This window comes from Mixophyes fleayi, chromosome 4 (assembly GCF_038048845.1).
Source record: "Mixophyes fleayi isolate aMixFle1 chromosome 4, aMixFle1.hap1, whole genome shotgun sequence".
Taxonomy (NCBI): Eukaryota; Metazoa; Chordata; class Amphibia; order Anura; family Limnodynastidae; genus Mixophyes; species Mixophyes fleayi.
The window spans coordinates 325841203-325913291 of NC_134405.1; the positions used below are offsets into that span (position 1 = coordinate 325841203).

At 40.2% G+C, this 72089-nt stretch overlaps 1 protein-coding gene and 2 long non-coding RNA genes across 3 annotated transcripts; 1 reads left to right on the forward strand and 2 right to left on the reverse strand.

The window, feature by feature from the left end:
* The first annotated feature begins 40070 nt into the window (after positions 1 to 40070).
* Positions 40071 to 41282, forward strand: LOC142150206 (uncharacterized). The gene is made up of 3 exons (XR_012691068.1): positions 40071 to 40680; positions 40765 to 41130; positions 41223 to 41282. It is a non-coding gene; the product is annotated as an uncharacterized LOC142150206 (long non-coding RNA).
* Positions 41283 to 42055: 773 nt separating this feature from the next.
* LOC142150207 (uncharacterized) lies at positions 42056 to 43303 on the reverse strand. The gene is made up of 4 exons (XR_012691069.1): positions 42984 to 43303; positions 42708 to 42776; positions 42513 to 42615; positions 42056 to 42224 (listed from the first exon to the last, which is right to left on the reverse strand). It is a non-coding gene; the product is annotated as an uncharacterized LOC142150207 (long non-coding RNA).
* A 201-nt stretch (positions 43304 to 43504) lies between these two features.
* Positions 43505 to 48444, reverse strand: LOC142150208 (uncharacterized). The gene is made up of 9 exons (XM_075205413.1): positions 47559 to 48444; positions 47383 to 47451; positions 45790 to 45846; positions 45633 to 45704; positions 45468 to 45545; positions 45209 to 45298; positions 44534 to 44596; positions 43743 to 44410; positions 43505 to 43599 (listed from the first exon to the last, which is right to left on the reverse strand). Exons 1-9 carry the CDS (start codon positions 48163 to 48165, stop codon positions 43594 to 43596), a joined length of 1710 nt encoding a protein of 569 aa, XP_075061514.1. The 5' UTR covers positions 48166 to 48444; the 3' UTR covers positions 43505 to 43593.
* Between the last annotated feature and the right edge of the window lie 23645 nt (positions 48445 to 72089).

Genomic DNA, 72089 nt, shown 5'->3' on the forward strand with positions numbered 1-72089 from the left:
CACTGGGTGATGTGAAGCACAGGGTGATGTGAAGCACTGGGTGATGTGAAGCACTGGGTGATGTGAAGCACTATGTGATGTGAAGCACAGGGTGATGTGAAGCACAGAGTGATGTGAAGAACAGAATGATGTGAAGCACTGGGGGATGTGAAGCACAGAGTGATGTGAAGCACTGGGTGATGTGAAGCACAGAGTGATGTGAAGAACAGAATGATGTGAAGCACTGGGGGATGTGAAGCACAGAGTGATGTGAAGCACTATGTGATGTGAAGCACAGGGTGATGTGAAAAACAGGGTGATGTGAAGCACAGAGTGATGTGAAGCACTGGATGATGTTTAATTTCCCTCCACAGAGTACACACAAGGCTTAAAGCCAAGCTTGTCCACACAGACTCCTCTAAGGCTGCACTGGGGTTAAAATTAAAATTCTACTATCTGTCTAACACATGCTAGTAATTGCTAGTGAATATTCTCAATACATTATTAGCCCCAGCCTTGTTTGCCGTCTGTTTTGTTCCTTTCAGAGCGATGCTGATGTTGTCGTCATGGCAACCATGAGGCTTCAGCCCGGAATCATTATTATGTGTCTGGTAACATGTGGTTTTTACGTAGGCTGCTTCTCTCAGCTCGTCTCAATCATGGGATTTCCACCTCGCTTCTGCACAAGATGCAGCACATGCTGTTGCATTGTACATTTCCCCCTGTACTAGACAAGTGGATCAAAATACATTGTACAACCATAGCCGGGAAGTGTCTGTACGCTGACCTTTGCATGGATTACAAAAGGAGGGCTTTAATAACAGGATTAAATTTAGCTGAAGAGAAAAATTTAGATATTTCAAGCTGTAGTAATAAAATCTGTTTTATAGCATGTTCAAGGCAAATGCATAAAGTCATACATAGGTATGACTAGGGGGGCAGGGTGGTATGCGCCCTTTCTCCCCCCGGGCTGGTCCATTTTCTCCTTTAAACTGTTCCTAATAAGCTGTTGAGTGGAGTCTTGCCCCTCAACGCTAAAATTTGCCAGCCTTCCCCTGTGGCCGGTGGTCGAAGCGGCAATTTAGAAATGGCCGTATGAAAAATGTAATGAGAATGTAAATGAATGGAATTTGACAGTATTACAATGAAGGCAGTAAAGACAAGTGGCGGTGTGTGCATACCACCATATACACCCCCACGTCTACCACTCATCATGGCTGAGAGCAGGTAATTGGCCCAATATTGCAACATCAACTAAATAGTTTGGATCCCTCTCAGGCAGGTTGGTGAATTAGGTCAGGAAATGACCATTATCAGCCCTTGTGTAGAGTCATTAAGGGCGTTGACAGGCCCCGTAGATGTGGGAAGATATCTGGCCGCACGGTCCAAACTACATGGTAAGGCCAGCGTAAGCTACTTACTGGTCTGTTTCCAATGCCCCTAACCCCCTCCTCCCCTCCTCCCCCAAATCACAGAGATTTTGTTCATCGTAAACAAACACCTGATCGTGCATAACACTAATTATATTTTCCTTCATATCAGTCTGAATTAAATAATATGCAGTAATGCCAAGGAGGTATTTGGTATTGGTGTGCAACACACACACCCCACTCAATACTTTTACCTTTGCGTTCTAGCTGGTCCATTGTGCAATATGATGTAGCACATGCCCTTGTGTTTCTAACTCCCATTGTCCTATAGATTGTAAGCTTGCGAGCAGGGTTCTCTTACCTCTCTGTCTGTATGTATTAACCAGCATTGTTTTATCAATGTTTGTTCCCAATTGTAAAGCGCTACGGAATTTGCTGGCGCTATATAAATAAATGTTGATGTTGATGATATATTTAAGTCACAGACCCCTATGCTACTCCCCAATGGGTTGTTGTAGATATACTTGTGCCCTAACATGTAAAATACATATCTTACTGTACAACATTGAAACATGGAGGCTCTGTAAGCTGTTGCTAATAGTAAAATATGGAATAAGTGACATTAACAGCAGAAAATGAGTGAAAAACACTTTGTTAAGGTTCCTGAATTTCAGGGTCAGATCCTGTCAATTTCAAAACTCCCTGGGCTAGATTTACTAAGCTGCGGGTTTGAAAAAGTGGGGATGTTGCCTATATCAACCAATCAGATTCTAGCTTTCATTTATTTAGTACCTTCTACAAAATGAAAGCTAGACTCTGATTGGTTGCTATAGGCAACATCCCCACTTTTTCAAACCCGCAGCTTAGTAAATCTAGCCCCCTGTGTGGTCCGAGTGAGAGCATAAAAAACAGTCACTGCTCTATGTAGATAGCCTGACGCGTACAACACGATTGGATATCTTCCGTCATACAGTCCCTCTGCCTGACAATCATTGGTGGAGCAGCAGAGCTATGACGCAGCGAGAAAATCTAATTGGAGAAAGCATAGTGCATTATGCAGTCCCTCCCAAAAGCAGCTATATGCATTACATTGGAGGCCATTTATACAGTGCAAATCATCCACTGCACAGTACAAATGCAGCTTTAGAGCTACCTGCATCTCAGATTGCGCTAATGCGTCTATATTTCATCCAAGGTGCATGGGCTTAGGGAACAAAATAGTGGTGTTTCCAGAGGAGCAATAGCTGCACAGGCAGAGGGGAAGTGTTGGGTTGTGTGAAGATGTTCATCATCATCATCATTTATTTATATAGCGCCACTAATTCCGCAGCGCTGTACAGAGAACTCATTCACATCAGTCCCTGCCCCCATTGGAGCTTACAGTCTAAATTCCCTACTATAGACACACACTCACACACAGAGACAGACAGACAGAGAGGGAGAGACTAGGGTCAATTTTTTTGATTGCAGCCAATTACCCTACCAGTATGTTTTTGGAGTGTGGGAGGAAACCGGAGCACCCGGAGGAAACCCACGCAAACACAGGGAGAACATACAAACTCCACACAGATAAGGCCATGGTCGGGAATCGAACTCATGACCCCAGTGCTGTGAGGCAGACGTGCTAACCACTAGGCCACTGTGCTGCCCAGATGTTCCTAACAGTACAGGGCAGGGCTCCTTGGTGCTCCTTGATTTGCGGTGTGAGATTATGGAAATGATTTAAAGGGACAGAGAAGGCACGGTGGCTCAGTGGTTAGCACTTCTGCCTCACAGCACTGTGGTCATGAGTTCGATTCCCGACCATGGCCTTATCTGTGTGGAGTTTGTATGTTCTCCCCGTGTTTGCGTGGGTTTCCTCCGGGTGCTCCGGTTTCCTCCCACACTCAAAAAACATACTGGTAGGTTAATTGGGTGCTATCAAAATTGACCCTAGTCTGTGTGTCTGTCTGTCTGTCTGTTTGTGTGTGAGTGTGTGTCTATATTAGGGAATTTAGACTGTAAGCTCCAATGGGGCAGGAACTGATATGAATGAGTTCTCTGTACAGCGCTGCGTAATTAGTTTTCCTCCCACAATCCAAAAACATACTGGTAGGTTAATTGGCTGCTATCAAATTGACCCTAGTCTGTCTGTCTGTCTGTGTGTATGTTAGGAAATGTAGACTGTAAGCTCCAATGGGGCAGGGACTGATGTGAATGAGTTCTCTGTACAGCGCTGCGGAATTAGTAGCGCTATATAAATAAATGATGATGATGATGATGATGGTGCACCGCCACCGTCATCTGGAAGTCTTAGGGACTCACCCTATACTTTTAATGGGACCTGTCTTGCTCTTCCGTGTTGCACTTGGACACAGAAGCACACTTCCGGACGCACTGCAAGCCATGTAAAAGTTTCAGACACACACTACTGCCACTGCCAGTAGTCCTGATTATTCACATTACTAATTTGAGACACATATGAGGTTAAACTGAGCAGAATTTTCGGGATAAATGCAAAACTTTATTTTATTAAAAGTGGGGAAGGGTACTAAAGTAGTAGGAGGCTGGACTTCAATGTGACATTTATAGATTTCCAGAGAGCACCTCCACACACCTAGCTGCACGTCTAGTTGCACCGGGGTCTACTGAGAGAGAGGACATTGATGTCACTAAGTAAATCAATGAATCATGGACAATGAGTCTTTGGAGAAGTGATACGTTGTCAGGTTGTAGGTGCAAATATGGTAGGAAGGAGGAGGGAGTAAATACTGAAGAGGGATTTGGGCAACAATGTCAATAAGCCTCAACTAAACTGTGGTGGTTAAGGCCAGTTGGTGATAAACACTCACCTTCTACTGCCTAAAGATATTCATCCCTCGGACATGTAATAGGTTCCTTCTTGAATATTAGTTTTAACAATTCTGGCTGTTTACCTTTATAGTGTCTTAGTTCATGCATAAAGAGTTCACAAGCGTACAGGAATAAAACCACGCTTAGAGTGTTGAGTGTTGCAGTTTTCTAATCCTTGCCTTGTTACTATACTCTAAATTAGCGTCCCGCCGGCATTTGTGGAGTTCAAAGACTCTATTGAGCACATTGATCCTAGTGCCGACATTCAGGAGCCTGTTTTCATCTGACAAGTTCACTAAGTGTTCTAATGGAGAAGATGTGTATTGACCCAACGCGTTTTGCCTTTATGACTTCCTCAGAGGATCAATTGTGTGCCCTCTATATAGTCTGTCTCAATGACTAATTAATCCATTAAAATTGTTCATATAGTCCGTTGGAGTTACAAAGATATATGTTGGTATTAAAAATGCAGCTTAAAATAATGCAGAAATCAATACAGCCATAATACGTATCGATCAAAAGAAAAAGATAACTATGAATACAGACTCATGTGATGAAACGCGTCTTGGGAGAAGTGTGATTTTGCAGCAACGATAATAATACATTTAGATAGTAATCCCTTCATGGTAAGACCAAACGGACTCCACTGCTCATGCACAGTCCTCTCCTCATGGTCAGGAGAGCAGCGTAGGAGTCTCCACATTGGATGGTCCATACATCACTGCCACTGCGCCAAGCACCAAACCAGCAGCATTATGATAGTTATTGCATTTGATTCCCATTGATAAGCCAACCTTTAAGGATATGCTTGTTTTAGCATTGTTTTAACAATTAAGGTATCACTTATATTGACATTATGGTAAGTTCACAGCGGTGACGCTGCTTGTTTTGCCTTCAAAGGCATAAATGTCATATTTTACCCTACGTCCCAACGATAGAAAATGAAAATCAGGACATAATAAATTTTGCCACCGATCTGCCCAATCACACCCAAATATCTACCTGTGTTGATTGGCCGCTCCACTTTGGGGGTTAATGAAATTGAGACTGTCCCACTGAGACTATTGGTAGTTATGCATAACACTGTTGTGTAGATTGCAATAGCTTTAGCAAAATGCAAAATAGCCAAAGCAGCTATATGCATTAGATTGCAGTGGTAGTCAGCATATCGATGCTTTTATAGTTATGTATTGTATTTGCCACAAACTAATCTGCAAATAACTAGTTAAAAGTCCGTCAAAAAATCGTCAAAAAATAAGGGTTAGAACATGTCACCACAGTTATGAGCATTAATATTTGTTTCATCAAAGTTACGGACATCAAGAATGGCATCTTGTTCAGTGACTTTGTAGGCATTGACGTGATATTACCTCTGTCCTGTTCCCTCTTCGACTGTTTTCTCTGTGACGGGCAATTTGCTGAGGAGTCATATTTACATGGCTATGGCAATCACATTCTCTTTGGTCATCAGTCATAGTTTGTCGCTGGGCTTTATCCCGCTCCGTCCTTCGTCTTTCTGCTGCCTCTTGCGGTGCAGTTACTCCCACAGCAGACATTTGCCTTTTAGGTGGCATCACAGTTACACTTTGTTGCTTAAATTAATTAGTATTCTCCTATGAATTTAACACTAAGTGCAAATAAATTGAAGGGATAGAAAATCGAGTCAGTATGGAACAGCAAAGGTCGTTATAAATGATAACTGCCACACAAACAAACTAAATAAAGCAAACAAAATAAGCCCAAGAAACAAGAAGAATCTAGTCCGTAGGAATAGTTAAATACACAAAGGAGTCATTTGCAATCATTTTACTAAATTTGTTTGTGTGTTTTGTGTGTGTATTTATGAAGGTGAGGAGCAGCGTTAACCTTTTGTACATAGATGGAAAATCAAGGGATATTAGTATGTTGACTCAAAATAGAAATTATCGGCTCTGACAAAGCTGTGTACTCTTTCTTGCACCCAAGCTGCCTCTTCACCCTACAACATTATCCTCTTAATCAGACATAAAATGTTGTATTGTTTTAGACTCATTATATCTGTACTTTTTACTTTTGATACAGTATACATTTATCACGACTAGAACACACCACACTACTTTAGTTTACTATGATTAATGTAGACTTGTGCTCAAATCCAGGAGGATATTATTTTGAGCGTTACAAATATAATTACTGCAGATTAATATTAATCCTGTCATTATTATGTATTTCTGTTAATGGACAAAGCAAGACGTTAATACCCCAGATGAATCCACAGTGTTCTACTTTCCTTAAACTAAAGTATTATTTTGTGTAATATTTGCCAGAGAATCACTAACAAATATCTCCTCAAGCCCTTGGGCAGCACGGTGGCTCAGTGGTTAGCACTTCTGCCTCATAGCACTGAGGTCATGAGTTCAACTCCCAACCTTGGCCTTTGTGTGGAGTTTGTATGTCCTTCCTTATCTGTGTGGAGTTTGTATGTTCTTCCCGTGTTTGCATGGGTTTCCTCCAGGTGCTCCGGTTTCCTCCCACACTCCAAAAACATACTAGTAGGTTAATTGGCTGTTGACCCTAGTCTCTCTCTGTCTGTCTATCTGTGTGTGTATGTTATGGAATTTAGACTGTAAGCTCCAATGGGGCAGGGACTGATGTGAATGAGTTCTCTGTACAGCACTGCGGAATCAGTGGCACTATATAAATAAATGATGATGATGATGATACAAGGGTGGTAATGGGCGATTATGCTGAAAACAAAACTTACCTCTTTTGTACTCTGGGGTGTTCGAATTATCGGCTCTGACAAAGCCAATACACACGTAACCACTGCAAATTAACCCCGAAACCAATAAAAGCGATAGTATGACAATATGGACAGATGTAAAATACGACTGTCAGAAAGATCTACAGAAAGAAATGACGTCATGTTTAATAGACTCAGAGCAAATGCCGCTTTTAATGCGAGCATATGTGCATGAAAGTTACGTGTGTTTTTTTTAAGCGCAATTTGCTTTCTCAGGCCCATAATGTCATCTCTAAACACTGCCACCCAGCCTACCCTATTTAGGCGACTTTCCCCAATTATTGTTGTCACAATACTTATATTTATCTCCTGCTGGAGTTAAACAACAACTCACTAAAGGTCATTTAGAAAATATCCTGTACATATGAATTCTATGTTGAAGACAAGGCAGCATATTTATCAAGGGAAGAAAAGCTCTATCACCTGCGAAAGATATAAAATACATTATACATGCATTAATATAAAAATTCCAAACTATAAATACACATATACATCTAGTACCAAGTATAGGATGGGGCACTGTTTGTACTATACTGGCATTGTACATTAGAATCCACAAACAACTTGATGTATGTGCGTCAGAAGAGGAGATCGAGAGATAGAGATAAGTAAAGAACCATGAAGCGAGTGAGTCAGATAGTTGGTAAATAGAAAGAAAATAACAATGGTGTTTCCTCCATCCCCTAGATAGATATATATATACATATATATATATATATATATATATATATATATATACACACACACACACACACACACCAGTTTTTCTGATATATCCTAATAGTCTCAAATATAACCAGGGGAGGGCTGGCAGGCTTTAGCCCAGGGGGCAAGCACACAGCACTGGCCCATAAGCATAAATATATATTTATCAATATAAAAAGAGGTAATTTTAGTGTTGCCTAGCGCAGTAATACTTTATTATTATAAATGAAAAATCTTAAATAATGGAAACAAAAAATGCAACAAAAAACAAGCATCACTTTATATTGCATTTTATTTTATATGTTCCTTCTCCTTACAGCACTTTTGTTTGTTTTTTGATTTTTTTTTACATACCTCGCTGATTATAATGGGGTATAAATCATATTATAGCAAGAGATTATATAATGTTCTATTACAGTACTAAACACAGGGGCTGATTTATCAAAATGCAAGAAGACCTTTTGCTTTAAAACCTGATGTTTTTGCCAGCAAAAGGGCTTGTTTTTGCTTTGAACCATATACAAATAGGGTTATTATTTGCTCTAGAGTTAACCTAAAACAAATAATATGAGCGGTGCTACTGGTAGGAGGAGCAGAGCACTCTGGCCCAGAGCTGGATTAAGGCTCTGGGGGGCCTGCGGTACTTTAGACAGGGGGGACCTCTATAGTGTAACATGGTTATCATTTTAGACAAATATTATACAATACACAGACAATGCTGTGTGCACTATTGTTAGGTGCAAGCAGTTCTGCTGTCATGAGCAGTTCAAGGTGAAGCGGAACATACCTCCCAACTGTCCTTGCAGTCAGACCAAATCCCGACTAAGCGAGACAGTCACCCAAATTCGGGACTTCTCCACCAGATTCAGGACAGTTGGCAGACTGTCCTGCTCTCTCCTACCTGTTCCTGTTACTTTCACCACTTGTGGCTGCTGGTGTCTTTAGATCAGTTGCTGCTTGTCTGGATCCTGGAATGTTGGATGCCCTATTTGGAAAACAAATGGGACGGGTGATCTCCAAAGTTGGCAAGTAACGGTAAGGGTTCAACTTATGTGACATAAGCTCTTGGCCCACTAAAGTTGTAGAATGCTGCTGTGTGCATTAAAAGTCACAGGGCACTGTATGTATCATAGAGGATATCTCCATCTCTACTAATGTGCCTCCAGACTCTTTCCAAAGTAGCGCGTCACCACCTCCCACCACAATACTGTTGACCGGGAGATGTAGTATGAAGCTGGCACTAGAGAGACATTGGTATGCCCAGTACAATCTGATAAGTGATTAGCGGATGGTTGTCTTCTCAGAGCCAGGGAGGGACTCACATTTCTGTCCTATAGAATTGTATCCATTTTCCACAAGTTCCTGTAGAATTTTACACAGTTCTCTGGTGGATTTTGACCCTAGATGGCTCCCCCTATCGTTTTTGTTTCCCCTCCCAACCTTCATCCTCTTGAACACATCGATAAAGTGTTTAATTTCACTGCTGCTGTGAGATGGTAACACATTCAGAGAAAGAAAAAGAGAATGAAAATGGGGAAGAAAGAGGATAAAAGGGAGTGAGAATAAAAAGAGTGTAAAGCAGAGAGAAGAGAAAGATAGAAATAAAGGGCAAACGGAAATAGAAAGGGAGAGAGAAAAAAATATCAAAAATGAGAGAATAATATGAGTGAAAATGAGAGCAAAAAAAAGAGAAACACTTGAATAGGAGTGAAAAGAGATAAAGGAAAAGAGTAAAAAAATGTGTGAGAAAATTATAAATTGTTTGAGAAAAAAGAGTGAAAAGGAGAAAAAAAATGAGAAAATAGAGGATTAGGAAGATAGAATCTACCTTCCAACAAACAAAACATTTTTCCCCAATCCTGACATCGGATCTAGATTGAGAAGGGATGGTGGCATCCACACAGATGTCGTAGACAGACGTGCAGAGGGAAGAGCTTCTGCAGCAGTCCCACTACTTGTTGTAACTGGCGGATAGATCACCACTGTAGCCTCCATGTTGCGAGATGTTGCTCCAAGTGTGGTTAAGCTTACCTTAGGACAAAAGGTTGTGGCAAGTGCAGCTTGTGGGACGTGGTGAGTCCTTCAAGCTGAGTCATTGTAGATGCTGCATCTGGAAGCACTAACCCCAATGGGTGTCATGAGTTTGGCCTTAATGACTACAGACTAGAGCACGATTTTCATTCATTGCACACATAGAAGAATCAGATCAGTTTCTCATTGAAGGGTGCAAGAAGCCAGTCTATCCTACAATAGTTTGTCATTACAAACCAAGAATGTGGTGAATGCATGTGGGGTGTATCTAACTTATTACAGGCTGTTTAGGGTTAAAGAAAGTGAGAGCATATTTTGTGTGCCAGCAACAAAATACAATGCACAACAGAACCGACTGACTGTTGACTGACTCTGAGTCTGTCTGAATACTGTCTGTCTGAATTTCATCTGCTGTGCTGCAGCTGTACCTATGCTGTCATTCAGTACTAAATTGCAGTATGCTGTGCACACAACCTGAGACAAAGTCTGTCCATTAACTCGCAAGTCTGACAGTCCACATGTGCCCTTTATAAGTTTCTGAATCACAATTATAATAGTTGCTGTACTAGGCCTATCCTTATCATACTACAACTACAAAACAAAGACAAATTAATTGACCATCATCATACCCGCTGTATTGTTATATAAATTCTGGGAAATTCTAATCTACAAATACAATGCATAATGACTACACTGAACAATGGCAAAGCAAGTGTGGAAGATGGTTTTGCGAGAAATTTGCATCACTAACTAACTAACTAATGTTAGAGGGGTCTTGTTAAGAAATTACAATTATCATTAAGAACCTAGTAACTTTTTATTGAAAATTTTAAGTCCTTACATAATATAGTGAGTAGTTAAGATAACAAGTCCGGCAAAAATAAGACATTCCTTATTACCAACTTTGTTTCTGCTGAGATACGGCTTTCATTTGGAAACACTTTACTAATTGTGCATTTTTAACGAGCTTGATCCTGTAATGCACCTATTAAATCTGGCAGGATACAAGCCTTAGGTCAGCATTTTTAATGCAGCGCTCTTAGACGTTGAAAAGGAATTCACAAAGTCGATGAAGAAAACAGGTTTCAGAGAAAGTAGAATGCTACATAATCACAGGCTGAGAGTGGGTATTGATTGGTAGTTTAACATCTGAAACGTGCGCTGAGAATCATCGCTAGCAGACACAAGAACATCAATGATACTTATATTTTTGAATGGAAACCAGTATACTTTATCGTTCATGAAAATTGCTCAATCCATAAAGCCGAATAGTAAATATAAGAATATAAGGACTCAAATTTTTTTTTTTTTTTTTTTTAAAAAAGCATTGAAAACCAATATACTAATTATTAACCCTTTACTTTTTCTTGTGAAAATAAAAACTCAGGCTCCCGATGAAGAAATATTTTTACAACCACTGCACGTACAAGATATATTACTTAATAAAAGCTTATCACATTTGTGGACATTAAGGGACGTATTCAGTCTCAATTAGTGGACAATCATCCATAGATAATAGAGGATTCATTAATCCTCAAGGACATGAAAGGTGTAGAATTGTAACCATAATAGTGCAGTAGGCGTAACAAGAATTTTATTATAAAAAGTAGATTCAAAACACATACACATTATAAAGTAATAAACAGCTTATCTGTGTGTTGAAAAGGTGATGACTGAGTCTACTCGAAAGCCCAATGCAAGACCGCAAAATGTTTGCGCAGCAGGGGCAGGCTAGGGGACAGGGAGGTAACCGGCCCCACCGTGCCACCTCAATTCTACAGTGCCTCGGGCTTGGAGGGGGGTTTACAGGAACTAGGAAACCCCCCCCCCCCTCGGTTTGCCTATGCAGCCCCCTACACCTGGAGAGGCGCATAGGGTGCGTGTAAGTGCAAGTAGTTTACAACAAGACCATGCACAAATAAGTATAGTATGCACCTCAAGATGAGTCTATTTAAAGACAGGCTTAGAGATACTCATATTAGGGGGTATGAAACTTGAGGCTTCAGAAGGCGTTTAGTAAAGACACATCCTTTGTGTAAAAGGACATGCTCATGTCAAAGAAGGGCTGACAGCGAGGCAAATACTTTAATGACCATTTAATAAATAAACTCATTCATTAACCACTCATGAAGATAGTTTCCAGTTGACCTAAAAAAATGGGTTTCCTTTTCTGCACTGAATTACCTCTGTGTTAGATATAAGTGTCACTATATATCATTCGCTTTGATTGATGGGATGAGTAACCATCAACTGACAGCAATCCTAATATGAGTACAATCATCTGTATAACAAGACAACTAAAAATAGTAGCAATTATTTTCAAAGCAAGTTAGAAAAAATGACAATCACGACAAAACACAAAGAAAAGTGAAAAATGGGTGGAGTGAGAAATTATAGCAGAGGAAGAGAAACAGGAGGGAATTAGAATTTTGTAAAAAATGAGCCATGGACTCATATCCCAGTATAGACTGCTACTAGGATATTATAATATGATGCTGTAAGCTCTCTAGGAAGAAACATAGGATGGGATCCATTGGTCCCAAGTGGATAGGAAAATGTCATATGCATAATTTATTAAACCACAGATCGAGTTGAATCAGATTTTATAGTGTCACCACATCTGGATATTTGGATAACATATATATATATATATATATATATATATATATATACAAGTTAACCTGTGCATGATACTCATGCATTCTAGTCAAATCAAGCTACTTAAGGTGTTAAAAAGGTTCTTGTCATGCATTTGGGCCACAGCCCAGGCCTCAACCACCAACCACTCCCCACTGTCACCCCCGGCAACCACCAACCACTCCCCACTGTCACCCCCGGCAACCACCAACCACTCCCCACTGTCACCCCCGGCAACCACCAACCACTCCCAACTGTCACTTCTCCTTCAAGAAATATATATATATCTTTTTTAAATCTTTATAAACACTTTTAACAATTAACAAATTAAATTAACAAATTAAAAACATCTTAGTATACCAAATTTCAGCCCTTTCTGAATTTTTTTTTTCACACACACTAAGAATTTAGTAGGTCAGTGTATAACTCTGCCCAGCAGGTGGCGCTGCAGCTTGGTTTTATTTTTTTCCACACACAGACAGACTAACACACACCACTGGACATTTATATATTAGATATATACATATATATATATATATATATATATATATATATATATACATTGTGTTGGTAACAGTCCCCTTTTTTGGTAATGCCTATAGAACAATTAACCATATCCTCATGAATTCCTGCCCAGTGTTCTATTGATAACTTTTCTGAAAGTAATACCTATTTACTCATCTGTTTGGTTTGTGGCTAATTGATGTGGTGAACAGGAAGCCGTGGGAAGCCGATACTGGAATAACGCCTTGGCTGCTAAGATTACTACATAAGTTTGTCATTAAATGTATTACGTCACCATGATGTGTAGGAAAGTTTTTAACAAAATGGGCTGAGTGTATCTAAACCCTTCAGATTGCAGGAAGTTAAATAAGGACTCCATGTAAACAAAACATGTCTGCAACTGGGTCAAGTCAGGAAAAACCACCAATAAAAGAAGGAACTGGAACGTCCAAGTGGGAAACCATGGATCTTAAGTAGAGGTGTTATGGATTAGTATTTTGGTTTTAAGAGAAGAGGAGAACATGTTATTCTAGACATCCAAGCAAATGCTCTATAATAGGATTTGAGTAAAATGTGGAAGGACTTTGAGAGGGCTGTAACGACAGGATATTGTTCTCCGCCAAGTGGGTTTGTTAATTAATGTTCTATTTGAACCCATCTGCAGAGATATGCCAATGGGCTAGCGATTTAGGGTAGATTTATAGTAACCCAGTAACCAAGGAACTTTAAGGTCTCCTTCCTTCCTTTATTAGACTAGAGACTCCTCACTAATACGATGTGCTCTGTGTGTCTGGATATCTCACTTTCTGGGCAAAAGTCTCTATACATAAAACAAAGAAGAGGGGGGACAGTCTTGTCTTAGGCCATTTTCATTGGAGAAAACAGCAGAGAAGAAGCCATCAGCTCAAACTCAAGATAAAGAACTGTAAAGGCATTTAGTACCAGAGGTGAAAATCCAAATTACTTGAGGACCAAATGCATGTATCTCCAACAACTCCTATTGGCCCTATTAAAGGCTTTTTTGACATACAATCACTAATAACATGGAAGGAATAACATTCACTTGAGCTGTGTCTATGGTATAAAGGATTCTCCTAATGCTGCTTTTAGAACAGCATAGAGGAATTAACCCTGTTTGGTCCAAGTAATTAGTTAATTCGGCAGGCTCGGATTTTATCTATAAATTTAACATCCATATTAAACAATTAGATTTGTTTATTATTTAAATAAGTGATGATATCTTTACCAGGTTTAGGTATGACTATATCTGGGACATCAAAGTTCATTCTGATAGACGTGTGCTAGCAAAACTATATAGATGTGGGACGAAGAGAGGCAAATGTATTATTACAGCTGCCTGTGAACAAATCTGTGCCTGGAGCTTTAGATGGTCAAAGGACTTTTGAAAATATCTAGAATCCCCTTATCCATCATCTCTTGAGACAGGAATGATATATGTTTTTCAGATACTGTAAGAAGATGATATGATTGCAGGAACGTGGTTATAGCAGCCAAAGGGGTCTTGACCAAGTCAGGCTTGGGGCCATCACACAATTTACTGTAGTAATCTTGGAACTGGAGCAGAATAGCAAAGACCAGGGCATCAGAATGTGAGCGTAGAGCTTGAACAAGTGACGATCGAGGGTGTTCTAAAATATCCCTGTTGTAAAGCTGGAGAATGCTGCATGTCAAGGAGTACATACTCTAATCAGTCCTCCACTTAATCATATCTCCATGTAGCACAGTGACCTAGTGGTTAGCACTTCTGCCGCACAGCACTGGGGTCATGAGTTCAATTCCCGAACATGGCCTTATCTGTGTGGAGTTTGTATGTTCTCCCTGTGTTTGCGTGGGTTTCCTCTGGGTGCTCCGGTTTCCTCCCACACTCCAAAAATATACTGGTAGGTTAATTGGCTGCTATCAAAATTGACCCTAGTCTCTCCCTCTCTGTCTGTCTGTCTGTGTTTGTGTGTGAGTGTGTGTCTCTATATTAGGGAATTTAGACTGTAAGCTCCAATGGGGCAGGAACTGACGTGAATGAGCTCTCTGTACAGCGCTGCGGAATTAGTGGCGCTATATAAATAAATAAATGATGATGATGATGTATACCTTCCCTCTATCATCCTCCATCTCTCCCACTCTTGCTTCTTGGCCTCAGATCCCCCTACATTGACTCACCCCCTGTATCAACTGTTTGCCTGCCCCTTTCCCTTTGGATTGTAAGCTCTAGTGCCCAGGGCCCTCTTCCCTCCTGTACTCATTACCTATAACATTTGCTCACCAGCTACACTGCCCACCTCCTCCTTGGGCTCTCTGCCCATTGACTCGACTCTTGTCTTTGCACCTCTTTCAGGAACCTCTTAGGTGCGCCCACTCTTATGGGCACAGGTTTCAGCCTGCCCTGAATATACCCCTTGCACCCCAGTAGCTGTGTTGAGAGTTGTAGTGTTATTTGTTTGCTGTATTGTACTGTTATACCATGTGCTGTCTTGTTGTTTGCCTTCTGTACAGTGCTGCGGACCTCATATGACACCCTAAAAAATCAGGTTAATAAAAATTAATAATTATAAGTAGCAATTGTCACTCCAATTGCTAGACAACCTGTGTGCTCCTTGTGTATCTACGGACCACCAGGAATCAATATATGAGCCTGAATAGCTACATTCATGGTTCAGACCAATTTCTGAAAAGCTGTAATTAGTTGCTGTATCAATCTGGGTTGAACCATCCTACTTTATCCATTCTCAGCAATCACTGGATGAACTCTCTGCCCATTGTATAGTGTAGCTGCAATTGTTGTACATAAATTAATAATACGTGATTTGCATTATTTAACAGCTATTTCCCACACTTGCCAGATTCATATTCTTTGGAAAATTTTAAAACGTCTTAAAAAAATTCTTTGTTTTTCCTTTACTAGGTCTATAACTATCAATTACCTATCTATGTGAATAGGGGCATCAGTCCTTATTGTTGGTTAAATTCACATACTCACATACTGCCCAGCCAGCCAGGTGCTATCAGTCCAAATAGATCTTCCACTTGGAAGGGTTTAGGTATAGAAAATGAAACGGAGAAGGACTAGATTTAGCCAGTAAGCTATTGAGGAAAAAAGAAAGGTCTTTATTCTGTTCCTAGTAGCTAAAGAGGTCTCTTTCCTACATTAAATTGCAAATTTGTCATGTCCACAATCCTTTATAGGTCAGTTTATGACAGATGAGTCTGGAGTGGTCCCCTTTTATACCTGTCTGTATATACTTGGGTATACTTACTATAGCCATTTACTTACTAGACTAGACTTTGTGCATACTCTGGTACTATTCTTTGCCACGGGGCTCAAGTGAATTTTTTCTCTGGTGAACATTAATCAAGATCCAATCTTCAGGATCCCATCTACAGGACACAGTACTTCAGGAACAGGGCAGACTGCATCTGTCTTTTAACAATATTTCTGTAGATACTCATCCATTAATATTCAAGATATTCTACTATTTGTGCTTGCTATGGGCAAAGTCACTGATCTTCCCATTGATAACTCATGTTGGCAAAATCCTGTAACTCTGATGGGTGTGTACCTGATGGCCGTTAGTGTCCACTTTAAATTAATTTGAGCACATATTTTGTTCTTTAACGGTGTAAACCCTTCTAATGCTGCAGTATTTGCAAATTGATCAGCTCTAGAGTTACCCAATGAAACAGAATCCTCATAGTCTGTGAATGTTGCACTGGATTATGGCTACCTGTTTTTGCAGCTGAATGACATGGTGGAGGAGGATATCTATGTACGTACCACTCTAAATTGGAGTAACTGTAGTGATCTAGGATTTTTTTTGTCCTACCAAATGGAGGCAAAATCATGTGCAACACCAAAAGCGTATCTGGAACCAATATAATTGTTGATGGTTAATCTTTCAGCAAAATGCATTCTGCAGAGTGCAGTACCCTGGGCTAATGACACTTAGCTAAACTGATTGACACTCTAAGATCATCATCAGAGTCCAGGGCATACCTGCCTCTTAAATAAACCTCCCTGTCTCTTAGACAACTGCCATCAATATACAAGTCAAACCTGCATTTGGTATTGGTAGATCACTGAGTTTACCCCTGAGCCTAGACACTAGTTCTTGTAGTTTTACATTTAATTTTATGGACATATAGCCTGATTATATTTTAAAATAACTACATTATAATAACGAGGCAGAAATAATGCCAACTGGGCCAGCAGTGGACACGATAACACCCTGGCCAGTCACTATAGGAGACATCTCATCTTCAGCTGCTTTTGGTAATGGATATTGACTTGCATAGGTATCCTGTAATTTAACGGAACACATAAAGTTAGGCATATTGGTGATTACTTTATTTCTACCTTCAGATTGACATTAAGGAATGTATTAATGATTTTTTTTGTCATACAAGTTTACAAATCTGAGCCCTCTAAGTCTATATAAAAAATATATGATGTGGATAATAGAAGTTATAGTAGACAGTAACAGATATTGTCTCATTTCTTGTAACCTTTGTGTTTCTATCAAAATAATTAGGACGTTGAGACCACTGTTGAGGCAAATAAAGTGTTGTACAATCTCTTAGAATGATACCGGTATGTTACAGTTGCTAGCTGTTGTGGAACTACAAGTCCCAGCATGATGTAACATTTAAATACTGACCACATTTGACTTATTTTAAAGAGTTTATTTACTGCTCCGCTGAGACATTTTAATTGCTCTGGAATTATTGGAACCTTGAAAGCCTACTTGCAAATGTACTACATTTAGTTCTTTCTCCCAGTGACATTTTCAAAGCACTTATCAAAGGCATTTTCCTTTTTTTTCTTTAAATCAGTACATTTATACATAAAATATTGCAAAAAAACCAACATGAAATAAAATATAACTGTTCCTTATAACAGTGATAGGAACCAGATACAGTTCAAGGGCACGTGGGCGGCCGTCTACCCTTAATGTCAGTGATAAGTTAAAACCGTATGTTTAATCAAAGAAAGATACACTTTTCTGTAATAACATTTAAAAAATGATTACAAGCTATAACAATTCTGACAATAAAGCAGGAAGAAGATGGGGCCGCCAGTGAAGGCTCGAAAGGGCCACACGGCCCTTGGGCCACCTGTTGCTCTTCAGTAATAATAACTATAGTGCAATTATATGTCTTTATTATATTAGAGGTGTTCACTAACCCCCGTGTTTTGGTTTTGGATCTGGATAAACTTCGTGTTTTGGTTTTGGCAAAACCGCCCTGGCGTGTTTTGGTTTTGGTTTTGAATCTCTATTCTTTTTCTAAAGAAAAACCAGATCTTCCCTTGCAGGGCTCTTTTTAACTAGCCCATAATTCCCATGGGGATAAAAAAGCTGATTCTGAGGTCAGCTGTCTTAGGACTTACTGGGAGGCATCTAGATGTGGTGCCTTAGTGGAGTGATTGAGCAGCCCCACATGGTGAGATGGTTCTTACAAGTCTGCCACAGTCCTCTGGAGAACAAGGAAGGAACAAACTGGTTACAGCAGGGCTTAATCCAAGTTGATGAATAGCAACTCCCTGTTTTAACCCTTTCCATGCATTTATGATGTGAACGTGGATCCAGCAGCTCCACACACCCTGTCCTCACTGTGATAGGAGATAACAGGCCAGGGTACAGTACAGCAGACATGGTATAGTCCAAACAAGGCACGTGCAGTCCACCTGGCTACATTTAAGAAAGTCTGCAGCTTGTAGGTGACAGGTGGGCGAGACGTCTCCACCCATTCAACAGGGCCCTCTTACCTCTCTGTCTGTACGTATTACACAGTCTCGTTTTATGACTGTGGTTGTCCCCAATTGTAGAGCGCTACAGAATATGTTGCTGCTATATAAATAAATGTTATGATTAATAATACCAGGACTCCATCATCATCATCATCATCATCATTTATTTATATAGCGCCACTAATTCCGCAGCGCTGTACAGAGAACTCATTCACATCAGTCCCTGCCCCATTGGAGCTTACAGTCTAAATTTCCTACTATAGACACACACTCACACACATACAGACAGAGAGGGAGAGACTAGGGTCAATTTTTTGATTGCAGCCAATTAACCTACCAGTATATTTTTTGGAGTGTGGGAGGAAACCGGAGCACCCGGAGGAAACCCACGCAAACACAGGGAGAACATACAAACTCCACACAGATAAGGGCATGGTCGGGAATCGAACTCATGACCCCAGTGCTGTGAGGCAGACGTGCTAACCACTACGCCACTGTGCTGCCCACCATATACAGGTTTCCTTATGGAGACCACACGTGATCTGATAGCAATATGATAAGACTGACAAACAGACCATCACAATACCAATTGTTGGTTCTGGACCAGGGATGAAATACAGCAAAGGTTCTAGGTCACCTTTCATGACGGACAAAAGCAACTGGATAGTAAGAGAATCAATCTTATCCGGTGCCTTCTATTTGGTTCTGCTGTTTAGACGTCTGGCCCCCTCTGAGTGTCTCTTGCTTCAATCAATCCTGAATCCCTTTCTCATTGTCATTTTTTGTTGTGGAATTGATTGATTCTGAGAAAGAAATATTCTTAAAAAGAATATTGATGCATTATATATATATAGATCTGTAGATACATCATTCATTCTGAAAACTCACAGCAGGACGCATCTAGTTACACGGTTTTATATAGCATAGGTCACATCATATTGTCCAATAAGAATGCAAGAATTGTTCCATTCCGTAACATGTACAGCAAGAGTATCAGCAAATCAGTACAATGACAAACTGGTGACATTTCCTCGTTGGAAACACCTTTTGTGTCAGTAAACGAGTAATACTAATAAGTCCAATAAGCATTACAAATCATTTCTTGTTGGGAAGCAGAGTAAAGGAATATTGTGATGGCTTCTTGCTACTAAACAGAATATGAATGCTTGGACACCAGTCAGTCAAGAGACCATTCAAAAAAGAAGGGAGAAAAGACTAAAACCAGTTTAAATAACATCAGTAATATGAACACAAAGTATATTAAACATGTCTCAAAGGTAAGGACATCTAGAGAAAACAAAAGAAGGTTTCAGATTGGCATTATGTAATGAGTACGCTCCAACGATGAACAATTATTGTTCCAAAGCTCATTTGACTTTTAAACCAAACTAAAAATCTTGTTTAACGATGGAATGATGTCGTTCCAATTCTGCAGTGTGTATGCACTCAGGACCGGCATAACGATAACAATAACGATATCGCATCAGGAGAAATTTTCTGTTGTGTGTACCCAGCCTAAATAGTGACAATAAGAAAACACCATACTGCAGAAATCTCTAGTCTGTGGCAGAACAATAATCAGAATGCAGTAAACTTGACTTTGACTTTATGTTCATTTTAATTATGCAGTTACTTTTTAGACATCAAATCACTTAAAAAGCCATAATAACCTTATGCTGTAAAACCCCAAAGATGTTGGAAAATAAATCCCATACCGGTATATATAACTGGCAAAATAGTACTTAATCTTTAATGCTGTAATTTAATTTCAGCAGAGTAATATATATTTTTTACAGACACCTATGTCCCTGCTGATTTTCTTTTAACAGCATGTCCTGGTTGAGTTCGTATTTCGGTCATTTTTGTGACCCCATTAGAGCTTACCTTGAATGTAATTAGCTCAGTCCTGATTCAACCTTTGGCTCCCACAGGCAATTTATCATGTCCACTGCTAATTATCCACCTTATTATGGATGCACTATAGACCCAGGCCTCGTTCTTACATATCCGTTTTCCCCTTGTCTTTAACTGAAAACAAATATCGGACATCAACGCAAGTTTAAATGAGGGCATCTGGAGAGGAGGAAACACTACAATAACATTGGAACACTGTCATTTTACGGTAGCATATACTTATTCTATAACATTACAGATGGAGTGGGATTTATTGCACCTTACGTTATTCAGTTAGCTCGTATATAACGCAGAATGTCACAATATGTCACAGTGAATAACCATTATTCTATAATATATTTGGATGAGACAAGTTAAGCAGTGTCTGTCAAATGATTCAACAAAGAGTGCTCCATCTGTACTTCAGCTTAACTTAAGGCAAAAATCTTCCTTTTTAATGTCATCAGAGCACAAGACCTTCTGCAGCGGTTCTGCCATATCAGGTAAATGTCATTTTGCATATCCTTTAAATTTTTTCCAGCCAAGTGTCCTTCTTTTAGACCCTCCCATAAAAGCCCTTTTTTGCGGAGTTCCTTGAAGATAGAGATGCTCACTTACCCTCGTTATTTGGTTTGGTTTTGGATCTGGATCCCTATTTTTTTTCTTCTGGAATCCATATTTATTTACTGCTCTGCTGAGACATTTTAATTGCTCTGAAATTATTGGAACCTTGAAAGCCTACTTGCAAATATACTGCATTTAGTTTTTTCTCCCAGTGACATTTTAAAAGCACTTATCACAGGCATTTTCCCGTTTTTTTTCTTTAAATCAGTACATTTATACATAAAACATTGCAAAAAAAAACCAACATGAAATAAAATATAACTGTTCCTTATAACAGTGATAGGACCTAGATAGAGTTCAAGGACATGTGGGCGGCCGTCTACCCTTAATCTCAGTAATAAGTTAAAAACGTATGTTTAGTCAAAGAAAGATACACTTATCTGTAATAACGTTTAAAAAATGATTACAAGCTATAACAATTCTGACAATAAAGTAGGAAGCAGCTGGGGGCCGCCAGTGAAGGCTCAAAAGGGCCGCATGGCCCTTGGGGCCATCTGTTGCTCTTCAGTAATAATAACTATATTGCAAGGGTATGTCTTTATTATATTAGAGATGTTCACTGACCCCCGTGTTTTGGTTTTGGATCTGGATTAACTTCATGTTTTGGTTTTGGTTCTGGTTTTGGCAAAACCGCCCTCGTATGTTTTGGTTTTGGTTTTGGATCCCTATTCTTTTTCTAAAATCCCTTTTTTTTTCTAAAATCACATAATTTGGCTCTTTTTTTTTTTTTGCTCCTACATTATTATTAACCTCAATAACATTAATTTCCAGTCATTTCCAGTCAATTTTTGTCAAGTGACAAAAACACTACCCCTCCTGTTTCTGTATAAGCAATGGCACTGAGCAATGTCACTGGAGACTGGAGAGTGACAAGAACACTGCTAACCCTGTTTCTCTATGAACAATGGCGCTGGATCTCCTGGGGAGGGAGGTACTTATGAAATCCAAAACCCGCAAAATCCGACAACGCAACAATGACGTTTTGCCTTGAATCAGAACCGTGGACGCATGAAAGTACAGAGCCGGCTCGCGATCCTACTCGGTTCCCCTAAGTTTGGGTGGGCTTGGTTTTCAGAAAACCGAGCCTGAGCATTTCTACTTGAAGATTATTAACCTATGCACAATATCTCCCATCGCAGATGCTGCCTTCTGTATCTTCTTCATTGTCACAATTGACCTCGCTATAGCTTCTTTCTTGTCTAGGGGGCAGCCTGATCTAGGAAATGCAGCCGAAGTTTCATATTTCTTCCACTTCTGTATAGGGGATTTCATTGTGCTCCGTGAGATGTTCAAAGCTTGTGCAATAGTCTTCCCCAGATTTGTGCCTCGCTATAATATAATCTGACTTGTTTGGAAAGCTGTAGGACCTTACAGAGAGAGGGGTATCTAAGTTACAAAATAACATGTGATCCACTAATTTTACTCAGCTTAATGAACAATTTCTGTGTGTACCTCTTGGGTTATATATTGCACCTGTGCAAATTTGGGCTGACAAATACAAAGGGTGTAAATACTTTTGTTACATCTAATTTATGCATTTCTGGGTTTTATTTTTAGTCGTTTGTGGGAAGGTTTTTAAATATTTATTTTGACATGGTACTCAGTGCTCTGTAGCTCAGAGCCAAATAATCATATTTCAATCTAATTTAAATTCATAATCAGTAGAAACAAAGGGATATATTTTCAAAACCTCTGGTTTGAAAAGTGGAGATGTTGCCTATAGCAACCAATCAGATTGTAGCTGTCATTTTGTAGGATGCACTAAATAAATGAAAGCTAGAATCTGATTGGTTGCTATAGGTAATATCTCCACTTTTTCAAACCCGCAGTTTAGTAAATATACACAAAACTGTGGAAATGTGTTGAGGTCTGATTACTATTATAAGGAACCATATATGAATACTTCTGTCAAATCCTTTGCGTAAAATAGCCTAAAGCAAGTGAATAAGCAGCACATTGGTAAAAGGCTTCTGCCTTACAGCACACTATATTTATGTCATAATTGGATGCTACATCCGTACTCATTACACAACGCATTTCAAACATGATCATGTTTGATTTTCAGACTCACTGGCATTTTCAGTGGGTAATCGGCCTTAGTGCCGTAGAGAGACTGGTATGTTTAAGGACGCATTTGCACTGTCTTATTCGAATCTGTTTTACCAACACTGCAGTGAGCCAGCTGACAAAAGTGAAAAGGCAATACAGGCTGGAGCCTAGGGCAGAGAAGTTGCAGGGGTGGCATTCTGATCACTTTGCATGTCACAGTTTTCTTATGACTTAATTTTCAATTTAAAAATAAACATTTGGTCGGGGACTTTATTATTGATGGACTATTTCTGTCTCTTGCAGATGAGATGCAATGCAGTGGGTTTTAGCACTATGGAGAGTTAATGGAGACATGTGGGGTAGAGGTACTGTATGTGCTGGTACAGATAAAATTACTGCGGAAACATAAGATGTAAATTCAGGATTGGGGGTCAGATCGTGCTGACTGCATGTCTGCTGCTTGCAATTCTCACAATAGTCTAGGGAGCATTGATTTCTACAGCCGTCATGCCTCTGTAATACACAACAGTATGGTTAAAAAAAAAAAAATGGAACCACAGCATGCATACAGATTATCTCTCTGCCTCAGTCAAACAGGCTGTGGTGTTGTCGATGTCCCTAATCTATGAACTTCTCATTTATGCATGAATTAGCATTCAAAGTGGACCAGATTGCAGCCATTTTGTGGGTGGATCCAGTATGTAGCTAGCAACCAGTAACATCACTGAGGGAATGTCTGGATAAAATTCACGAGTCCTGATTTTTATTCATGATACCTGACTTTTAATTATGAGGCTTGACTAATATTCATGAAGGCTGACTTATATTAATGATGCCTGATTAATATTCAGGGGAGGGCTGGCTAATTTTATCCCAGGGGGTAAGACTTACCTCAGCAGCCTATTTTAAAGGGAAAAAATGCAGGTGGTCCAGTGAGCCAGCCTAAGGTAGCCCACTATTGGCCCGGCCTGGGAGGCAGATGCCCCCCTACCATCTAGCTCAGCCTGCCCCTGCTTATATTCATGACGCCTGACTTATAATCATAATGCCTGACTAATATTCATGATGCCTGAATAAAATTCACAAGTCCTGAATTATAATCATGATGCCTGACTTATAATCCAGATAACTGACTAATACTCATGAAGTCTGATTTATATTCTGACTTATATTCATGATGTCTGACTTATATTCACCAGTCCTGATTATAATCAAGATGCTTGACTTATAATCATGACGCCTGACTAATATTCATGATGCCTGATTTATATTCATTATGCCTGACTTATAATCATGATGCCTGACTAATATTCATGAAGCTTGATTTAAATTCATGATGCCTGACTTATAATCATAATGCCTTACTAATATTCATGATGCCTGACTAAAATTCACAAGTCCTGAATTATAATCATGATGCCTGACTTATAATCCAGATAACTGACTAATACTCATGAAGTCTGATTTATATTCTGACTTATATTCATGATGTCTGACTTATATTCACCAGTCCTGATTATAATCAAGATGCTTGACTTATAATCATGATGCCTGACTAATATTCATGATGCCTGATTTATATTCATGATGCCTGACTTATAATCATGACGCCTGACTAATATTCATGAGACCTGACTTATATTCATGATGCCTGACTAATATTCATGATGCTTGATTTAAATTCATGATGCCTGACTTATAATCATAATGCCTTACTAATATTCATGATGCCTTACTTATATTCACGACACCTGACTTATATTCATGAGACCTGACTAATATTCATGCCTGGCTTATAATCATGATTCCTGGCTAATATTCATGATCCTTGATTTATATTCATGATGCTTGAATTATATGCACGAGGCCTGACTTATATTCATGGCGCCAGACTAATATTCATGCCTGGCTTATAATCATGACGCCTGACTAATATTCATGACGCCTGACTAATATTCATGATGCCTGACTTATATTCATTCCTGACTTATACTGAAGAGGTAGTGATTCCTATAGAATTAATATACTACTTGCCCATGAATATTACTTAAAGATGAACAAGTGGCTGCCTTCAGTCTGTAGAGGTGATAGGTCTACTTTGAAGTCACCAAGCAACCTGTTATCATCCCCATCTAAATTTCACTTCCATCCAAAAATATGGTTCTTCCCCTTCTTCAAACCAACTGCTCCGCTCATTACTTGTGTGCTCTTGTATAATCTCCATCTTTTGTGCCAAGATAAAGTTGTGCCACTTCTGCTACAATTTCTCATCTCAGCACCTGAATTCTTGGCAGACATATTGAAAGCTGTTCTGGAGAATGTCATTAACAATTTTTACCTTTACTCAGAGGTCTGTAGAATGTAACACTAAAACTGTGCTGCAGAGGTTGGATAAGTGCCGTTCATTGCACTAACATATTACACACATTTACGATGCTGACATCTGTTCTCTTTGAGCGTGATCTCTTGCAAGCCGAGCGTACATTTGTGTGATATTTATTTATTTCTCTCTATAAGGTGTAGAGACAGCAGGTCTTTCTCCTTAATAAGCACCTACACAATATGGTTTTGAAACATGTTGCAGATTTTTTTTTTTCTGGAACTTGAAAACCAACTCTGCAGGTTTGCGAAAGGATAGAAGTGTATTATCCAACAGACACATTTTGATACGTTCAGGGGTTTTTAGGTATGCAAAAGGTTTAACTGATTGAGAGACCATTCAATGTGAGGAGAACATTTTTGCACCTTATAATCATACTTTTCTACTCTCTGTTATGACTCTACCTATACTTTTTATGTGGCAGCAGTACCTCAAATCCACCAGAGGTGCTGCTGTTCTGCCTCTGAATTTTGCACCATGCATGTAGGAGTTAATCTCCTTACCTGCTTAGAACTGCACCTGTCTCACAGCTTCTAATACCTGCCTCAATCTGTGCTCTGGGCAGTTCATTGTTTATATCTGGCTGCAGTTTATCCTTGTTCCAGTTATGCTTTGCTGCTGTCTGATCTCCTGTTGTGACCCTTTGCCTAATTCCCGGACCCTGTTTGTTTGCCTGTTGCCCTGATCTCTGCCTGATTACTGTCCTATGCTTGTTTGCTTGTGACCCTGATCTCTGCCTGGTCACTGGACTCAGCTAGTCTGTTTGCTTCCCTGGACTGCCTTGTGCCTCTGGCAATCTGGAATCCTGATCCCTGCCTCTTTAGTCTGGAGCCTCGTGCCTCCTGGCAATTGGGTAACTCAATATACTTGTTCCTGCATTTAAACTATATTTGTCATTGCTTGGAACCAGTTGCTTCTGTGGACTATTCCTGCCATTCATCACACCTGTTCATATTTGTGTATTGGAGTATACCTGTTTTTTCTGCTACCTGAATTCTGCATATTCCACGAACTGAAACCTTGTTCGCATATTTTGCCTAAATAAAGATACTTGGTTTCTATACTTTAGTTGCCGCTTCATGAATTCGCTAGGAATCATAACACACTCCCGGAAAGTCTGGGACACTCTCGTATTTCTTAAGAGCAATAGTGGAGAAAATCGTTGTGAGTGACTGTAAGATTTTGATCATTTTGTCCTGTGACTACTATCATAACATCATATTGGGGTTACTGTCTTCTGGGGTAGACGACTGCAGTTTAGACAGATGAACCAAGGCTAACACACCAAATGTTTTGGTTTAACTAGCCGCAGCAAGCTTTATTTTGCAGGCATAAAAATAAACAAACAGAAACAAAATCCTTGCCTGTCCGGCTTTTAGCTTAACACACAAGAACACCCTCTCTTATGTGCAGGACCTTGTGTCCCACACACATACAAAATACAGAGCTTACTGGTCACCATTTGCAGTGTCTCTCAGGAAGCATCCAACTTCCTCCCCTGGTCTGAGAGTGTGAGGAAACTGCTTAGCAGCTTTTTATGAGCACCTTTCAGGTGCAACTCCTGATTTTCAGCAACTTGCTAGCTGGTTGGAAAACCCAAAATGGACCTTATAAATGAAGCCCACCCTTCTATCTCCATTTATACCCCAGGGACCCTTACCAGCTTTTCTTAAAGCTGAATATACTCTCTGAGAAGATTTTCCCAGCCACAAGCATCCTTCAGGACTATTAACCAATTGATACTGTGAAATATAGAAACCAAAAACTCTGGAAAGCGATTGCTGTCTATAGCATCATGAATGGTGAGATCTAGTTCAATATTAAGAAGCGAATTATCTACTAAAAACTAAGGGGACTGCCCTGTTTCATGGAGATAGATGGCCTGCATCCTTAACACATATGTGCTGTCTGTTTCAGGATAAAGTGTGGAACCCTAACCTATGTAAAGAAAAGAGAGAGCACTCATTTACTAAGTTGGGATATTGAGTTCCGTGAGTAATGTTATTATTATCATTACGGCTGTGGATGGCATCGAGTGTTCTTAACTGAGAGGTAATATTTATTAGTGGAGTGGATGTGCTGAGATTTATTTAATAGAGATCTACATGCTTTCCTGGTTGTTGCAAGTGAATTTATTTGACATGTGTTTTTATATTAATAAATTATAATTATACATTGTTTTGTCTGTGATATTATTATTATACAAACACACACACACACATATTTTTGGTCTCACTTGTAAATATTACAGATTCTCTTTGAATAGTTGATATTTGAGCGCCGCAAGGTATTGTTTTGGTTCACTGACCTAAAAAACTGGAAGAAGTACATAAGAAAAAAGGAAACTCAATCCTGGGCATTGTCATGAATCTTGTAGTTATTTATTTTTTATTTTTTTTTACAATACTGTCTTAGTGTTAAACTTATTTAAAATATAGAGCTTAAGTTCAGAGGAGCTTATTTAATGCAGTAATTTGAAATTAGCTAAACTTTCAAAACAGTTCAGCAAAATATTCCCGTTGTTACACATTTGGCTGTGAAATTTCATTTGTTTTGCCAGTAGAATTTTGCCTTAAATGTTCCCAGTCCTACCTCACCCCCACTACACACCAAAATGAATTGACTGTCATCGTCACAGCTCTATTCCTAGACTACATATTCCTGGAAATGAACATTTACAAATAAACTGCATAAAGGCCTTTCCGTGTAATGATGAAGTTAAGTGGAACTTGGCACCTCGGTTCCACTGTGAAACTCAATCCGTTTAAAATTTCTCATTGATTTCGCTAATCTATAAATTTGAGGCGCCTACCTAATAGTTCATACCCTGAGCGATACACATCCACTGCATGCAGCATCTATGTAGGTGATTGTACTGAAACTTACAGGTGGCTCGCTCGCCAGCAATCTCACAGTAGTACAAGGTTTTGGTAGATAAAATAATCATCAGCAGGACATAGTTGGCTCATTTGCATTCCTCGCCATAATTGCACGTTGGTAGTACTACCTAATAATAGAGCGCGATAGTTCAAATAATGATACCCTTGGAGAAGCGTGGGCAACGAAATAAATGTGGGGCGGATAACAGAGGGCTGTACTGTGGATTTCAGGGTCCCCTATTGCAATTAGTACCCGTGATTAGCTGGTAAACTAGAAACTGCTCAGCTTACCAGAATACTCTCAGTTTTATTCATATATTTGTAGGGAGCATGAGTACGGAGACACTCTATATAACAGTGATCAGTGTTATAACTGATGATTAATGTCACAAATTGATTACACCGAGTATCTTTTCAAAACATTAAAAATGTTTTCTACCAATGGCATACCATGGACCCAATACAGTTACGTATATAAATCTCTATTATATAACAAATCCCTTTTTTTTTACATAGGATCGATTTCTTTCTCAAACACCTGTACTTCCCAGTAATATAATCTATGGGGAAAAATTAAGAAAATGAGGAGAGCCTATACAGTGCAGCATTTACTATAATTAGAATTTTCAGGCATACATATGTATTCTACGCACAGAATATATCTTTCAAAGAAGCTTATCTGTTAGCTACAATCCCATGTGAGCAACATTCTATCTAATTCTTATATACTGGATGAAGCTGTTTATCTGTTACTCTCCTGCGAGTGCTGCAATCTCTAGTTCAATTGAGATCTATTCCACCTGCTGCGTATATGTGAAGATACCGGGTTTATCTGGCCCAGTGCTACCCAGTACCTTCTAGGATTCGTATGGTCACTCAGGCAAAATGCAGTTATAAAAATACAACAGTATATTTATTGTCATACAAATCACACTAAAATATTATGTCCACACAGTAAATAAATGCCAGGCAGATTTACCACATCATCTGTCCCTTACCCCAATAACTTAAGGAGATATAGTCACCTGCTGTCCAGACTTCATGACCCATGGATCCCTCTCAGCTGCATATATAGATTTGAGTTAGAAAACGACAATTCAAAACTCCATCTTGCACCTTCCTGAATGAAATCCAAGCATGAGCACCCCTCCCCCCTGGAGTTGTTCCTTATATCTCACAGGTCTAATTTCCACAGTCTTTCCCCTCCCTGGGCAAACCCCTGCGTCTATTCTACTTAACCATTGGTCAGTGCTGGACTAAAGGGGGGGGGGGTTGGACAGGGGAGTGAAGATGAGCTGTCCTTTCAGAGAACCTCCCCTGTTAGATGGCCTGTCTTGACTAGCCTGGTGAGAACAATGGACACTAATTAGTTTTCCTACTCAGGCACATGGCAACCTGATCCCTACCCATAATCCCCCTGGCTTTACTTTAAATACAATGAATAGCAACCTTACTTCAAGTTATCAATATACAATAAACAATATACATATGTACACTGAACTACAATGTCCCCTTAGCCACATGTTATTGGACAATGCAGTTATAGTCTGGTGAGCTGGGGAAACAAAAGAAGGCTATAAAAAGTATTTGCTATAATTCACATATCACACTCGTTTTGTCACATTCCTCCCCTACTTTTTTTAGCCCTTGTTTCCCAGTGGCTCCCTAGCCCCAAGTAATCATTTCTTACAAGTCCAAAGTTTCTGGCCTGCTGTGGTTTCTCCTGGGTCTGATGGTAAGGTAGATAGCAGTACACAGTTCCTCTTTCTCCCACCAGGGTCCCATGGCCGCAGGCATATCTTCCCACCCAGCTGGAGTGGGGGTTTATGCTGTCCTGTGTCATAAGATGAGTCAACAATAAAACTGGGCCACTCCGGTGCACACATCCATGGTAGGAGAGTTGTAGTCCACCATCCCTTGGGTGCCTTGTCCACCCTTAATTGCCCAACTGAAAATAGTCCCTTGGCCTATCCTTTGTTTCTGGAGGCCATGCTCCCCTCCCCCACATATCCGAGGGAAAACTGCCAAGTGGCAGGAAAACTTTCTGGCACCTTGTCCGTTTGTTTCTGGCAAAGACCCAATCCCCCCTCCCCCAAACACTCAAGAGACAACTGCCCAGTGGCAGGCAAGCGTGGGGGCTCCATTAATTCTTTGCTTATGGGGAATCCTCTGTCCCCCTCCCAAACCACATGTGGGTGCCCCTGTAAGTATGTTGGTGTGCATCTCCCCTCCCCTGCTACCACATCCAACTGTTGCACTACTTCCCTCGCCTCTGGCGCATCGGGGTAGTGTGAATCCTCATTGGACACAGACTTGTCCTCCTGGCAGCAAAACAAAGTGGATGGTCCAGTGCAGGCCTCTGGTATTGGGTCCTGGATTCCCAGATTTGGAGCTGGAGTGCGATGCATCAAAGCTGGTGGGGCTGGTGAATCTTGCTGTACTGGTGCCCTCTCAGACACCCACTCAGTCAACATCTCCTCATCTGCCAATTCTGCATAGGGGAAGGCATAAGTGTAATTTTCCCAGGGCCCCATGGTAGTGGCCTCTGACATGACAATTCCTTTATCCTCTCCCATTAATTCTGTCCTACAGTCTGTAAACATGATTTCTGCTGAGATCATATGTTGCGCAAGTTTATGATTCTCTTCTGTCACAATTGGGTAAAGCTGTACATCACTTGCCCCGGAGAGCACACATGCGGTATCCGGCGTTACTTCATTAAACAAATTCTTTTCAGGCACAACAGGGATGGATAACTGATCTTTTCTGTAATTCTGTTCTAACTCAGACACAGTCTCAGGTTCCAATAACACTGGCAAATTATCAGAAGATGCTGCTACATGGTACTTACTTGGTAGCTCTTTTCGATCCAAGTCACCAAATGGGAGAATTTCTCCTAATCCTTTCTGAGTAGTCGGAGGTACAACATCCTCACCAAGCAGTTCTTCTCCAGTCTCCCCCAAGATAGTAGCTTGGGCAACTGTATTTAATCCACTGGGATGGACCTCCCCCTGATTAACAGACTGGGCAGCCATCTTTTTAGAGTGTGACAAAAGATATTCCAATTGGCATTTTTCAGTATTCACTCGATAACACTGATCCTGCCACATTTCAGTGTCTGTAAATCCTTGCCGCCATACCTCATCCTCTGCTTCTTCAAAACTCTGTTGCAGACATTGCATTTGTTCCCAGAGAGGTATGTGGGGACCTAAAGTGAGCATCCATTTTCTATAAACACTAAAGGCATTGATGGGATTCTCCTGATCTTTTAACAAACGTTTCAGGATATCCATGTGCGTGCAGTACAGGTAAGGTACACCCCGGATCTGGCATTCCACTATCAGCTCCTCCATACTCATTGTCTCTAGTGGATCTGTAGAATCTGCTAATGGGACAGATTCTATTAATACATTTGCAGGGGATTCATCAGGCATGTCCCTGTGCTGTAATAGTCCATTTACGTCTTGTTTGTATTACTGATTATTGTTGTATCTGGATTCTCCCTTGGCCAGATTCTGCATAATACAAATAACTTCATGTGTAAAATCATCCCATGCTGGTTCATCCCGAAAATTACAGGCACTTGCCTCCTCTTTCAACATTAGGAACACATCCAACAGGTTCTCCAATTTCTCCTGTAGACTGGCTCCTTCCCACATAATAATCTTTGGGCACTCCTCATCCCAATAATCCAAAATGTGCTGCATTGTGGTGGGGTGGTGCAACACATCCATATCCCCATCCTGCACAGACACTGCCACAGTCCTTCATCCCAGTACGCCTTTCTCCTGGGTGTACTGGACTGCTTCATCCCTTCCTTTGGGAACTTTTGCAACACTGGGCTGTGACCTGCTCTCTTGTTCCTAGAGCTCACACCCATTTTACTTCCAGGGATCACCTCACTGTGATTTCCTCTCTTTGAGACACGGTTCCATCTTCCGCTCTCCTCTGGCGGGGTGCGCTTCCCCTTATCAAATCGGCACTTAGACGGCATCTTCCCTCGCCTAAAGCCCACAACGCTTTTCGTGACACTTTCTACCTTAAAGCCTTTAGGAGTAAGTTCGGGATAATGTGGTAACTGGTTTCTAGTGCTAACTGCTTTGCAGAGCCCTGGAATGTATCACGATACAGTTCCCCTGCAGCTCTACCCAGATAGGACCTGGGACTGAGTGACCCCACTGCTTGCCACCAAAAATGTGAAGATACCGGGTTTATCTGGCCCAGTGCTACCCAGTACCTTCTAGGATTCGTATGGTCACTCAGGCAAAATGCAGTTATAAAAATACAACAGTATATTTATTGTCATACAAATCACACTAAAATATTATGTCCACACAGTAAATAAATGCCAGGCAGATTTACCACATCATCTGTCCCTTACCCCAATAACTTAAGGAGATATAGTCACCTGCTGTCCAGACTTCATGACCCATGGATCCCTCTCAGCTGCATATATAGATTTGAGTTAGAAAACGACAATTCAAAACTCCATCTTGCACCTTCCTGAATGAAATCCAAGCATGAGCACCCCTCCCCCCTGGAGTTGTTCCTTATATCTCACAGGTCTAATTTCCACAGTCTTTCCCCTCCCTGGGCAAACCCCTGCGTCTATTCTACTTAACCATTGGTCAGTGCTGGACTAAAGGGGGGGGGGGGGGGGGGGGGGGTTGGACAGGGGAGTGAAGATGAGCTGTCCTTTCAGAGAACCTCCCCTGTTAGATGGCCTGTCTTGACTAGCCTGGTGAGAACAATGGACACTAATTAGTTTTCCTACTCAGGCACATGGCAACCTGATCCCTACCCATAATCCCCCTGGCTTTACTTTAAATACAATGAATAGCAACCTTACTTCAAGTTATCAATATACAATAAACAATATACATATGTACACTGAACTACAATGTCCCCTTAGCCACATGTTATTGGACAATGCAGTTATAGTCTGGTGAGCTGGGGAAACAAAAGAAAGCTATAAAAAGTATTTGCTATAATTCACATATCACACTCGTTTTGTCACAGTATATAACAGGGAATAATAAACAAGCACAGTTAATAGTCCAACAACCCAACAGAATATCAATATAAATATATATACAGCAGGTGAAATAAGTATTGAACACATCAACATCACATCTCAGTAAATATATATTTAATATGGCTATTGTAATGAAATTTACACCAAATGTCAGCAATAACCCTTGCAATCCATACATGCAAAGAAATCAAACTATAGATGTCCATCATTTAAGTTGTGTGTAATAATGTGAAATGACACAGGAAATAAGTATTGCACAAGCTTCCTGAAATGTATTTAATACTTTGTACAAAAGCCTTTGTTGGTAATGACAGCTTCAAGATGTCTCCTGTATGGAGAAACTAGTCGCATGCATTGCTCAGGTGGGATTTTGCCCCATTCTTCAATGCAAACAACCTTCAAATCTTGAAGGTTCCGTGGGCTTCTTCTATGAACTCTGGTCTTTAGTTCTTTCCATAGATTTTCAATTGTATTCAGGTCAGGTGATTGGTTGGGCCATTCTAGCAGCTTTATTTTCTTTCTCTGAAACCAATGGAAAGTGTCCTTGGCTGTGTGTTTGGGATCATTGTCTTGCTGAAATATCCACCCTCGTTTCATCTTCAGCATCCTGGTAGATGGCAGCAGTTTTTTATCAAGAATGTCTTGGTACATTTTTCCATTCATCCTTTCTTCGATCATATGCAGTATGCCAGTACCGTGTGCAGTCAGCTTAACATGTATTGCAGTATGAGGAACTAACATTCCCTGTTTTTAATATAAAGTACAGCTTTAAATAGCTAGAATAGCATTAATAATGTGTTTTGTGCTAAGGATCAAATATCGTGTTGTTTACACAATGTGGTCACTCCCCTCTTACACCCCACTTTTCATTTTATACACTCATTAAATATTTCTGATGGAACACAATACATTATGGCTTAATACACTCAGTGGCCACTTTATTAGGTATGCCTAGTACTAGGTAGGCCTTCACTTTGTCTCCAGAACAGCCTGAATTCTGTGTGCCATGGATTCAACAAGGTGCTGGAGACCTTCCTTGGAGATCCTGGTCCATGTTGGAGTTGCTGGAAGGAGCCATTAGAAGATGGGTAGACTCTGGTCATAAAATGATGGACGTGGTCAGAAACAATACTCAGGTAGGCTCTGGCATTTAAACATTGTTTAATTGGTATTAAGTACTCAAAAGTGTGTCAGGAAAACATTCATCACGCCATTACACCACCACCATTAGTCTGTACCGTTGAGACCAGGATGGATCCATGCATTTATGTTGTTTACAACAACTTTTGCCCATACACCTATATTTCACTGCAGCAATCGAGATTCATCAGAACAGGCAATGTTTTTTCCAATCAACTGTCCAGTTTTGGGGAGCCTTTACTCCCTGTAACCTCAGTTTCCTGTTCTTTTAGCAGATAGGAGTGGATCCCAACAAACACAAACAAATCTGTCTCCAATGCAGAAGCCATAGTGGATGAGTGTGAAAATATAAGGGTGTAAAGACCTTGCAAGTAGGGATTTAGCTTTTTTTAACTAACCTTCTTCTCCAAATTGTGTTTAATATTACTTGGATTGTACAGTGTTAAGCCGGTTTTATGTCTATTAAAAATTTCTAATTAACTATTGTGCCTTTTGTGTACTGTAATATACCTTTGTGCCTATACACGGGCAGCAGGTGTCGCACTGAGTCATATTCTGCTTAGCAGACATGCTGGAGCCACACACCACAGGGTGCCTTTAAGTGAGCTGAGGACTGGGAAGGTAAGTGAGGAGTTTAAAAAGACAGATGCAGGGCATAGTGTGTCTCTTTTCATGACAGTTTTGAATAAGAGTCGCTACCCCTCTCGGACTGGTCCTGTATTGACATTGAAGCCTTCATGGATTGTACTTTCTCTGTGGGTCTGAAAAAGCAGGAGGACATTGAGCTCAGTCCCTACCAGGTGGGTAGAAAAGTGAAGCGCATGGCTCTGCTGCTGCAGTGAACCCTCTAGTATTGTTGCATATTTTTATTATTTAGTGTGCGGTGTGTTTTATATATCAAATAAAAGGGTGCATCTTTCACCCACTAATTGCCTAGGTGATGTATTAATGTTGAGGTACCAGGAAGGCTAGGGGCAACACATAGGGCTGACCTACAGGCAAGGAGAACAGAGCTAAACATTACCCCAGTATCTTCTCAGTGAGCAATAGAGGTACACTGTAAGATAGAAGCTGAACAACTGTTCCGGTCTCAATAGGAACTCAGCAGGGTGAAGAGAACCTGGATGTCTCCTGTTTATCTCTTCTATATTACTCAATGGAATTCTCAGTGTGTGTGTGTGTGTGTGTGTGTGTGTGTGTGTGTGTGTGTGTGTGTGTGTGTGTGTGTGTGTGTGTGTGTGTGTGTGTGTGTGTGTGTGTCAGACATGGGAGAGTTGGGGGACGCAGAGTGGAGGGCTTTGCATCACTCTGTCTTTGTTTTTTTCTAAATAGAGACTAAAATGAAGGCTAAAATCAATTATTAATTTAAACCTATCAAATTCCCTGAATCCAGTTGCATTTTCCATATCACCACTTCTAAATATCCACTTCGACCCTTGTGTGTATATATACATATATAGCCTGCAGGAAATAAATGGCTGTATATGAATATGTGTTATTAATATCCAGGCTGCCCTTTCATACAGCAGTGCATAATAACGCCATCACTTGCTAAATTATTTAGATCCATGCAGGACGAAATAAGACTTTCATCTAGTATTGCAATTGTCTGAACTATGTACAGTATGAACATACGTACGACATTCAGGAAAACTGGTGCAAGACCTATGGCACTGTATGGACTATATATTTATTGCACTCTTAAAATCATTTGTATCACATGTATCACCTGAATTGCACCATTTACTTTATTAAATTCCTAATATTTTTTATTTGTATAGCTCCTACATATTACACAGTCCCTGCATTAGTCCTTGCCCTATTGGACAATCGAAATTCTCTACTACATGAACACACACACAGGTTAATTTCATCAAGGCCAATTAACCTACTAACATGTTTTTGGATTGTGGGAGGAAACCGGAGCAACCAGAGGAAAGCCACTTGAACACATATCTACACGGATAGGATAGGGCCCTGGTTGGAATAGAACCCATGTGCCACCATGCTGTCATACATATTCATGGATACTCCATGTGCAGGCCGCTTTGACAGCCTGCAGGTAAAGGCTGCAGACAGGATTACACGCATGTATAGCAGTGCACCTAGGTGAAAGGTATACAGGTGTAAGACATATGTGACAGAGTAAGAGTTTAAAATGTGATTTCGCTTAAATGCTTTGAAATGGTTTGAAAGTGTATTTTTCCACAGCTAACAGCAAAGCTGACGGGGTGTGTCTGCAGTTAAGAGGAATTACAGAACATCTGCAGAGAACTCCCTTTTAAAGGCAAGGTAGAAGTGTCACCTGTCCATCAGACTAGACTGCGGATAGAGTGTCAAGTATAAAAACCTGTCTTATTCTATGTACAGGGGGGGCCGATGCCAGACAGTGGCCAGTGTCTAGACAGAAGGACTGTGAGATAGGCAGTTATACACAAGCTGCTCAAGTAGTTTGGAGGCAAAGGAGAGGAAAGAAACAGGTCAGTAAATGGAAGAGAAGATGTGTCAAAAGATGGTCTCTTTAGGATTGGTAAGATGAGCATGTGTTTAAAGTAGAATGGAATGTGCAGGGGGAGAAATAGTTTGACGAGGTGAGCTAGAGGCAATCAAGCAATGAGAGAAAAGTAGTTTAGAGAGAATGGGTTCAAGGGGGCAGGTTTTGGGTTGAGGCATCCTTGGTTATGGGGAAGAATGAACTAAGGGTGAATTGGGAAGTGCAGGAGAAAATGGGTGGGATGTGTGGGATCTGGCATGAGAAGATACCGTGTTCTTGGCTAGACATCAATACTCACCAACAACACATAATAAAAATTCTAAAAGAATATAGGAACACCAGTAAACTATGTCATACCAATATGAAGACAGACATCATGTCCACCAATTTATTTTGTCCTCATAACCTATCTATCTTTAAAAATACTAAATTGTTGGATTCATTAGGACCCCTTGGGGCCACAGTGTCCAAAATATTTATCCATCCGTCTTCCCTTTGCAGGAATGTCAATCCTCTATCCCCACCTGTTACAGGAGGTAGCACCCAGTCAATAAACATAATCATAATGTGGAAAGTTGATGGCCTATCTCTAAAAAAATGTCTAGCAATTAGTTTACCTGTAGTGCTATATATGTGTATACAGAATATATAGAGAGAGAGGGAGCGCAGTATAGTGAAATATAGTGAAATGCAGAAAGACCCTTACTGTCAGCTGGTATAATAAGAATTAAAAAGAGAAGAAGTTGGCAGGACTGTATCAGATCCTCGGGAAGCATTCACAGTGTGGTGAAGCGCACCAAAATACAACACCTTACGTAACAACGTGGTGACGTGAGAGACATAGTTACCACTAACGCGTTAAACGTCTAGGATAATTCTTCTGGGAAGTGGCTCTCTGATTCACGTAAAATGTTTATATACAAGACGGAAGAGCTTGATTGGTCACAAAATGTATAATAAATAATTAATTCTATAATCAAACATAGATAGTCACAATGGGGCTGAATTTGAGCACTGCATGGGGTGCAAATGCAAACTTTTTTTGCATACAGAGAAAATGCTGCAAGCTTCACACACATACTGACCAGCTCTATTTGTATTTTGCATTCTTAGAATTTGGCTAGACTGCGCCTCACCCCACCTCACCGTTTTATATGCCACTTGCAGCACAAAATTGTTGCTGGATTTGCTTTTAATGCTAAACCATCCTCAATATATTAAATAAATGAAGACATCCATAGCTACCCATAATGAAGCTTTATATTGGAGGCCTTAATGTAGTGCTCTATGTATAATATTGACGGAATTAGTTGGCCTCCATATGCTACTTCAGCAAATATAAAGGAAGTATATATGAAGGAATTGAATATGTACACTTAACAGGGTTAAAGAATTAAATAAATAATTAGTTACATTGATGGAGATATATATATATATATATATATATATATATATATACACATATACATATACATATATATATATATATATATATATATATACACAAGTTAACCCGTGCATGATACTCATGCATTCTAGTCAAATCAAGATACTTAAGGTCTTAAAAAGGTTCTTGTCATGCATTTGGGCCTAGCCCAGGCCTCCTCAGGGGAAGATCGTTACTTCCCGACGCAAGCGCCCTTTTTAATGTGTGTTCATGAGGTAAAATTACCTCACGAAAATGAGTTTGACCCCTCAACTCGTAAATTTAGCCTTTATTACCCCTCCCACAGGGGGAAGGGGGGATGATGGAAGTTAACTGACTTGACTATTCTAATTATTTTGTCAAATAATGTCAGTATACCAAATTTCAGGTCAATTGGATGAGCCCTTTCTGAGAAAATAGTTTTTTCCACACACACACACACACACACACACACACTAACGCACGCCTCTACACATGTGTGTTCATGAGGTAAAATTACCTCACGAAAATGAGTTTGAGCCCTACCAAATTTCAGCCCTTTGAATTTTTTTTCACACACACACACTAAGGGGGGTATTCAATTAGCCTTGATTTCGCGATTCCGATAATATTTAACGCGTTTTCGCGTTAGCATAGAGTGCACACAATTCAATTCCCCTTATTTTACGCGTTTAAGTCGGAAATAAACATGTTACGCAAAATCTTACCAAGCCCATAGAACAAGTGCAGGCAGGCTATTCAATTGTAAATTTTCGCTTTAACGCATGTCCAACAAAATCGCGTTTAGTCATTTTTTCGATCGCACCATTGAAGGTCTTTTAAAAGCGTTAATGATTCCTTTAATGTCCAAACTTATTTTAATATGGGGCTTTTTTGATAATATTATACTCATTAAACTTCTCTAACTTGATAATTGTGTAATAAAAATAACTTTAATCCCATGAAAATAAAAAAGTTTGTAAAATGATATTTATATACACCCCCTTTAGAAAAAAGCAAATGGTATAGTCCACTGGATTAAAATTAAAAACATTAGTTTCATTTCTCATTCAACTGACCTGAGAGAAAATATTAAAGAGGAGACTGAGACAACTGTTTGGTTTTGTATATCTATATCTAGCAGATAGTTAAGGTTTTTTATTTCTATAAAATTGTTAATATCTAGCATTATTTATAGTTAAAAACTGTTAATAGTTTAATATCTAGCAGTATTTATACTGCTAGGTAGTTAATTAATAATAATAATAATAATAATAATAATAGTTAATTAATACTTTAATTAATACTTAAATTTATTTATTTTTTTATATTTTTTTATAAGAAATTTACAAAGGCATTAGTAATGGAGCCATTTTCAACAAACGTTTGGCAGTTTATGTATGCAGCATGTATTGATGAATGTGCACATGCTGGTTTGCTTGTTGAGGGAGAGGAAAGAAATACTTTGGAAATAGAGGAGAATGTAGATGTGCATGTGGCTGCAAGTGAGGGAGAGAATGCTGTGGCTCCATTACTTGATGCAAGGGTTCGGGTCCCACGACCCCGTCTGTACCGCACACGTCGGTTACTTGATGGGGTCCCTGAGGATGAGGTGATAAGATTATATCGCCTATCCTCAGTTGCAATTTATTCTTTATATGACCTCCTTAAAGAGGACCTGGAACCAACAGTCCCCACAAACCATGCTGTGCCTGGATTGGCAAAGCTGCTTGGGGCATTGCATTTTTTAGCGTCGGGAACCTTTCAACCGACATTGTCCGTAATTGCGGGTTTCTCCCAACCCACATTTTCACGGAGTTTGTTCCAGGTCCTTAAAGCCATGAAAAAACATACTAGGGAATTTATTAAATTCCCACAGTCTGAATTAGAATGGCAGGAGGTCAAATCCAATTTTTATAGTGTGGCACGTATGCCAAATGTCCTGGGTGCAATAGATTGCACCCATGTGGCACTCACACCTCCGCACAGAATGGAAGAGAGCTTTCGAAACCGAAAGCACTTCCATTCCATGAATGTGCAGATGGTGTGTGATGCCAGAAAAAAAATCCTAAATGTTTGTGTTGGCTTCCCTGGTTCCTCTCATGATTCTTTTATTTTGCAGAATTCAGGAGTGTTCAAGAGGTTTGAGGAGGGAGATTTTCCTCATGGATGGCTCCTGGGTAAGTTATATCTAGGTATTCGCTATTAATAATTATTTCTAAAATGAGAAGAGCACTAATAAAAAATTTTTTTTTTTTTAATAGGTGATGCAGGATATGGGAGCCAGCCCTGGTTGCTCACTCCAGTGTCCAATCCAATTTCTGATGCTGAAAAAAGGTACCAAGCGGCACATATAGCCACCAGAGGTGTAATTGAGCGTACCTTTGGGCTACTTAAGAGCCGGTTCCGCTGTTTGGACAGGTCCGGCGGTGCGCTTCTGTACTCACCATCAAAAGTTTGCCTTATTGTTATTGCTTGCAGCATTCTGCACAATATCTGTTTGGCAAATAATTTGGAGGTAGAGATAGATCCTGCTGTTTTACAGGATCAAGACCTTTCTTCAGCCACAGCATTTGGTCGGGAAACAGGAACTCGTGAGCGCCAGCGTTTAATTTTGGATTTTTTCTCATGTAAGTGTAAATTTTGTAATGTCATAATTTTTTTTTATAAATATAAATTAATTAATAAGTAATAGTTTATTTTTTTTTTGGTTTTTTTTCAGGACTTCAAATTATTTAGTGGGAGATAGCTCCAACAATCGTTGTTCGGCGTTCGATTAAAGGATTTTTATATATATATATATATGTTTTTATTTGAAAATATGTTTTAATGTTAATAACTGTTAGTTAAGATAAAATGATCCAGCAACTGAATTTTAAAGACCGAGGCCATGAAGCTTTTCAAGAGCCAGCTTCTTGGACAGGTGGGTGTCATCATATGTAAACTGCACCATGCTATGTTCTGTGTGATGTAACCTTATGTAAAGTATCACTACTGACACATAATCACACTGAAATTACATTTTTTCTCTTTTCCTTTCTCCAAAATGTACCTGTCACACCCATTCCACTGTGGATTGCAGACGGAACCAGCGACTGGATTTCAAAGACCTAGGCCATGAAGCTTTTCAAGAGCCAGCTTCTTGGACAGGTGGGTGTCATCATATGTAAACTGCACCATGCTATGTTCTGTGTGATGTAACCTTATGTAAAGTATCACTACTGACACATAATCACACTGAAATTACATTTTTTCTCTTTTCCTTTCTCCAAAATGTACCTGTCACACCCATTCCACTGTGGATTGCAGACTGGATTGGATGGAATTGGATTCTGATTTGCATGGAATATTGGTCCACTTCTATTGTTTGTTTTTTGTTAAATATAATGTATACTATTTAAATACCACCAAAAACATAAATTATAAGAGAAATGTTTGTTTGTATCCCAAAAAGTTAATCACTCTTTAAAATGTATTAATAAATTTTTTCTAACCAAATTGATGTGTTGAACAAGTATTTATATTTCTATTATATTGTACAACAATCTTTCTAGATTATAATAATGAAAGACACATGTTTTAAACAAAACTATAACATCTTTTAATAATTTACATATTTTCTTTGTGCAATAAAATTTATATATCACAATTTAATTTCTGTGGTCTTTGCTTTTCTCCAATTTCTTGTATTTTTCATAGTAGTTCTTCTATCCTCTTCAGTTGGCTGTGAATTAATTAAAAGTGTTTAATTTTTTTTTAAAAAAAAACATAACAGTTGAATAAAAATTGCAACATTAGCATCATTAACAATCAATCCTCTATTTTAATTTTCGTTAGGATTAAGTATTATCTTTAAAAAAAAACACTGATAATATTTCTGGAACTTTTTTTTTTTGGGCGCTGTTATCAATAACATTTTACATTTAATTTTTTTTTACAATGAATGTTACAATTGTTAAAAACATTAACATATAAAAATAATTTAAAATGCATTTATATCTCAATAACATACCGTGTTTAACTATAGGCAAAACTAAGTTCTTGTCGTTAGTTCTTCTTTAGTATAACTTCATGATTTGTAGCATAGACCATTAGATGATTATAAAATCTTTTGTCTAAGGGATTTAAACAGAAAAAAAAATATATATAATACCTAATATAAAATGTAACATAATCAGATTAATTTTAACACAAATATTTCACTTACCATTGTTAAATATTCTTCCGGTAATTGAAGGATTATGTGCATTTTTCCATTGTAACTGTGTATTTTCAACTAAAAAAAAATATATTTTTTTCAAATACATACATATAGGCATTCATATACACATATATCTATATATCTATATACACATACATATATATATGTACAAATGTGTGTGTATATATATGTATAAAATAAATTAGAAGACAGGGGGCACCACACAGTGCAATTATAAGCGATACATTGTCATATTCATCCAGAGATATATAATTCCCGTACCAGATATTCAAAGTAATCGAGCCAATGATTTATATGATGAATTCCTTCTGATGGCACCACGAATAACCTGGTAATAAAGGTAATCCTGGATAGTAGATATCGCCTCCTGACATAGGGCAAGATGAACAGCTGCAAACTAAAATACAAGCCACAATGGTGTGATACCGTAAATGAACCAGACCAATATGCTTAAAAAGACGTCTAGATTGTCGCCGGCTGGTACCTTCCTCATCTGCAGACAGGTGTTGAATGACTGGGGAGCTGCCTACAGAATTTAAGTATTGGTCAGTTTTTATATCTGCCCTTCACAAGCGCTCTATTGGAAGTTTTGGGTATATATATATCTCTATCTCTATGTATGTATGTATGTATGTATGTATGTATGTATGTATGTATGTATGTATGTATGTATATATATATATATATATATATATATATATATATATATATAAAATGTATATCTTTATGAATTTTTAAAAATATGCAAATACATACCTTTTTACATGCAAGGTTCATTGTGATCATCAAAATGAAATATTCCAAAATCTTCAAACGTTGAGAACTTGTAAAACTTGTTGCTCCATATTTATCAACAGATCAATTATATCTTCTATTTCTAAAAAAAAAAAAAAATTAGAGAAATATATTGTTACTAAAATGTTGTTATTTAATATTAAATATGACCATAGATTGGGTTAGTGAACGTACTAAATATTGAAGTATTAGATAATAAAAAAAATAGATAGACATTTGACTTACGTTGGGGGTAGATTGCATCACTGGATCCTCTGATGATGAAGATGATAGTAGTCTTCTTCGTGCAGATTGCAATTCTTCTGGGCTTGGCCTTGCAGACTGCACTGTCAAATCCAAGGGTATCTCTGGGGTCCTTAAGCTGCTTATAGCACTTTGTGGTTGGCCTGTTTGAGGGATGGTTCCTGAGACATTAAACTCTGGAAAATTTACAGAAAGGTTTTCCAAAAGCCTTCTTGAGCGCATTTCTTCATTTAAACTTTGAAGGTTGGTGGCTATGAGGATATTGGCTGCTGCAGTCTGTTGTTGGTTCTGCGAAATTTGGTCAAGAGTATTGGAAATTCTTCCAATACTCACTTCGGTTCTTTCTTGGGAGGCTAAGATTCCGGAAAGAATAGTGGCAATGTCTCGATTTGTGTTTATCTGTAATTGCCTCTGTTTCGACATTTCCTCAGTAAGTCCAACAATGGCATCTTTGATTCCTCTCATGTTGTCTTCCATTGTTCTCCGAAACACTTCCTGGGAGTTTTCCATTTCTCTTGCAAGTGTTGTAAGTCTAGGAAAACTAGATGTTGAAGGTGCACTTTCCCCACATTGTATTCTAGATTGTGAAGTGTCTTCCAAACGCTGAAATGTTTGCTGGAGGGCCTCAAAAGCTGTGGTTGTTGTTGTAGCTATATTGAAAGAAAAAAAAATATATATACGCATACATACATATAGAAACTCACAACTATTTATTTAGAAACATGCTATATTGTTTGACATTATAAAAAATATAATTATGACTCTACACTTACGCTGAACCACAGGAATTTCTGGTGAAAATGATAAAGAACCAGACTGATGGGAGTTTTCTGATTCTGGAAAAAAAAAAAATTACATTTTTTTATGACGTTAGTTACATTTGTATGTATAATAAGGTCAGTATGAACTTGGCACTTTGTATCAATGATGGAAACTTACTGGTAGATACACAAAACGTTTGATTTATATCCTAAATGACGAGGGCCCTCTTACCAACTATTTGGGCCCCCCGGTAAAGACATGCACCTGGGCCCATATACGTCTGAGGCAGCGCAAGACAAAAAAAAGAGAAAAAAAACCCACAAACTTACTTTTAGGACAGCTGGCGATCCGGCTACCTCCCTGTTCTCCTCCTCCTTCACATTCCGCAATGCTTGACTGGCGGGCGTTATGACGAGTCACCCAAAATGCACTGCCAGTGCCACACTGAGGAGGACAACAGGGAGGGAGCCAGATCGCCAGCTGTCCTAAAGTTAAAAATATTTTTCTTGTACTGCTTCGGAAAGACTTACCTGGCCTGCAGGGCCCCCGGCCACCTGCCCATTGTGGCCAATGTGAAAGAAGCCCCTGTAAACGACTAACCTATATACCTTTAATCAGTGGCCTATGATGAATTTTATAAATAGTAGCTAAGTTAAATTTTTTGTCCAAAGAAAATTTTTACTTACCATTTCTAGCAAAATCACATGTTTCTGTATCAATAGGGGTTACATCACTGTCTGCAGCTCTTGCCTCTTGTTGCTTCTCTCTCAGGTTTTCTAAGGATCAACAATAAAACACGTTGCTATTATTATCTAATTGTAAATGATTTATTTCCTCATCAACAGATTATTTTAACCTAATGACAATTTGAAATATTTAACAAATAAACAAAAAAAAAAGGCTTTGCAATGTTCAATGTAGAATGTATATTGGACTATCATTCACCTGCAACGGATTCCGAAATGTTCTGTAATGACGCCAATTCTGTCCTTGAACTACATGGTTGCTCTTCAAATGCAGTCTCTGAAACATAAAACAATGTTAAAAATTTGGCCAAAAATCCGATTTTAATAAATTTAAGATTTTTTTATATTTTTTTTTAAAACCAACCTCTTCTTCTTTTTTCAGTGATGTTAGTCACCGTAGAAACTGATGATACACTCGTTCGTTTTCTTGGGATTTCTGTTTGAAATTGCTTTGTTTTAGATTATTACAAGACATAGATATATTTTTGTAAAAAAAATAATTATTTTTTTTTCATAAATACCTGTTGTCGCACGCGATCCTTTTTTCTTAGAGAGTAGGATGTCTTTGTGTGTTTGAACTACACAAAAAACACAATGAAAATGGTTTTTAGATATTGATTGATGACATACACATATTTTTAAAACAAAAATTGCCCCCGACACTCTTCAAAATTGCCCCATGACTAATGTTTGGGCAAAAAAAAATAATGCCTGATTCATTAACCATTTACCTATATAAACTGCTAATTTTGGTCACTCGGCCAAAATAATGTTACAATGAAATGGCTGCAAAATATTATAATGTTTTCCAAAAAAATAAAATACTGACGTTTTTCACGTAACACACAAATATCATCTGTGTACAAATAAGCTCTCAAAAATTAGTGCAACAGGAAAAAACAGGCAGTATTTAACTTATGTGCAAAACAGAATACTGACTTGCACACCTTGCATTGTTGCATGTTTTTGTCCAGGATACTTAAATAACGTTTCTAAACTTACGATCCTTAATGAATCATGAGCCATGTCATTAAATAGATTAGAATTAAATTATAAAAAAAATATAGGGTTCAAGACCAAACTCCTCCTTTATATGCCTTCTTTCACAGGATCATATATATATATATATATATATATATATATATATATATATATACACACAACTGACTTAACACATACATCGATAAACACACACATGTGTGTGTACATATATTAAAATATATACACATACATACTATGGTGTAAGAGACAAGAAAACAAACACACACATACACAAAAAGATGTGCACGTTTTAGACCATAAGAACAGTATATTAAAGATAGGCGTGTATATATAAGAGTGATTATTAAGATAAAAATGGATCAATATCTACAATTTAACCGCTATGGCTATATTTATCCATTTATATGTTAATAAACACGCTTATATATACATGTCTAGCTTTAATATACTTTTTTTATGTTCTAAAACATTCACATGTTTTGGTGTATGTGTGTGTTTGTTTTCTTGTCTCTTACACCATAGTATGTATGTGTATATATTTTTATATATGTACACACACACCTAAAAAATAAAGATATCTATATATAATCATATGCACACATTCACAACCACCTGTTTAATGTATATTCATTCATCTATATCAAAAATATAATTAAAATGGGTATATCTTAGATAAAGAGAAATGAGTATACATAAAACAGTGTTGATTGAGAATGTGTGCATAAAAAAAATATAAATATATTTGATTTACATTGAAAAAAGTTTGGGCTGCATGATATACACACACCAAAATCCTATGTTATTATTGTCAAGGTGGGGTTCATCTACATATTGCTTTGTATGTATACAAATTTCAATCGACAGCTGTGTGTACATTGTAAAATAAATTTGGAATACAAACAACACAAATGTACAGTAACAATAACCATGGGCAATGATAACATATGATTTTCGTTTGAGAATATATTTTAGACATGAGATATGTGTGTGTGTGTGTGTGTGTGTGTGTGTGTGTGTGTGTGTGTGTGTGTTGGTATGTGTGTGTTTGTATGTATGTGTGTGTGTGTACATGTGTGTGACTGGTAAAATATATTCAAACAAAAAACACTTACCAACTTGGCTGGCAGCTGTGTCAGGACGTCCTTTTGAGCTTTTCTTAGATGGCCGTTTGGAAGTTGGCTCTACAATTAAATTTAACAGTGTTAAAATTAAAATTATTTAAATAATTAATAAAAAATAAAAAAAAATTAATTTACACTTCCTCATACATATAAACATATATACATACCTTCTGATAAATATGTTGAAGGTTCCTCTGTGTCCACAGCACCTTCCACGAGTACAGGATCCAGGACCTCAGACAGCCTCACTTCCCAGGGTTTCATGGTGATATTTGCAGGTTTCCCACCACCAGTTCCTTTTGCATGCCTCTTGGATGCAGCCATCTTCTTCTTTACAATCCGCTTACAGTCCCGGAAACGTTTCCTGCAATGCTCAATAGATTTTGGAACTTGCCCACAAGAAGTCACCTTGTCAGAGATCTGACGCCAGATCTGGTTCCTCTGCTGATGACTTGTGACATGTGCCCGTTTACCATAAAGAACATCATAGTTAGTTACTATCGTGTCCACCAGGATGTTGTTCTGCTGCTCAGAGAAACGAGGTGCTCTGGTGATGTTACTACCACCTTCCTCAGGATCATCACCATCATCTTCTTCAGCCACTGTAGATTGCTGCGAGGGTCTGGAAGCCACTTTTTTAAGGAATCTCTGTCTTCTTCTTTCTTGTGCTCGCTCTCTTTCTTCTGTTTCATGCTGCCACTCTTCTCCACTGCTGATATCTTCTTCATCCAGGTGTACCTGTTCAGAAAGATTTTCCCTATGCTCCCTAGACATACTGATATATGTATGCTATGTAGCTGCTATGTAGCTGAAATAAATAAAAGTAATGCTGGAACTAAAAAGTAACTAAACTTTTATTTAATTGTGATTATTGCACACTTTTTCTGTATGCAGTATATTGATGTCTGCTATTAAATAAAATGTGTGGTGTTGTGTAGTGTTTGATTTAGTGTGTGGTGTTAGTACTGTGTAAAAATATAACTTACTATAATGTAATGCAAAATGTAATGCAAAATATAATGTAATGCAATGTAAATAATGTGAAAATAATGAATAAAGGTATATAAAGATGCAAAAGTACAATCCAGAAGCTCACAAAACCAGAGGGTCTCAGGAATCAGCCACCAGCATCGAAATCTCTGCAAAATGGCACTTTGCAAAACATTGGTTTTTTTTTTTTAATAGAAATGTGGGCGGGAAATCGCGAACGGCGGGAAAAGGGTAAAAAAAAAAAAAAAACCACTTCGTACAAGTCGGATATTACGCGATAAGGGGCTGGGTTAGGTATTACAATTGAATACCGTCATTTCCGGGAAGTTGATTTTTTGCGATGTCCGCGGTTCCGCGTATTCGCGATATATTACGCGAATACGCGGACAATTGAATACCCCTGTAAGAATTTAGTAGGTCAGTGTATAACGCTGCCCAGCAGGTGGCGCTGCAACTTGTTGTTTTTTTCCCACACACAGACACCACTAAGCATTTATATATTAGATACATATAAATATATATATATATATATATATATATATATATATATATATATATATATATATATATTGCTGCAACAAGAAACAGTCGGGCACCTCATATTGTGATTCCAAATATGTCATAAACTAAAAAGTGTATTAACATGCGTACCGTAAGGTTAAGATAAGCAATCTTGAAATAAGATGGATCCTCGTCAAGGACTATACTTCTGGATCTCAGCGCAATGATAAAGATAATGCAGAAAGGGCAAACATAGTGTAGTATTATATTATGAGATACACCATGTGGAAGTGACAACACCGTTTTCAACATCAAAACTGCTTATAATGATTCAAGTGTTAACCCAGGTATGAACCCTTCACAAAGGACATCCATATAAAACACATTATATATATATATATTCTGCGTACCAGATGTCCCTTGAAAAACAGCACTTTTTAAATGATGGACAAGGAACTTTCTTGTATTCAGCGTATGTTCCAAAACTGAGGCTATGTGTATATATATATATATATATATATATATATATATATATATATATATACACACACATATATTGTGGCAAGAGCCTGCTACTGCTGAAGCACATGCAAACAACTTCCTTTTTAAATATACATACACCTTACAGATTTCACAGCAATTCTGGAGACCCTACGCCAGGGTTTCCCAAACCCAGTCCTCAGGGCTCCCTAACAGTGCAGGTTTTCCATATCTCCTTGCTGGAGCACAGGTGTATTCATTACTGACTGACACATTGTAACAGATCCACAGGTGATCCCAAAAACCTGCACTGTTGGGGAGCCATGCCCTACATGCTAGCTAGCCAAAAAAAACAGCTTTCTATAGACCAGCCAGCTTCCCCAGCTTGGGTCTCCCTGAACAAATGATACAAACAAGCTTTTATACATGTAACTCCTCCCCCAGCCCTAGCTTGAGGGGCAGGTGACACACCCACCTTCCCTTTAAGAGGAAACGCCCCTCAATGGTTCTGTTTGCACTAACAGACACATGTTGTTCTGTTTTCTGTGAGGAAGGAGTTTTCAAACCATGTGATTTAATCAAACTTAAACTATTGTTTGTCACACAGAAATCATTACCTGATTTATCATCAACCTAGGTTTTACTCTGCTTGCATGATTCCTCTGCATCTTGTCAGCTAAATGCCTCCCTTTGTTACTATATATATATATATATATATATATATATATATATATATATATATATATATTTGCAGGATTGTAACTCTGAACCCTGACTGACCTATTCTGTCTTTGTAATCAAGCTCACAGGAAATATATTTCTGTATATTAAAATGTGTTATTAATATCTAAGCAGCCCTTTCATATAGCAATGCATAATAACTCAGCCACTGGCTGAATTATTTATAGCTAAGCAGGTCAAAATAATACACTGAACCAGAGTCTGGGTTCTTTGTAATTATCTTAACTACTTCCAGTTTGAGCATTACTGGGACTGTATGGAAACTGGTGTGTGTCCTTTGTTTTGGGACTGTAAAGGGGTTGCAGATTCAGTTTTTATGGTGGCAGTTAGATATGCATATCTAGATATTTGGGCAGCATGGTGGCTCAGTGGTTAGCACTTCTGCCTCACAGCACTGGGTCTGTGAGTTTGATTCCCTACCATGGCCTTATCTGTGTGGAGTTTGTTTGTTCTCCCCATGTTTGCGTGGGTTTCCTCCAGGTGCTCAGATTTCCTCCCACGCTCCAAAAACATACTAGTAGGTTAATTGGCTGCTATCACATAGACCTTAGTCTCTCTTAGTGTGTGTGTTACAGAATTTAGAGACAGATGTGGGTGAGTTCTCTGTATAGCGCTGCGGAATTAGTGGTGCTATATAAATAGTTGATATGCAATACATTCAGTCCAATCTGTGCCATCTCAGCTTCAACTTTGTAAAACTGCAATCACTGATTTCTATAGCAAATGGGAATTCAACAATGTCTCAGATACTTAAATAAACCATGAATACAGCAAGCAGTGTTCCGTCAACACTTTGACGGAACACTGACATCATGTTCTCTGTACATATAAATTCTCTCTACTTTCACCACTGTCCACATTGCGATGATTGCAGCTTTATCTGGATGTGAAGTATCTAGTTATGGGTTTCTTACTTGACTTTTAAATATAATATTCTTGCCAAAATATATGGATGTGTACTGTATCTGTCAATGTGCTACGTCTATCAATCTTTCCAATACCCATTCCCAGTAGTATTAAATCATTAAACTTGCACGCCAAACCTAAACACACAGTACCACCGATCAGCCACCCTTCACTGTGTCCTGGCAGTCGGGCTCCTTAATCAGTCAGTTGTAAGTTTTATCTTGGGCCCATAGAGAATACAGGAGAAACCAAGGAGGGATTAGAGACTGGTTCACTTGGTACAGACATACTTGAGGTCCCCCTGGGAATGTCTATGACACCTAGACGACACGTACTGTGCATGATAAATAACTCAAGCTATGGATGGTTATCGTGCTCGATATATATATAGGGGAGTCTTGGACATGAAAATAACGCAACAGGGTGTCACCAAGTATTGCCCCAGTTTAAAATATGTTTAAATAATTTTGCATATTCCCTCTTTAATAATCTGCTTCTGTACAGCTGACATCAAAGCATGTTGGAAAACATAGATTATTTTTTTAAAAAATATATATAACTTTACATTTCAGTGTATTAGTCTATCAGAGCTTAATATAAATCAATGTCCGATTCAAACTTACAGCTGCAGATCAAGCCTCTTTTACAGGTGCTGTTTTTGCAGATTAAATAGTATTTACTACAATATTTAATTCCCTTCGGTCCCCAGTTAGAACTAATTATCTCACCTTTTCCATTGAAGTGAAGAATATCCAATAAAGTCTTCTCCAACCGTATAATTATTGTTGTTTAAGTTGACCATGAATTAATGTCCTCTAGGGGGCAGTGTGTCAGGAATTTCTGGCACTGGCACCTCTCTTCTGCTCTTCCATCCAGGAATTTCAAGCATCATTATTTTCTATTCAAGTTACTGAAATAGACAGTTAATATGATCCTGGAGTAATTCTGGGAGTTTGCTTAGTACCCAAGGTGGTTCAGTTATCAATGATGAATTGGGAAATATTATTGACTTTCAAGCTTCTGCTGTTGAACAGAAAGACAAAGGTTCGAGGACTCCACAAAGTTCCTCATGTCGAAATAGTCATAATAAAATGTATCAAATGTCTGGAATCGTTCTGAACAATTAACAGTGGTCACACATTGCCCATCCCTCTGCTACTCATGAGACAGGTAACAGGTTTCTCATTCAATTTGGCCACACAAGTGGGTTGCCAGATTGGACAAGATCCGTCACATTGTCCCTTGGGCCTTCTCACCACATTTTCTGTTATTTCTCATAATATTCCTATCGATTTTGATCGTTATCTGCAACCGCGGTCTTTTTGGGGACACACATGCTGTCATATTGGGCCAAATGTTTGATATAAGCTGTGGTATTCAAGAGTAAATGCCAGTGAGCATTCAGCTAAGTAATTGTCACGTACAGTACTCGCCTAATTTGATTACCCACTGAAAATGCCACCAAAACCGCATGTGAAATGCGTGGTAAACAATGATTGGATTTGCACCCGAGCCGCGTCACGAACACCAAGTGCAAGTGGGTATGGGTTCATTGAACCGATGGCTACTAATCCTAAACCCGTTTACAAGTTAAAAAAGAGCTGCTAGAAGCATGATTTTTTTACACCATTTATTGCTTAAAACTATGTTTGGAGTTTATATGTTCTCCCTGTGTTTGCGTGGGTTTCCTCCTGGTGCTCCGGTTTCCCCCCACACTCCAAAAATATGCTAGTAGGTTAATTGGCTGCTATCAAAATTGACCCTAGTCTCTCTCTCTCTCTGTCTCTCTCTCTGTCTCTCTATGTGTGTTTGTGTGTCTGTGTGTGTTAGGGAATTTAGACTGTAAGCCCCAATGGGGCAGGGACTGATGTGAGTGAGTTCTCTGTACAGCGCTGCGGAATCAGTGGCGCTATATAAATAAATGATGGTGATGAAAACTACTTTTAACAATTACACTAACTGTGGCGCCTTACAGATCTACAATAATAATATTAATAACTGAATATCTATTATGAGGGAATTCCTCTGGTTTACAGATATCGCCCCATCGCCCAAAACAGTTCCAATTTTTGTGGAACAGTCCCGATTTTCCACAGGCTAATAGGGAATATGGTACACCTGAAACTGAGCAGCTTAAACTGTCGCTGGTCTGGGCAGATTGGGGTTACGACCTTGTCGCCAGCTTTTAATCAGAAATGTCTGGAGGTTTGATATACTGAAAATATGACGTTGGCTTCTCTTGTCGAATACCATGTTCCTGCTCTGGCAGTCTTTCCTTCTTTAAAAGTTTACTTGGCATAAGCTTGAGGCCATGTGGCTGACCTGTGCTCACACATCATCCACACGTACCCTTCTGTAGAGTGACTGTAACGTTGTACAGATGCCTGCGCTAGAGATTCACTGGAGATTTTATTTTCCATAAAACTCAATATTTCCTGAATCACTTGTGAATTATTTCTGCCATATTTTTAGCATTTTATAAACTTCATTTCTTGGCATGGCCATGAACTAATACTTAAAACAACACTCTACCAATTCAAATATTTCCTGGACTGCTAAATGGTAAACATGAACTTAAAACAAAAAAATTAAATGCACCTTGACTGACATCTGTTCCTGAGTTTTGGCTGCAAAATTGTCCCAGTTTTTGAGCGTTACTCCACCAACCACAGTAAACAATTGCTGGTCTGATTCTGTTTCTAGCTAATAACAAGCGGTGCTTATGTTTGTGATTTGACCTAGTGCGCGTCGCTGAAGGACTTTTATTAGGCATAGCCGACTAATGCCGCAAAACCAGGCCGGCCAACTATCCTGATTTGGAGAGGGCACCCTCAATTCAGGGGGCTGTCCCGACAAACAAGACTTTTGTCTCTACTGCCGGGAATATCATGTTCATCCTCATATTAGTATATTAGTAAGGCGCTACAGAATCCACAGCGCCGCACAATTAACAAAAAGTATGAAGAGAACAAACTATAGATAAGTAAAGGACAAGATACATAAAAGAATCAGTAAAAATCAATACAAGAAGAGATAATAGGGAAAGTCCCTACATAGAAGACACAACTAGACATTACAAAGTGGGTGAGGACATTGGTGATAGAGAGAGCCAAACGTGTGAGTTAACATTCAAGAGGATTAGAGAAGCGGAGATGATAGGGGTGGAGGGACGTGCGAGGGAGGTGGAGCGAGAGGAGGGGTTATTGAGAAGGGGGCAGAGAAGTAATGGAGATAATAGGAGTGGAGGGAAAGGAGTGGAATGGGCAGGTAGAGCGTGAGGAGGGATTTGTTTTAGGATGGGGTGGGGTAGGCAAGCGGGAAAAGGTGACTTTTGAGGGAGCGTTTAAGGTTGGGGGCGGTTCTGGTCAGGCGTTGTGGGGAGTTCCAAATGTGAGGAGCATCTTTGAATATTGGGTGGTATGTCTAGCTCAGAGAAGTGCACAGAGGCAAGATAGGGTGCCGATGCATGGGTGCTTGGGATGACCACGGTCTTCAGAAGTACTAGGCACACACCCATGTGACATGACACTTCCTGGATAGTGACACGGTCACTCCCCCCATGCACAATGACCACGCCCACTTCTCACTGTGTTCCAATACCAAACATTGGTATGTTGTATGAAAAACATTTTTATTATCATTTCTGAGCCTGGATGGTCCTCCCACTGCATTCCAAATAGCAGACGTGTTTCTAGTTGTATGGAGTGGTAGAAAGTTCTGGAGAGTCATAGGCAAACCGAGGGGGGGGGGGTTTCTAGTGCCTGAAAACCCCCTCCAAGCCTGGGCACTGTATAATTGAGGTGGCTGGACCCTGCCCCCGCTTCACACGGATCTGCTTGAAAAGGGAGAGTTGTGTGCACCTAACAGTAATGCATGCAGCATTGCCCATGTATATTATGAGGATAGGAAGAGTTGGAGAGCAGCCAAGCACTGTCTATGGTCACGCCCACTGGTGGCGTGGTGTGGAAACTCCACTCTACAAATCCTGCGTTTACCCCTGTGAGGTGCTCTTTCCCAAACTGTAAATGTCACATCACCGCCACTTTAATAGCAGTCCTTTCAAGAAAATAAACTTTTTTGCACCCCTTGCATTGTTGGAACATGGTTTGTCCCAGAGAACATTTACTCCTTTTTTTGCCTTACTCTCCTTAATGACTCAGGCCCCATATATGTAGAAACAGGGGAATTTTAAGAAGTTAGTGGGCCAGTGCAGGATTAGTAACCCCACCTCCCTCCCCATACCCATATGCATAACTCCAAATATTTTTGATTGAAGAATTGGGACAGAGGGATTGAGTGTGCACGCAGAGGCGAAGCTGCTGTGTTAGTACAAGAAGGAGGCGTGGTCAAGGGCAGTCAGTAGTGTAGGTGTCAGTGTATTGTGGGAGAACATAGTATAACGTGGGTGTCGGTATAACGTGGGTGTCGGTATAACGTGGGTGTCGGTATAACGTGGGTGTCAGTATAACGTGGGTGTCAGTATAGTGTGGGTGTCAGTATAACGTGGGTGTCAGTATAACGTGGGTGTGAGTGTATTGTGGGAGAACATAGTGTGGGTGTCAGTGTATTGTGGCAGAACATAGTGTGGGTGTCAGTATAGTGTAGGTGTCAGTGTATTGTGGCAGAACATAGTGTGGGAGTCAGTATAGTGTAGGTGTCAGTGTATTGTGGGAGAACATAGTGTGGGTGTCAGTATAACGTGGGTGTCAGTATAACGTGGGTGTCAGTATAACGTGGGTGTCAGTATAGTGTGGGTGTCAGTATAACGTGGGTGTCAGTATAACGTGAGTGTGAGTGTATTGTGGGAGAACATAGTGTGGGAGTCAGTATAGTGTAGGTGTCAGTGTATTGTGGCAGAACATAGTGTGGGAGTCAGTATAGTGTAGGTGTCAGTGTATTGTGGGAGAACATAGTGTGGGTGTCAGTATAACGTGGGTGTCAGTATAACGTGGGTGTCAGTATAACGTGGGTGTCAGTATAGTGTGGGTGTCAGTATAACGTGGGTGTCAGTATAACGTGAGTGTGAGTGTATTGTGGGAGAACATAGTGTGGCTGTCAGTGTAGCGTGGGTGTCAGTGTATTGTGGCAGAACATAGTGTGGGAGTCAGTATAGTGTAGGTGTCAGTGTATTGTGGGAGAACATAGTGTGGGTGTCAGTATAACGTGGGTGTCAGTATAACGTGGGTGTCAGTATAACGTGGGTGTCAGTATAGTGTGGGTGTCAGTATAACGTGGGTGTCAGTATAACGTGAGTGTGAGTGTATTGTGGGAGAACATAGTGTGGCTGTCAGTGTAGCGTGGGTGTCAGTGTATTGTGGCAGAACATAGTGTGGGAGTCAGTATAGTGTAGGTGTCAGTGTATTGTGGGAGAACATAGTGTGGGTGTCAGTATAACGTGGGTGTCAGTGTAGCGTGGGTGTCAGTGTAGCGTGGGTGTCAGTGTATTGTGGCAGAACATAGTGTGGGTGTCAGTGTAGCGTGGGTGTCAGTGTATTGTGGCAGAACATAGTGTGGGTGTCAGTGTAGCGTGGGTGTCAGTGTAGCGTGGGTGTCAGTATAACGCATACTTGTCAACTCTCCCGGAAGGTCCGGGAGACTCCCGCATTTTGCGAGAGTCTCACGGACTCCCAGGCGAGTGTGGCAATCTCCCGAATTCTGCCCACTTCACTAGGAAGTGCCCCACTTCCTAGTGAAGTGGGCAGAATTAGATTCCAAACGCCGCTATTCCCGGTGAATCGCGGCGTTTAGCCCCGCCCCCGCTGTCAAATGACACGATTTGCGTCATTACGTCGTGGGGGCAAAATGACGCGATTTCGGCGCCCCGCCCCCCGCACGCCCACCTGCTACAGAGAGTCTCCCAGACACCAACTTAAAAAAGTTGGTAAGTATGGTATAACGTGGGTCTCAGTATAACGTGGGTGTCAGTGTATTGTGGGAGAACATAGTGTGGCTGTCAGTATACTATAGGTAGTTGTGTACACACTACACATTTGAACTGCGGCTCTGATTGGATGTTATGTGGATGTGTTTGGCTGTGCTCACAGAATGGTGACTACAACGTAACCAGACGTAATCCTACATAAATATGAGGACAGTACACAGTAGTCCAAGCTCTGGACAGAACCGGCTGCTTATGGCATTTTGGTCCAGAACATGAAACAAATATCAATGTGTACTGACAGCACATGTACCATAGGAATCACTGTAGTGAATGCAGTTGAATTTGGACTCGGTCCTCCTGAGAAGGCCACATTTACACATGTTGTCGGCACTGCTATGCTAAGGACCGCATTACGCACATACGCTGCCCCCTGCACACACAGTTTGTCCCTCTCTAATGATCGTTCTTATCACAATCCAGAACATCAGTAGTGCGATCCCAATTCCTCTCCCTCAGACATAGGAATGACACTATGTAACTCTTGTAGATGTGCTCTGTATATATGAGGACCTGTACACTGTGCACTCTGCCTATAATTAGAGGCTGGCTGTGTGCACTGCATGGATTGTGTTTGGGAGAAATGTTTGTCAAGGTACATAAGGTTAACATACAAACCATTTACAGCTCAGTGTTGGTAAATGGCTGGAAGACTGACCCTCTTTTCTGTTTTAACTGGGGTCAGACAACGCTTCCCTCTTTCACCTCTTCTTTTTGTTTGTTGTATAGAGCTCTTTGCACCGGATCCCAAGGCCAAGGCCAAGTGCTCTCTCTACATGGATGACGTCACTGTCTTATGTGCTGACCAGCATTCCGTGGCAGCACTCGTCTAAGACCTGCGAAAACTTCGGCAGAGCTTCAGGGGTAAGGGTCGGCTGCTGGAAGTCAGAGGCGATGCTCTTCAATCAGTGGCATCTGTCATCCCCAGCTTCATTCCCCTTTATGTCAGACTTCATCAAGATTCTGGAAGTCTGGTTTGGAAGAGAGGAGCGACCCTGAAGTGTTGGGAGGAAAGACTGGTGCCCAGGACTTACCTTTCATACCATGCGGTATTTTATGGATTATTTCCTGGGACCCACACTGTTGGGGCAACCCAGGAGCCCTGGCACCTTATGAACTGTTTAAGGACACAATGTGGCTTGCCAGGAATCATCTCACTTTAAGAAGCAAGAAGATGTCCATCTAGAACAATCTCCACAGTCTGCTTAAAGACTGTTCTATCATGGACAGTCGTGAGGAAGAAGAGGACTAGATTCATCTCCTTCTTCCCCTTCTCCCTCTGTGTCTGTTTTTAAATAAAGCTTTGGGCTTGTGACTGCCCCTCCCTTACCCCTTACCCCTTCCACCCCATTCCCCCATCACACTGGAGTTTTGTTGACTGTCATGTCTTATTCATGCACCCTCCCCTTATATGTGTCTGTCTATCAGAAAAGCTTTGGGCTTGTGATCTCCCTCGTTACCTCCTTCATCTACTTCCCCCTCACATCCATCACTTGTTGGAACTGTTGTCTCATTAAAGTGATGTATGGTTAGCGCAGTACTTGTGTGGTATCATCTGTGCTGCAACGCGGCACACTCCAGTGTAATGTCTTGGGTTTTTTGTATCTTTATGCAAAATAAAGTGATACTGACTCATATATAGTCATGTTGACTCTGGTGATCTGCTGACCTGTTGTTTAAAGTGTGCAGTTATATATTCTGTTATGTTACTGTGTATTTAGTAAAGGATATTTTTGTTTCTTTCGTTCTCCTCCTTGCCTGTGTGATTCCTAAACCTAAGGGGGCCGGGTAACCTAGTGAACTTTGGATCTAATAACCCGGTGGCCTCGCAACAGGTGAATCCATTAAAGATCTATTTAGCAAATTGATCTTGGAAAGCACCAAAATGTTTTCATTGGTTTCAGAGCTTGGAGATTAGTTAACAAACATGAAACAAAACTTCTATGCATGAACACAGTGAAACAGATCAGCCCGTTCGTTTCAATATTGATTCCACATGTGCATTATTACGGCCATTAAAATGTTATGTAGTGAGATGAAATGAATATTCAAATTTATTAAGGAACACTCTGACATGAGGCAGCACGGTGGCTCAGTGGTTAGCACTTCTGCCTCACAGCACTGAGGTCATGAGGTCAATTCCCGACCATGGCCTTATCTGTGTGGAGGCCAGTGCTGGTTACTCTGGCTGCCATAGGTATGATGGTGCTTGCAGTTATACAAACACCAGCACGCCCAACCTGTTAATGGCAGCGCTGGCTGATACTTGTAGTTATACAAAGTAAAATGGTATTTTTCTCTTTTTTTACTTTTCCACACTTTGTTACCCTACACCCACCGCCCCAGGGGTGTACGACGAGCCCTAGTGCATTCTGCGCTGGGTATTCCTAGAGGGGGGGCACGCACAATTTATTTGCAGACCCCACTCACTAAGGTATCCAGCCCCATGCTGGACAACCTGGGGTTGGTTTGTCCTTATTGTGGGGACCCCCTGCCATCTATCCCCCTGCTATAGTGCCACCAACCCCGGCTGGTTGGTCTAGTGCTGGTTTTGTGAAATCAGGGGGAACCCCACATATCCCCCTCCTCACCCCTGATTTCAAGGAAACCAGCTTTAGCCTTAAGCCATTAGGCAGCACTAGGGTTAGTATCATTAGTATTGTGGACCTCACATTTTTTAACAATATATACATATTCGTGTTTATATAATAACATGGTGCTGATGAACTGCCAACATAGAAACAAAACAGTTGGCAGATTGTCCTGCTCTTTCCTACCTGTTCTTGTCTCTTTCCCTACCCGGACTGCTGGTGTCTCTTGATCAGTTGCTGCTTGTCTGGATCCTGGAATGTTGGGGACTCTATTTGGTAAATAAATGGCTACATGAATGTTAGAAAACTCCAATGAGCTCTGGCGTTAAATCATTAGCACCCACATTTAATAATTAGGCCTCCCTCCAGCCCCAACATTAAAATACTAGTATTCACATTTAATAAGTAAAACTCATTCTCCCCAAACTCACCTCACATTCAATTAATAGCCCCCAAACCACCCCATTTTAAATTAATAAGCCCCACTATTAAATTAAATTAACTATTTACCTGTTGTCCTCTAATTGGCATCTAATTCCAATAGGGATTAACTTTTCAAAAAGTTCAAGGCATGAGGTCAAGACTACTCCACCATCCAATAACATAAAATGCACGTTTGTAGTAGAGATGCTTGTGCTCAGTTTTCAGAGAATCGAACCCACCTGAACTTAGGGGATCCGTGTAGGCCCGCGAGCCGACTCAGTACTTTGCGCGTCCTCGGATCTGAATCGAGGCAAAACGTCATCGTTGTGCTGTCGGATCTCGCAAGTTTTGGATTACATAAGTACCTCCCTCCCCAGGAGATCCAGTGACATTGCTCACAATGAAACAGGAGGGGTAGCAGTGTTCTTGTCACTCTCCAGTCTCCAGTGACATTGCTCAGTGCCATTGCTCACACAGAAACAGGAGGGGTAGCAGTGTTCTTGTCACTTGACAAAAATTTACTGGAAATTAATGTTATTGAGGTTAATAATAATGTAGGAACAAAAGAAAAGAGCCAAATTATGTGATTTTTGGAGAAAAAATAGGGATCCAAAACACGAAGTTGATCCAGATCCAAAACCTAAACACGGGGGTCAGTGAACCTCTCTAGTTTATAGGGTCATACATTAAAGACACCAACTGAGACCAGTTGAAAATTGGGGTATAACAGCCAACAGGTTTCATTGTACAAGCTCCTCAACATAACCCAAATATCTTTGGAACAGGGTCTTCAAAACTGAGGGCAAATTATCCATAGATTTCTATTATGACAAATGTCGGATGTATATTTTTGAACTCACGTGGGATCAAGGTGTATTTTAAATGTTATCGACAGTTTAACAGGGGCTCCAAAATACCCCCCAGCTGACCATGTCAGCTAGTACACATTTTGATTTTGCTATCTGCAGAAAGGCTTTGAAATTACCGCACATAAAAATTCCTTTATTGATGTTAAGAAAAGGTTTATTCAGTTATGGCGAGTACAACAGCAGTTCATGTAGTAAATCAGGGCTGGTGTTGTATCCCCATGGCAGTAAAATGTAATGAAATGTTTTCTCTGCTCTGGTTTTCACAGTCAATCTCCTCGTTCCGCAAGAGCCAGGTCTACGGTACTTGTCAAGTCTCCCGTTCCCATGTACAAGACCGTAATCAGATTGCTGGAATGGTTATGACATATATCTTGTTTTCCTGATCAAAGGAAGAATCTATTTGTGGTGCCGGTCGAGAAGTGAGAATTTAATTTCAAGAACTCATCAGAAGGAGATGACAAGTTTCATTAACTATTTTAATATGGGGAAGGTTCTTATCTTAATTGTGCTGTCAAGGCAGGAGAGCGACTTAAAAACATCCCTCGGGAGATATTAGATAGAAATATGTTTAGAAAAGGAGATGTCACAATGGTACAGCTGGTTGCTGACTGTTCTGTTTTAGTAGAATTGTAGGAATCAAGAGAATAGAATAAGCCAGATATTCCATTTTATTAGCTGGGAATGTTCAAATGGTTTACTTTTTTGATGGTGTTTATAAGGGTGTCTGTATTGTGTGTCCTTTTTTATTCTTCTGCAATTTATCTCTCCCACTCTTTCCATTTACTTTCTTATTTGCAGTCTCTATCCACAAAAGAAACGTAGCATTTATAATCTCCAACTTATTTATTTAAGGTCTGCAGATAGAGTGTCCAGAGAAGAGATGGAGAGCTCCTGGTCACGTGGGTGCAAGGTCAGAGAAAGTGAGTGGAGAGCGGAGTCTTATAAAGCCAATCCCTCCACTCCCAATGGTCTTTGCGCCCACATGTGGGTAATGACCTCATAGTACACATGTGGTTGCTCTCTGCACCTTGCTAGGTGCGATGGCTCATCATACCTGAACGGGCATTTGATGATCAAAATGATTCTGATCAGATTGCTTCCAGGCATTGCTCTCACATTGGGGCATACACCACTGGCTCGGTTACCATGGCTGCGGGGCGTGACAGGAACGGATCCCCTTGACTTGGGAGCCTCCTGCATCCAAAATGACACAGACTCTAGCGGATTATAATAAAGGCAGATGATAGCTCAGGACCTAAAGCAGTAGGTAGGAATCCCAGGGACTGTCCCTCACCGCTAGCCAATCAGAAGTGGTAAGTGAGGGGAAATGCTTGTGATTGACAGGCAGTAAAGGGGAGTCCTCCCTACGTTGATCATTTAGCGGCACTCGCTTGCTGCTGGGTGGCTTCTTAGTGGGGTATTTTCCCATTTGGACTAGAATGGACCAAGAAAGAAAAATGATTTTATTATATATTTAATAAAGTGGTGAACCAGGGTTCCGAGGAGTCTTTTAGTTCATAATTATTTATTTATTTTAAAATTTGTGGTACCTATAGCAGGTATAAATATATTGGAGACACAGTATAGATAGGTGAATAACAGGCTCCAAGCAGGGGCAGATGGAGAGATTGGTCAGTGAGTAGAACAATCAGCAGAGACTGGAGCGCAGTAACAACACCTATAACTACCAACCAGAGAGAAGAATCTTTCTGTTATATAATAACAGCCAGCCAATCAGCACAGACTGCGGGTGGAGCCTCCAAGGATAGGCGCAGTACGATCACATGATCAGCTACACTTAATGTGAGCTGTACATTAATGTGAACACTGCTGTAAATGAATCTGGCCATCTAACCAAATTAATATTACTCTACAAAACTAATATTAAACCATACTTGACTACTCTCCTGGAAAATCCGGGAGGCTCCCAAATTTTGGGATTTCTGCCTCTACAATGCTGCACAAGTTCTAAACATCAAATTATCCAACCAACCAGTCACTGCTTATGGTAGTGCTGACTATATTAGTCACGTCAGGGTCATTGTACAGGATGGATCAAACTACAACAATGTATTTTATATTTTGGAGATTTCATTAAAGACATGAAGCAACGGAAGACACTGTCCTGGTGCTGAGAGTTGTAATGTCCTTCTTGGACTCCTATCAAAGGGGTTTAACAGAGCGTTAGAAATGCATTTATTAATGCACCCAAAACTTCCCTATATCACAGAGTACTACTAACCTCTCAATATTTGCTTGCAGCATAATATACTATGTACCAAATTAGTGTTCCCATTGAACGCATTATTATTTTAATTTGAGATGTTCACTGACCCCCGTGAACTGGTTTTGGATATGGATTAGCTTCATGTTTTGGTTTTGGTTTTGGCAAAACCGCCCTCATGTGTTTTGGTTTTGGATTGTTTAGAAAAAATCCTAAAATATGCTAAAATCACATAATTTTGCACTTTTTTTGTTCCTACATTATTATTAACCTCAATAACACAAATTTCAAGTCATTTGCAGTCAATGTTGACCACCTCACAGTGAACATTATTATTTTCATACACTTTCGGACAAATACTGCAGCGACCTGGCTGGATGGTAAGCGACAGAGCAATGACACAAACACACGGCAGTTCCAAGCACATCTAGGACGCATTGGCACACAGCAGTGGCAGAAATGAAAAAGAGGGGCCCACCCTCCGTGATGTTGAATCTTAAAAAGGAATCCAAAACTCACGAGATCCGGCGACGTCACAATGACGTTTTGCCTCGTTTTTCAATTCCAAGGGCGCGCGACCGTACTGAGCCACCGAGCCTGAGCATTTTAATGGGTGTTACCGATTCAGAAGGCTGCAGGCAAAGTCAGAATTGGCACAAAGCAAATCTAAGCAAATACATTATTTTTGCATTTCAAACCTAACAGTCTTTCAGAATGTACTTTAAAAGCATTAACGCCTGTGTATACACAACCATAGGAATATTTTCTTAGGGCTGCGTAACTAATCCAGTCTGGGAACTGGCAGGTAGATAAAATTATTGGTAGCCTTAAAGGGAAAATTCTATATTCCGAGACTGCAGATTTATCCATTTCTGTTACCCATAGATATAAAATGTCTGCTTTATGCATACAATTGTAGCCAATCAACACATCTCAGTTTATCTGTAGCTGTTTCGAAGGGCATCTAAAAGAAACAACTCTGCCTGGACACTACAGTTATCTAAAGGTGGAGTACCCCTTAAAACAAGGGTGTCTGCTGTAACCAGAAGCCATTTTTAAGAGGGGTCGAGGGGGCTTCTAGCCTTCAAGGTTGGCCCAACCTAGGGATGCATCACCGTTCCCCATTGGTACCAGTAAGAACATAGAAAGAGTATGTTTTGTCATTAGTAATGAACGTGGCGGGTTGGTAATGAACGTGGGGGGATGTCCTTGTAAGATAGTCAGTTGTAATTAATTGAGGGGACTATTCAGGAATAAATATACCACTTGGTGGCCAAATCTAATTGGTGGTGATGAGTTGGGGAGCTGGGGGTTGCTAAAATTTGCCACCAAGGTCCAGCCTTTAATCTGTCATAGCTCGCAATCCCTGTTGCATCCACAGATTGCATTTCCATTACTCCTACTTATGTTTAGAAATCAGCTGTTAAAAGTATCCTTTTTTTAAATAAATTGCTCTCTCTATATATCTCTTTAGATATTCACTTGTCCTTTATAGTGTATCCTCCCAATTATAAATGTTGATCTGGAGAATAAATGTATCTTTCCTTAATTATTAATTGTGCTGTAAGCTTTGGTGCTCTCTGAATCACATTATACCACCACAATAACTATTGAATTTGTCTTTGTACCTTCCTATGTCTGATTTAATGCATCCTATTGATGTGCCTTATGCTTTTCAGACTATCTGCATTCTAAATTATAAACTTTTCATATTTTATTTTTTATAAACACGACAAAGAGAATTTGGTATCAGAAGCATACAGAGTGGCGCCATCTAGTGCTAGATGTAGACATGGCATGTTGCCTTTGTTTTGCATAGAATTAAATTGTGCATCTGAAAGGGACACACTGTGGATAAACATTATTTCCATTAATAAAAGTGGTGTTAAAGTAATGGCATCCAGAGTGAGAAAGATTAGCAAGTGGGAAGGTAATTATCGGCATGTTGTCAAATAGGACTTGACTGATCAACTAATGCTCTATTCTGTATTAAATATTTTAACGTTCCATAATAAAAATAAATGTATTCTAATTATTAGTAACAAAATTCTCATGAGTATCTTTAGGCTAATTTAATAAAGTGACACTTTCTCCTATAGACAGCTGCATTTGGGACTTTTCATAATTTATTCCTTGTCTTTTATAATGCAGCGTCGAGACTTTTTTATTTTTTGTTAATTTAATAAAGTGTCATTGGTACAACACAGGCGCAGAACAGTTTAGTAATTATACTTATTAACAAAAAAGTACAAAATGCTCATTCTAATTGGTAGCAAAGGTTTTTTTGTTTTTTTTTTTCAAGCTTTTCAGACTTTAGTAATAAAATAAATAAATGTGTGAATAGAAATGCATCCCATTTGTATAGAGACATTTAAAGTTCACACGTCACCTTGAGAGGCCGCCATTTTGGGGTGACTTTATTAAAAGCGAACCTTTCTACCATATCTTCCAGCTGTCCAGGTTGGTGTGGGGGCCGCCTGGCGTTCAAGGGACTGTTCAGCTGTCCCAATAAGTCAGGGCTTTGTCCTGCTCACCGTTTGGCTGTACCTGGGTGTCACCTGTACTTGCCACTAATGCATGTGGTATATCTGGGGTTATTTTACTGGAAGGGAGGGTGGTTGGGGGTGACCTAGCGCTTCTATAGCACTAAACATGCCGCCAGGAAATATGCCCTGCCCCCAAATGTGTGTGGCCACACCCCCTTTTGGCAGCGTGTGCACTTTGACCCAACTAGCCAAAACGAAATGTTTTAAGGTATGCTACACACAGGAGCGGCAGCCATTGTGTTAACAATTTATTACAATATACCGTGCAGCTACACACAGGAGAGACAAGCCGTAGCCTATTCTATACAGATGATCAGTGCACTTTAAATTATTCTGTTTAACCTCACATAAATCTTGCATGTAACACATACTAGCCAACTTTTTAAACCTCTGATCCAGGAGATCCTGGAGCAGAGATCATGTGATAGGGAGTAAGAGGGGGTGTGGTAACACTATTACATTACGGCTCCCTGAAATTTGGGAGCCTCCCGGAAATTCTGGTAGAGAAGGCGAGTTTGATGTAACACTCACAGTTTTAACTACATATCTGTCTGTCTGTGTTTTAGGGAATTTAGACTGAAAGCTCCAATGGGGCAGGAACTGATGTGAGTGAGGTCTCTGTACAGCGCTGCGGAATTAGTGGCGCTATATAAATAACTGATGATGATGATGATTATGTTTTATTCACAACTAGCCTTTGCCTGCAGTGCATTCAGAACAGACTGAGCACTACAAAACCAGATGTAAAATTATGTCATTATAGGGATCATAATTCCTACCCGTTCCCACCTAAACCATAACTCCCAACTGTTTTGATTTTGGTGGAACAATCCTGATTTGAAGGCTCTGTCCCGCCATCCGGATTGGGAAAGCTTAGCCCCGCTGGTGGGAAATTTTGGAGGTATGTCTCAGTCACTGTTGCTCTGCATGTCGGCACTGGCGAGTTCAGCAATGAATGGGGTTAGCAGGGGAGGGGAGTACGGGGCACGCCCCCAGGGGTGTGGCCACACACTCTACCCCACTTGAGCTGTGGACACGCCCCAATTGTGAGGTTAGGCGGTTTGCTTAAACACATGTAATATAACCATTACACTTTTAGTTGTACACCCAGCTGCTCAGGTGAGAGGCCCAAGTCCACGTGCCTTTGTACAGGTTTTAGAACTACTTGTTTAATTGTACCTGTAGCTCTATCACTCTATTTATTAACAGCAGAGTGCATTGTGGGAAACGGAGTCAGTAAGAAAGGAGATATCTGCTCTTATGTTGCTGTTCGATAAATATACACTGCTAGTTCCCTGGACATGAATAAGTACAGTTCCCCAGAATGCACCGCTGTCTCCGGAACCACACTAATGCTTTTTCCACTCAGAATCCACAGTTGCTCACATACATGTGTAACAGAGAAAAGACACTTTATTCGATAGACTTGACCAAAGCACAACACCGCCATCCCCTTTATCAGGAAAGCTGTTTATTGATAGAATCTGAAGGAACCCACACAACTGATAAATAAGCAGGAAATGTTTTGCTTGTACTGGCTGTGCTGCTAATGAACTGCAGGGGCCCATGGGACAGAATCCAATACTTTTATCATTATCTATGTACTATGTACAACTAAAGCTTCAGTAGGTAACTGACCTTTGTAATGTTTTTCAAAAGAAGCATTTTATTACAAAGTAGTTATCTCTTTTGTTACATACAGGGTTTTCTAGGGGTGGGGGGGTGAGGAAGTCGGTGGATCTCTGGGAAACACTGAGCCTGTTCTCATCATTATTTTATTTTTAAATGTTCAGTGTTGTTTTCCTATTCTATTTTTCTGTAACAATCAAACCTATTCATTATCGGCCGCACCCCCCACCCCTATTAGTCATCATCCCTATTCACAACAATAAGTGTTGATATTACACAGCCATTTCTTGAAGTCATGCTGGGACAGTGCATCCCATATTTGCTCCGAACGGCTCCTTCCCGACCTGGCTCCAGGAGGACTGCTGTGGCCAGCGCCTGGAAGGGATTGCGACCTAAGAAGAATCTGAAAAGTCTTGATGACATCACTGCCAACCGCGACGCTCTCCTGCTTGTTGTTAGTGGATATGTAAGTATGCGGGCATACACAATGTACTTTGCTTAGCGTTGTACATTGTCTATGCCCGCATACTTACATTTCCACCTTAACAGCAAGTAAAAGAGCGTCGCGTTTGGCAGTGACGTAATCAAGACTGTTCGGATTCTTCATAGGTCACAATACCTTCCATTTGCCGGTCACAGCAGTCGCCCTGGAGCCAGGTCGGGAAGGAGCCATTCGGGGTGACAACGTCGGGATAAGTATTGTCGTGGTAGTCAGCCTTACAAGCCTGCTGCCATGGTGTCACACTTGCTTCGCCCTCTGCTTTATTCCTCTCACTCCCAGTCCTGTCACCTCCACCTTAGAATTATTGACAGAATACGCCCTTATCTTACCGAAAATGATACAAAACTCTTATCCACTCTCTCATCATCTCCCACCTTGACTACTGCCATCTCCTGCTATCTGCCATTCTGGACACCTGTCTATTCCCACTTCAATCCATTCTAAATACTGCAGTTGTTCTTCCTCTCTCACCACTCCACACCACTTTACAAATCCCTACACTGTCTCCCAGTGTCCTCCACAATCAAATTGAAATTACTCACCTTTACCTACAAAGCCCCTAACAACACCACCACTCGTACATCTCAAATCTCATATCAAAATACTCTCCCTCCCGCCCTCTTAGATCTACCTCTGACCTGCACCTTATCTCGTCTCTGGTAAACACCTCTCACACCTGCCTACAAGTCTTCTCCTGTCCCTACCACGCCCAATCAGACTCTCCCATAGCCTTCAAATCTTTAAACGCTCTATTAAAACACCCTAACAACTATCCCAATCACCTTGCAAATATAATTCCTAGCCTTTATTAGTAAGGTAGCGGGCAGAGAGAGCACGGAAACAAGAGTTCCAACCCACGAAGGTGAGGTAGCAGTGATTCTGGAAGCTTAAACCTGAGATCCATCTCTGGTGGGGATTGAAGTTTCAACTACAGTTAATGCCCATGAAAGGCCAGGACACCAGAACGGACATTTAAATTCTCAGTCCCATAACTATGTACTAACGTGGCCCAAGGGTGATTCCATTTGTGGCCCACAGACACAGCATTTAAAGGAGGTTGGAGGTGTTACACAGGGGTGGAACTATGCCTCATCGGGTACCATAGCAAAGTCTGGGAAAATGCCCTGTAATGCCATCTCACCTCACCAGGCCCCAGCTCTGCTCTCAATAGTGTAGAGCGGGGACTGTTCTGAGCTGGTGTGGTCAGAAGAGGTCTCTGCTCTGCTTTGTTGAGAGCAGAGCTGGAGGCTTTGGGGAAGCAGGCGCCTTGGAAGGGGGTGTGATCCGCAATTGCAGAGCCCTGCTCACCTCCAGCCCCCATGGCTGCTGCATCACCTACTGCTATGTCCCTGGTGTTACATTTCTAATCTTTGACACTGGCCCCGATTTCCAAGGGCCAATCATGAATTGCAGCAGTGAGTAGGGGGTGCGACCTCACTGGAAACGGGTGAGCTTCAAATGCATCTGGGGAAGGTTTTGGTAGAGTGGTGGCATTGGCCTAAATTGTCCTGATTTTACAATACGTATCAGTACAAAAAAATATCCTTTAATATATCAGTACTATAATAACAGACTGCTTTGACAACGACATGGATGTGTCAGGTGTATCAATGACTATATGTTCCACTGGTAGAACTCCAGCACTATAAGAAGATCAGAAATAAACGTCTTTATGTATTTATAACCCCCGTCCTTCCGCTGGCAGAATCCAATTCTTTATCAATTACTTTGTTATGATGTCTGAGCTAAAAATAGACGACACAGATATAACACCCATTCCTCTCAGCATCAGAGAATCGCAGTGATTGGGCTGCTACTAGGATACATCCTGGTGTCAACAAGCTCGTGTCATTGTTTCCACTCAAGGAGGGAGGGTTAACCTCTTAGATGCTGGAAGACTCTGCATCGAACAGTGAATGAAGAGCGAGTCCAAGAAAATCCTGAACAATGAGAAATTCTTAGGCATCTTATAAATTGCATTGTGAAGAGAGCTGAATGGACATCATTGATATCTGCAACACACAACCACTGGTGCCTCAAAAGCCTGTTGCTAGCGGTGAGACAAGATGCAGAGATATTTTGCACAAGTCGAATTTTGCAGCAGAACAGACTGACCCGTATACAGGAATGAATTTGAAAATATTGTTTCTATCTGTGACACTCACCTGATCTATACAAGATGTTCTGTAGCTTTGCAGGTCAAGTTACAAAGTAAAATTAATATGCTACTACAGTGTTTCTCAAATCCAGTCCTCAGGGGTCCCTAACAGGGCACCTTCTCAATATCTCCTTGCTGGAGCACAGGTGTAGTCATTACTGACTGACACATTGTAACAGATCCACAGGTGGTGTAATTATCTCACTTGTCACCTGGAAAACCTGCCCTGTTAGGGGTCCTGAGGACTGTATTTGGGAAACACTGTATTGAAAGCCAACACTGGTTGTCAGTGTTAAAGGTCATGCACAAAATGTGCCACTCCTACGGTTTCCACAGCAAACAGGGTCATTGTCTAGGTATTTCGAGAGAGTAGCCTAGCCGTTTGGCTATATGTCATCAGATGGATTGGGGGTGTGACTGAGCAAATAGGGGGGGGGGGATCTGGATATTGCTAAAGTGAATTAGGAATTTTAAGAAGTATGTCATAGGGCGGAGGTGTTCAAACTGTTTTCAGACTTTCTTTAATCATGGACAGGTGAGTAAATCTATTTTCCTGAATTGGTAACTATCCCACCTGTTTCTACAGACAGAAGTCCTGAAAACATGACCTGTTGGTGGCTCTTGAGGATTGAGTTTGAGCACCTCTGCTGTGGGGTGTTGAATAGCTGATGAGAAAGGGAGTTTGTAATGTAGATCAGGGTTTCCCAAAACCAGTCCTCAGGACTCCCCAACAGTGCAGGTTTTCCGGATCACATGTGACATAATTAGGACCACCTGTGGATCTGTTACAATGTGTCAGTCAGTAATGAATACACCTGTGCTCCAGCAAGGACATATGGAAAACCTGCACTGTTGGGGAGCCCTGAGGACTGGGTTTGGGAAACCCTGATGTAGATACTTTTATTTACCTATGGCTATATTGAAGTCATTGGACTGTATCAAATACAGTCTCAAAGTGGTTCTGTTATAAACTAACCACTTTATTTTCTGAGTAGTATTTGGCGTGTGTCTATGTGTTTGTCAAAAACTGAGATGAAATCCCTGCCAAATATGTGCTACAAGATCCAAGCTGTCATATCGCTGACCCTCCCCCCAGGTAATATCTTACAAGGGTTTAGGTTACAGCTGGGTACACACTACAGATTTTTCACCCCATTATAGCGCCAATCACATGATAAACGACTGTTAGGTTCGATTTCACGTTAGTGTGTACGCTCCAACAATTATGTTTTACCGTTCCAAAGCACATTGTGGCGTTAGATTTGATTTTATAACCGGACTAAAAATCTCTATAAACGATGGAACGATGTCGTTCCAATTCTGCAGTGTGTATGCACTCAGGACCGGCAGTGTCCATAGATCTCTATGCAGTGTGCAGAGTCACCATCTTTTCAGCCAGTGGTTTTGACAGATGAAGAGCACAGATCTGATGGTAAATCTTGTAAAACGTGTATAGTGTGTACACATGGATCGGCAGCTGAGCGGGACTTTCAGTCGTTGGTAAAATCGTTAACGATATCACAACAGGTGAAATTTTCTGTAGTGTGCACCCAGCCTAAGTCTGTGCAAGCATATGTACTGCCAGAGGGGTACAGTCGATTTTCCCTTAATCACATTACCGAAAATGTTGCAGTTTAGTAAACGGTGGTATGGTGAAGTTCTCAACCATAGTATATATTGGAATAACCAGTGCTTTTTTTTTAAGAAAAAAGGTGCCGGAACTCACGTCACGTAGTCAATCACTGTACACACACCCACACACGTCAGTTGTGTAACGAAACATAACGGTCACCGTCCACAGTAAGCTCTCAGTGCGCGACCACATGACCAATCACGAGCTGAGCAGCACCACAAGCTGAGCAGCGCCATCACATCCAGTGCAGTCGTAGTGCGCATGCATCAGACTCGACACACAAGCAGCCCGCATGAACCGTTTTAACGATTTTGCCGCCGATCTGCTACGCTCGACAGGGTGATGCAAGTCCACGTGGACCAAACATCAAATGTTCAAAAGTTACTTTTAAAAATAGGAAAATCCGTTGAAAAAATGTACCGGAACTTCTGTGAGTTCTATGACAAAAAAAAAGCACTGGGAATAACTGATAGCACCACAAATGCTACCGTGAACAGAAGACCATGGTGAATAAATTTGCAATCAAGTCACCAATGTGAATCTGCACGGACACCAGCCGTCACCTAA

Bases quoted from the DNA above. Each gene is read 5' to 3' on its own strand.
- LOC142150208 (XM_075205413.1), bottom strand. From the start codon at position 48,165: ATGTCTAGGGAGCATAGGGAAAATCTTTCTGAACAGGTACACCTGGAT. The intron at 45,705-45,789 runs GTATTTATGAAA...AATTTCAAACAG, and splicing joins AGGATCGCGTGCGACAACAG to AAATCCCAAGAAAACGAACG. The intron at 45,299-45,467 runs GTGAATGATAGT...GTTGATCCTTAG, and splicing joins CATTTCGGAATCCGTTGCAG to AAAACCTGAGAGAGAAGCAA.